Genomic DNA, 70,304 nt, shown 5'->3' with positions numbered 1-70,304 from the left:
TTGTCAGCTTTCATGATTCCTATAGCGTGAGTTGGTGATAATAAGGTGTTGGGGAATGCTATTATTCAACATGAACACAATGGTATTGGTAGGGAAGGTTTCAACAACATACCCTTTTTCTAATTTTTATGTATTCTCTTCTTTCTTGTCAACATTTTCTATTGCAAATCATGTCATTGACTGAGAATAGAGGGTCAGACATGCTTGCTTAACATTATCTGTCTTCAAACCCCACCACCACATTCAGAAAACTTCTTGCTGTTCAATTTATTTTCCATAAATTAGAATGTTTTTGTCATGTAAAAGAAGTTTAATTAGCTTGTAAATTAATCTAATTTCCAATTAGATATCTAGTTTTAAATTTATTTTTAATCACAGCCTTATGTTGAGTACATTTTTGTAACTGAATCCTTAGAACAGTTTATCGAACTCTATGAATGTTAAAACTTACGGCGTAATTAAACCTTAAAAAAAATCAAGATGACATTTTCTAATGAAGTTGATTACTAATGTGTACTAAAATTCTCAACCTTTTTTAATTATTGAAAGAAAAAAAAAGTACTTATCATACAAAATTTGGATCTATGCCATAGCATCTTACTCTCTAATTTATTAGTTAACTTTTCATATGATCAAATAGTTGAGTTTCTCTAATCTCCTGAAGTTATCACTAGCAAGTAATTAATATATAGCTATAAATTGATTACTACCATATAAACAATTCAAGAAAGCAACAACATTCTTTTAAGAAGTTTAAAAAAATAAATTAGATTAAAGCTCTGAAAAGACAAAGATTTAGACAACTCAAAAACGTCCATTCACACTTTGTATTTTAAGAGGGGAAGTTGAGTAAAAGGTAGGTTTCTTTGTATTGCTTTTGTTGGACATTTTCCCTTTTCTCAATCATAAGCAAAGTTGATGCACGCCTTCACCACCATTGTTGGGGGATGATTTATAAAACAAAACTATTATAAACATACATGCATGCACCCTTGTGAATATATATATTTTTTAAATTGAATAATTTCTATTAACCATCTTTTTTATGGTTAATTGATTTTGCTTTAGATGACTTTTCACTTGGTCATCATGCCTTCAGTGTATGTGTTTTGCATGGAATCTCATTCACAAACAATATTCATCTGAAAAGTTAAAACATTCTTCTTACAATTCATTCAGTTAAAACTACACAACTTCTGAAAACATCTAGGACTTATTGATAAGGAGCTTCTGTTTTCATTTTATTTTTTCTTTCCACCATTACTCAAGTCTCAATAATTCCTTTTAAAAAAATGCTACAAATGCCCAAATTTTAGTTCAATTTTGGTTGTATAGTGTTCATATGTTTAATTAGGTTAGATATCAAGATAGATTTTTTTATTTACCACCTTATAAGATTGTTGAGAAGGAATATTCAGATAAAATCTTCGACAACCTTTATAACACATACAACGAGTTAAAAAAAAAAGATGATCGGATTTAGCATCTATTATCCTTATTTATTTATTTATTTATTTTTGGTTTTCCGTGGTATCCCTAAACCTGACAGATCAATGACTAATCTATTGTGATTTAAGGGTTTACCGTTGGCCAATGGATTGCTACATATATAATGCAAGATTCGAACTCCCCGGCACTTGCTTAAGGGGACTAATTAACTAACCATTAAACTAATCCAACTTGGTTTCTATTATTCTTATTTAAAGACCGATCTTCACGAATGAACCACTAAAAATGGATTCGAGTAGACTTTCAATTTAGATTGAATCTACAAAATCTTAGGTCCAATCCATATAATAATAATAAGAGAAAAGGACAAATCGATCACTGACTTTTTGGTTCGCGAACATTTAAATCCTTGAGGATTTCAAAATGCATTTAAGTCTTTGACCTCTTTAAAATCTGGACATATCGATTTCTGAGTCTAATTTATCAAATTTTAAAAACTTTCTCATGTATGCATCCGTATCAATCAGGTCAATACAACGGGAGTTATGTTTGATTTTTCTGTTAAATCTGACAGACCCAAGTGAACATGAGGGATCGATATGTCCAAATTTTGAAAAGGTCAGTGACTTAAATATATTTTCAAATCTTCGAAGACTTAAATGTCTGCACATTTATCATTTTCTCTAATAATAATAATAATAATAAGAAGAAGAAGAAGAAGTTTTTGCAACTATTTGTCATTTTAACTAAATAATGTGTTTAATTGGTACACACTATACACCAACAAATTAACCCAACTATAAACTATTAATCAAATTTTTCATGCACTAACTACCAAAATCAAATCATCCCCTTTAGGCTTAGCTGAAAACTCTAATGATTAAAGATCCGTGTGAAGAAGCTGTGTAAAAAATGCTATTTAGGAAGCATTTGAAGAGCAAATTAAAGAAAACATATAATATGCATGCTAATGCTAGCCAGCTAAGCCAACATAAATGATTATTGTGTCTTATGCATGCCATGGTATATGTATATAGCAACTTCTAAACCACGCTTCTAGCAAGCGTGTGATGTTGGCATTCCTTATTGGTTCATATACTAAAATTTTGAGGAATGTAATATCAACATAGCATGTGAACACCTTTGACCAACATGTATATATATATACGACATGTTAATTCATGTCTACTACCTCATTGCCTAAAATTCCATTTGCACTCTTATATTTCTCAATCTTTTATTTTTACTACTTTAGTGTTCATTTCCAGTTTTGGAATTGTTTGAACCTTTTTACCTAGATTAAGTACTAAGTATAAAGATTGTATTCAATATGTAACAATGTGTGTTCAATAAGAACAAGGGGCTTTTTTATATAAATACATAATAAAAATACATTATTTATCAAAATACGCACTGACAAAAATTATTCCAAAAATACGCAGGACCAACTCAGGATAGACGACCGCGAAATGGAGATTCACTTCAAATCGTGTTTGGCAACCACGAAATGTTTCTGACACCTGCAGCAATCATATCATGCTCGGCGTCCACGAAATGGGGGCACTTAGTTCCCGGTGCATGCGAAATGGCCATAGCAAAGGAGGCATCCACGAAATGAACCCAAGTCAGTGGTACCGCACGCGAGATGATTCGCCAACGAAGTTGGATGTTGGTTATGCCTATATAAATAATGGTGCACCGTTTACCAAAGGAGTCATATCTCCATTCTCTTCTCTGAAATTTCTCTCTATGTCATTACCTTCTTTCTCTCTAAAATTTTTGGAGTTGTTGATAAATTTTTTTTCTTGTAATGGCTTCGAAAAATATATATGTGATTATATACTCAAGCAAATCACACTATTAAACCAGCGTAGAAAAAAAATTATATGATTCAATCAAAGCCAAAAACGTAATATGGATCAACTAAAAACGTGTTTTTATGTAATTCAAATCAAACTAATTTGAATTACAAATTAACAGTAATTCGAAGTTGATCAATTCAAAATATACAGCTAAAATTCGTACGTAATTCGAACCTACTTGATTTGAATTACGCATACAGGTTGACTCAGGATAATTCGAATTACACTAAAAAAATTTAAAATTTGTATTAGTTTGTAATTTAAAATTTAAATAGATATAATTTAAATTAATGATTTATAAAATTGTATGTATTCGTATTATTGTATTCATATGATTAATTATATTTATTATATTTTTAAAAAAAAAATATCGGTTGTTTATTTAAAATAATACTGTTATTTTTTCTAAATCGAATAAATATAGTCAATCATATGAGCACAATAATACGAATATATACAATTTTATAAATCATTAATTTAAATTATTTCTATTTAAATTTAAATTTCAAACTAATACAAATTTTATAATTTAAAAATTTAATTATTTAAATAAAATTAAATTGATTAAAAATAAAAATATACTAATACAATTCAAATCGTATTAAAACGTAAACAAGTTTGTTGAGTCTATAAACAAACTTTACGTAAATAAATAAGTTCAGTCAATGTGATAGGTAAATTTTGTGTAAACTTTATGAAAACACAATAAAAAAATTAAATCCTAAAAAATAACAATTTTTTTAAATTAAAATTTTTTATATTTTATAATAGAAATAAAAAATCTGATTAACATGGAGCTAGTCCAATATATTAGATAATTTTATTTGTTTAGTGTAATTTGAATTGCATCCCTTATAATTCGAATTAGTGTAATTCGAATTACCCTGGATTAACCTGCATGCATAATTCGAATCAAGTAGGTTCGAATTACGTACAAATTTTAACTGCATATTTCGAATTGATCAACTTCGAATTACTGTTAATTTGTAATTCGAATTAGTTTGATTTGAATTACTTAAAAATACATTTCTAGTTGATCCATGTTATATTTTTAACTTTGGTTGAATCATTTAATTTTTTTCTCCAGTCTAATTTAATAATGTAATTTGCTCTGTATACTGGGTTCTCTTCCAACGTTAGCCCCATCCCTACTCATGTTAGTTTTTTTTTTTCTTCAAAGAAAACAACACAGATCAACTTACACAAATTTCCTTTGTCACCAACTCGCTGGCGCTACCGCTGATGTTGCCCAACTCGTTGGCTCCAGGGTTGGATTGGGCATTTCGTGCATGCCAGGAGCAAAATGGGAAACTGCACGCATTCTGAAGATGTTAGCTCCATTTCGTGACCGTTGGACACGATTTGAAGTGAATCTCCATTTCGCCGTCGCCTACCCTGAATTGGTCCTGCGTATTTTTGGAATAATTTCTGTCCGTGCGTATTTTGGTAAATAATGTATTTTTATTATTTATTTATATAAAAAAGCCAAGAACAAGGATGAACCCACGCGTGACGCATACCAAAAGCAATTGTTCTAGTGACCCTTTAATTTAATCTAGAGTAAAACTCCTTTCTCGTATCTGTCTTTTTTTTTTTTTTAGACAATCTGCATCTTAAGAATTAGAAAATGACAATTCGTATCATATATTTTTTTTATTAGACGCATGAGCCCTTTTATGAGAATTTCTAATAAAAATTGATAGAAAATATTTACATATGATGTTAGCTTGTATGATCTAGCATTACCTGTCTTACATAGATGATAATCATTTTATTGGATTGTTTATTGTCTAGATAGTCATCAAAACAACCTTGTAAAGAGATGATAACCATTTGATTGGGATATTGTTTTGATAATTATGTAAGAGTTAAACAATCTTAATCAAATAATTATCATTCACATAAGACTGATGAAGGTCAGGTCATATAAATTATGTCATACGTAAGCATTTTTCGTATTCTTTGTCAAAAATTCTCACACAAGGACTCATGTGTTTTATGAAAAAGAAGAATAAGTGACAGATTGTCATTTTTCAATTGTTAAGATGCGAGTTGTCTAAATTATAAAAGAATAGGGATCGAAAAGAAATTTTACTCGTTAATCAATACATATCATTTTTTTTGTTATGGGTGAAAATTCTCGGGTATATTCAACGATCAAGAGTCAACTTAGACTTGTCTAAGTTTATGTTTCAGAGGTTAGAGAAGTAGCCATAAAACCTGTTGCATATGCATCATTTCTAAGGATTGAATAATCCTGGATATGAGGCTTAAACATTAGGTTTCATGATTTCTATGCATATCAACTTAGTATACCATATATTGTTGTATGATCCAAAAACTAGAACCTGTTATATATATATATATATATATATATATATATATATATATATATTTATCATATAGGATCCACACCAAAAGCAATTGTTATAATGTCCCTATACACATAAATTTAATTAGTTTATTAGTATACAAATTTATGTAGTGTCAGCAACTTATTAGAATGCTTTCTCTTAGATTCTTTGCTAGTCTTATGAATACTAGAAAGTGATCAAAAACGTTGTTCATGTATTTCTCTCTGTACTTTTTAGGAATCCTTCTGAGTATATACAACAACCGAGCAAACATAATTTATATGTTCTTATACCTTTGGGGACATAATGATTCCACAAACCTGATGAAATGATATATTATTTTTGTATTACTCTAAAAGAAATTTCATAAATAATGTGCTATATATGAATTGATTTAATAGAGTTGAGAGATTCTCAACTCATGTAAATAGATTTTGGTCAGCAAGATTGAAATAGAAATAAAAATTTCTGCGATGACATTCCAATGTTAAAGTCAAAACAAATAAAAAAAGCACAAAAAAAAAGTGTATGTTATCTAAGGGAGCCAAAAGCTCCCTTTATATATTAAGAGCTGAGATCGGTTTTGAATTTCGGATTTAAGGGAGCGTTATGAAACTTTTAGAATCTTTTGAATTTGATTTAAATAGCAAGTGTGAGAAAATTAATAAATTAGTCTTACATTAAAGAAAGTAAGGAGTGTCAATTTTATAAAATGAAAGACTCATTAATTTGATGCTTTAAGGTTGAGTTGGATGTAGCGTTTTCTCATTTTGTATTTTCTCACTTGATTTTTCTCCGGCGATTGAAAGCTCCCCATAATGACTCAACAAGTTGTATCAGAATCGATGGTTAATTGATCTAGTGATTAAAGTTTTGAGTTAGATGTGATGTCTTCTCATTTTATATTCTCTTATTTGATTTCTCTCATATAGTCAAAAGCTGGTTTCTCTCATATCATAAAGGATTTGAAGAGACCCTTAACAGAGAAGATAGAATCTTGTCTCAAGTGATTTGTGTTAGGAAATTATTTTAATTTTTTAATTTGTTTGTAGACAATACATATATTAATTATAATTACAAATTATGCTATTTTAAATTAAATGACTTATATAATGGTGATCTTATTTATTGTTATAAATGCTAAATTGAATAAGTCATAATTACTTTTGATTTGGAATTAAATGAGAATAAAACTAGATATTATCTTTTAGACTTTAGATAATTATCTTTTGGATTTTAGATATATTATCTTTTGATTTTAGTGCATTTAGGATTTTGGTCCTCAATATACCAAAGCCGCCTTTGTTGCTCTTTCCCCATCAAAGGAGTTGCAATTCAGCCGCCTAGGAATACATAAGACTTTGGTTGAGGAAGATCGAAAGAACCACAAGATCCAAATCCTTCCATCAATTTCTGACTTTTATGAGTAAAGATACGCTTCCGTATTATGATATATTTTTTGTGATTCAATATGAATGATCTAGATTATTAAAATAATTTATTACAATAAGTAGTATCAGAGCCATCCATAATTTAATTATCGAAAATATTCAGTTTTTATTTTTGGATCGATATATGGGTATGTATGCGCTGTCTACATTGAATATTATTGTAAAGCAGAATTGTAAATCACAAATAGTTTTATGTGATTTTTTATTATTGTCACACATATAATACATTTAACTTTAACATATATATTTTGTGTGTGCATCATATATAATTGATACTCTTGCACGAACATAAAGATTAATTCCTTTTTTTATGTTAATGCTGTGATTGCAATTCTTAATACACATACGATTATTATGTGTATACTACTGTGCGTATATATATTTTACTGTATCCATTTTTGTATATATATAAAAATTGATTATCCTCTTAGAATATAAAGATTATTGTGTATGTAATTTATGCGAATATTAATCGATCCAAAAGAAAATTTATATTTGGCCAAGTTATGTATACACATTAATAATATTTGAGTGATAAAATTATAATGATTGATTTTAACCTTAACGAATCACGAATTTTTTGGCAAATGAATTTATTTCACAGTTATAATCATGTTTTTTTTTCAAGGTCTGAAAAGACACCATTAAGATTTAATTCCTTGTACGGTTTAAGGATTTTTTTTTTAATTGTTACATAAGGAAACTAGTAATAATTTGGATTATTATACCCACTCATTTTATAAAGATTTAGTTTTGGAATAAATTGATTGAACATTATGCTGCTAAAGTAGCCTCTTTTGTGAAAATTGATTTATTTAAAACATTAAGAATATGGTGATATGTAATTCATGCAAATATTGGTCAGCAAAAAGGAAGATCTATATTTGGCCGAATTACATATACATATTGATGGTAAATACATGTTTGGGGCAACTAATTAATAATAAAGTAATGCTTATTATTTATGCGGACAATAATCGGCCCAAAGAAAGTTTATTGTTTGGCCAAATAATAAACATTGCACACTTTTGTTTATTTTCTATTATTTATGCGGTCAATAATCGGCCCAAAGGAAAGTTATTGTTTGGCCAATTAATAAAAAATATATGCGGTAATAAATATATTGCAAAGTTTAAGTTTCCATGTGCGCATTCAGTCGGTCCAAAGAAAGGCTTAATGTGTGACAGAAATTTGGACAATATTTGATTACTGCAATGAGAGTATCTCAATATGGATTTTTTCATTATTTAACTAATATTTACTACATGTTCTTTTTGTTCTAATCTAGAAACTATGGCTTTAGCTACTAATGTTTCTGCACAAATTAGCAGTATTCCTATGCTGAATAGTTCAAACTTTAAGGTTTGGAAGGATACCGTGGAGATTGTCCTTGATTGTATGGATCTGGATATAGCTCTTCGAGAGGAGAAACCCACTTCTACTCCGGAAAATCTCAATGAGGTCAAAATAGAGAAGTGGAAGAGATCCAATCGAATGAGCATTATGATTATGAAGCGCTCAATTCTTGAGGCGTTTCGGGGCTCAATTATTGAGGATAAAGATGCCAAACAGTTCCTAAAAGATGTTGAAAAATTCTTTGCTAAGAATGAAAAGGTGGAGGCAAGTAGCATTTTGAGCAAACTTGTCTTCATGAGGTATAAAGGTATAAGAAACATAAGGGAGTACATTATGGAAATGTCTCATCTTGCTTCAAAATTGAAAGCACTTAAGTTAGAGTTGTCTGAAGACTTATTCGTGCATTTCATTTTAATCTCCCTTCCTGTACACTTTGGGCAATTCAAAGTGAGTTATAATACTCTGAAGGATACTTGGTCATTAAATGAGCTTATATCTCACTGTGTGCAAGAAGAAGAGAGGCTACAGCAAGATAAGACTGAAAGTGCTCACATGGCTTCATCTTCTCAGTATAAAAGAAAGCGTGATACTACTGCGGATATGCCTTCTCAGTAGAAAATGGCTAAGAAATAGGATCAAGTTTCAACCTGTTTCTTCTGTAAGAAGGTGGGACACATGAAGAAGGATTGTACCAAATATACCACTTGGTGTGTAAAGAAGGATATAATTCTTACTTTCGTTTGTTCTGAGGATAGTTTAACTTATGCACCTGTTGATACTTGGTGGGTAGATGATGTTGCTACTACTCATGTAAGTGTTACTATGTAGGATTGCCTGTGGAGTCGATCGCCAAGTGATGCTGAAAGATACATCTATGTGGCAGACGGCAATATAGTTATAGTCGAAGCTATAGGAACCTTTAGATTATCTTCCACGAGTGAATTTTACTTGAATTTATTAGAGACATTTTATGTACTGTCATTTAGACGGAATCTGGTTTCTATTTTTCGTTTGGACAAATCAGGTTAATTTTGTTCGTTTGGAGACAATAAAGTCAGTCTCTTTTATAATTCGAATAATATTTGCTCTGGTCATTTGGTGGATAATCTATATAGGCTTGACTTAAATTCCTATAATAATGAAATACTGCAAACGGGTACAAAACGAAAACTAAATGATAATTCGGCATCATTATGGCACAAACGCCTAGGTCACATCTCTAAACAGAGAATTCAGAGGCTCGTGTCGGATGGAATTCTTGGACTCCTAAATTTGGCGGACTTTGAAGTCTGCATTGAGTGTATAAATGGGAAAAGGACAAACGAATGAAAATTAGGTGCCGAGAGAGCTAAAGATGTCTTAGAACTGATACATACCGATATATGTGGCCCATTCCCTACTGTCTCTTGGAATGGACAACGGTACTTTATTATGTTCACAGATGATTACTCTCGTTACGGATATTTATATTTAATTCATGAAAAGTCCTAAGTCTTGGATGTTTTCAAGTCTTTCAAAGCTGAAGTTGAACTTCAACTTGGAAAGAAAATTAAAGCTGTCAAATCTGATCGTGGTGGTAGATACTACGGAAGATATGACGGTTCAGGTGAGCAACATCCCGGGCCTTTTGCTCTTTTCCTAGAGGAGTATGGTATTGTTCCACAATACACCATGCCAGGCAAACCTAGCATGAATGGTGTTGCAGAGCGAAAAAATCGAACTCTTAAGGACATGATGAGAAGTATGATTAGTCATTCTTCCTTGCCTGAATCACTCTGAGGAGAAGCCTTAAAGACCGCAGTGTACATCCCTAATAGGGTACCAAGCAAAGCAGTTAACAAAATCCCATATGAAATTTGGACTGGGAAAAGGCCTAGTATAAAGCATTTGTATATTTGGGAATGTCCAGATGAGGCGCAACCTTATAAGCCGCATGAAAGAAAATTGGACTCAAAGACAATTGGTTGTTACTTCGTTGGTTACGCTGAGCATTCATGGGGGTACAAATTTTACAATCCTACATCAAAGACTATTTTTGAAACGGGAAATGCAAGATTTCTTGAGGATGTTGAGTTTGGAGAGGAAGGAAATATTAGGAATATTGCTTTTGATAAGGATTCTGTAACTGACAATGATCAGGACCTTGTGCCTATTATTGTTCAAGATACAGTTATAGTACAAGAGCACAATGAGAATCCTACTGTAGATTCAGTTACAGTATAGAAGAACAATGAGAATATTGTTATTGTTCAAGATACTGTTACAGTATAGAAAAATAATGAGAATCCTCCACAATCCCAACCCATACAGCAAGCTCAACAACCTCAAGAAGTGTCATTAAGGAGATCCAACAAAGAAAGGAGAAAATCCATCTATGGTCTCAAACAAGCTTCCCGTTAATGGTATCACAAGTTGAATCAAGTCATTACCTCGTATGGCTTTGAAGTAAATATTATAGATAAATGTGTATAACGCAAGTTTAGTGAGAGTAAATACTTTTTGGGTCTTATATGTTGATGACGTTCTACTTGCTAGTAACGATATAGGCTTGTTGCATGAAACTAAGAAATTTCTATCGAACAAATTCGAAATGAAAGATCTTGGTGATGCCTCTTTTGTATTCTTGGATTATCACAAAAGAACTATATCAAAAGGTTTTAAGTAGATATATCATGGAAATTTGTAGGCCAATGGACACATCCGTAGTTAAAGGAGACAAGTTTAGTCTCAAGCAATGCCCCAAAATGATCTTGAGAAGACAGTAATGCATGATAAACCTTATGCATCAGTACTAGGAAATTTAATATATGCTCAAGTCTGCACACATTCTGATATATCATTTATAATGGGAGTATTGGGTAGATACTTGAGCAATCCAGGCATAGATCATTGAATAGCTGTTGAACGCGTAATGCATTATCTAAAGAGAATAAAAGATTACATGCTTATTTATCGGAGATAAGAAAATTTGGAGATCATTCAGTATTTTGATTCCGATTTCATGTCATATGGTTGCAAAACTTTGTCACCAAGTTTCGTATAGTAGATGACATTGAGGCCATTAAAGATATTTTGTGACAATAAGTCAGCAGTACTATACTCCAATAACAATAAGAGCTTGACAAAATCAAAGCATATAGACATCAAGTTCTTAGTTGTCAAGGAGAAAGTTTAAAAAAAAACAGATTTTCATAGAACATATACGAATAGAGTATATGCTAGTAGACCCATTAATCAAGGAATTGATCCCTAAAATCTTTCATGAGCACACTGCTCGGATAGGTGTCAATATTTGTGATGCCTTGATTTAGTGAGAATTTATCTTATGCTATATGTTCTATGACAGATATTGAATTATTTTTTGCAGAATTAAGTTTATGGTTTATTTCATATTATGTGAAATATTCATTTTGCAATATTTGTTTTGTATTTGATCTCAATAAAGTTTTAAAGTTGGACCAGTTGGAAATAGACATGCATGAGATCACCTGGCATGTAATTTTCATATTACTCATCCAAATTTGATCTATATCGTTAAGTATATTATGATGGTGATTGTCGTGGTTTAGTCACGATATTAATGTGATAAAAGCTGCGGTGATTCCATATCTAATATATGAGACGGACCAGATTGTTAAAATAATGAGAGAAATAGCATTCAGATGCGCGCATAAAGTTTATAAGATGTGATTATGTCAAGAAAGAATATATGTATAGCCAAAGTGGGAGATTGTTAGGAAATTATTTTAATTTTCTAATTTGTTTGTGGGAAACACATATATTAATTGTAATCACAAATTATGCTATTTCAAATTAAATGATTTATATAATGGTGATCTCATTTATTGTTATAAATACTAAATTGAATAAGTCATAATTACTTTTGATTTGGAATTAAATGAAAATAAAATCAAATATTATCTTTTGGACTTTAGATAATTATCTTTTGGATTTTAGATATATTATCTTTTGGACTTTAGATATTATTTTATTTGGGTTTAAGGGTTTAATGGATGCCATGCTCAAATATAAATAGTGCCTTTAGGGTTTCGCTCCCCAATATACCAAAGCCGCCTTTGTTGCTCTTTCCCCATCAAAGGAGTTGTAATTCAGCTGCCTAGGAATACAGAAGGCTTTGGTTGAAGAAGATCGAAAGAACCACAAGATCCAAATCCTTCCATGAATTTCTGACTTTATGAATAAAGGTACGTTTCCATATTATGATATATTTTTTATGATTCAATATAAATGATTTAGGTTATTAAAATAATTTATTACAACAATTTGGACACATAACAATAATTTAACAAATAACAACTGTAGAATTAAATTGTTGAGTAGTCAATTCACTCATTTGTTTAAGTAAGTATCGAGAGCTTAAATTTTGCATTGTGTATACAACAACTCATTAGCTAATAGCAAATTTTTAAATAGAATTCAAATATACAACGAATTAGTCATTAGTTCGTCAAATTAATAAAATACCATAGGAAAAAAAAAACGATAGAAATGCATACCAATTATATTATCCCTCGCTGATCAATGTGAATTAGCTTCTCTGATATTACCCCTTTTTAAGAAATGACAGAGATACTAATAACTCCTAATGAGATCAAATTTTGAAATCAACTTTTGATTGTAAGGGTAAAGTCAAAGCTATGAAAATGTAGTTTGACCTTTCTCTTTTTATTTTTATTTGTTTTTTTCCCCTTTTATCCATGCATCATGCTACGAAAATTTGATGGAGCATTTTCTAAGGGGATGAGTGTTCATTTTTATGCTGTGGAAATAAAAGTACAAAGTCACAAATATCAGAAAACTTAAATGGATGTTTTTTTTATTTAATTTCTCACGGTATTTTTTAGCATGACAGGTCAAAGATTAATTTGTCACAATACAGAATTTTATTTAAGGATTTATTGCTGATCAATAAATTAATGCACATGCACAAAACAAAATTTATGATGATGACTTTTTTGTTTTTATTTGCGAAAATACTAAATGAATAAAACTACGTTACAAGCCATAAAATAAACTGAAATAAATCCATGACTTAATATATAAGAATTTTATGAAAAATAAATAAAAACATAAAACTTGCAAACAAATAAACCCGAAGGACTTCATATAATCAATCTTTTAATTACACAATAAACTCAATTTCATTCTTAATTTAATTTGTGAGTTACTTGTTTACCTTTATAATTATTTGGTAAACTTAAAAGTACATTCTAACTTAAGAGGAATAACTTTTCTTAGCCCCATATGTTTTTTAGGTGAAAAATAAAAGCTTACCTTCTAAGTTCTAAACTAAATTCTAATCATGATAATAACTTAAATTATAAGAATTTCATGGAGGTAAGGTAATCAATTTTTACACAATGGTGGTGTGATTAAATGGGTTAAAATTAAAAAAATGGTGTAAAATAGACACTCCTTTTTATGGGAGATAGATATTATTTTTGGTATTATGAGACCTTCAAAATTGTAAAGTTGCAATTTTTATGTATAAATTATAAACAATTAAGATTTTGTTAGGTGCAAAATCTCTAGAACACATTATTAGTTTAAAACTGCAGAATTATCATAATTGTTAAGATAGGATCAAATTGGTTGGTTCAATTCACAATTGGATCATCCTGGATATAGGGATATTGTGAACCAGTCATGGTGGTCTGGTAATAGAGGAATTCATGGCAAGCTTTCGGAAGTACAGAAGAATTCATTAGAGTTTAACTCGAAAGTATTTGGTAACATTTTTGTTAAGAAATGTGAATTAGAGCAGCAGATTAATTATTTACAAAAGCGTTTGGAAGTGGTGGATAGTATTTATTTGCGTCAGAAAGAGCAACAGTTGCTTGATGATTATAATAATACTCTAGTGCAAGAAGAGCTCCTATGGTTCCAAAAGTCCAGAGAGCAGTGGGTAAGGTTCGGGGATAGGAATACAAGATTCTTTCATATTCAAACTCTTGCGCGAAGGAAGCATAATAAGATTCATGGCCTTTTTCTCAAAGATGGAGTGTGGGAAACTGATCCAGAGGTTCTGAGTCAAGAAGCAGAGTCTTTCTATAAAAGCTTATTCTGTCATTTGGATGATGTTGATTTGGGTTGCCTTGGTGATGTGCCTCTTCCTTCTCTAAATGAGGAAGCTTGCCATAACCTTACGGCACCAGTTACTATGGAGGAAGTCAAAGCAGCTGTTTTTCACATGAACTCTTTTAAAGCTCCGGGTCCTGATGGGTTTCAAGCTTTCTTCTTCAAAGAATATTGGGAGATCATTGGTCTTGATGTTTGGAAGATGGTTAAGCAGGCATTCTCCGGTGTTTCTCTTGATCTGAGAATGTTGGAGACTTTACTGGTTCTCATTCCAAAGGTTGAATCGCCGGTATCTATGAAAGATTTCAGGCCGATTAGTCTCTGCAATGTAGTTTACAAGATCATCACGAAGGTCCTTGTTAATAGGCTTCATCCTCATTTTGCGGAGATTGTTGGCCCGCTTCAAGGAGGATTTATTCCGGGACGAGGAACTCCTGACAACATCATTATTGCTCAAGAAGTCCTCCACTTTATGAAGAAGACTAAATCAAAGAAAGGCACACTGGCCTTTAAGATTGATCTGGAGAAAGCTTATGACAGAGTTGACTGGAGGTTTTTAGCTCATACCCTTAAAAGCTTTGGTTTTCCTATTCCTACACTTAATTTGATTATGAATTGTGTCACTGCTTCTTCCTTATCTATTCTTTGGAATGGGAGTCATCTGAATGGCTTTACTCCTAGCCGAGGTCTTAGACAAGGAGACCCTATGTCACCCTATCTTTTTGTGTTGTGTATGGAGCGATTGGCATGCTTTATTAGTCATCAGGTTGATTTGGGCTTGTGGGAGCCGGTTGCTATTTCTAGAGGGGGACCAAGAATATCCCACTTAATGTTTGCGGATGACTTGCTTCTGTTCTGTAAAGCTATAAAGAGACAAGTGCAAAATGTGATGTTGGTTTTAGAGACTTTTTGCAAAGCATCTGGGATGAAGATTAATGTTGAGAAGTCTAAAGCGCTTTGCTCCAAGAATGTCTCTGCAACAAGGAAAGAGGTTTTTACTGGGGTATCCTCTATCAGATTTGTCCAGGACTTGGGCAAGTATCTTGGAGTTACTCTTAGCCATTCTAAGATGACTCGTTCAGCTTTCAATGGTGTCCTGGATAAGATTCGGAGTAGGCTAGCAAGCTGGAAAGGAAGTTTACTCAATCGGACTGGTAGGCTCTGCTTGGTTAATTCTGTTGCTGCTGCTATTCCCACGTACCAGATGCAGGTCTCTATTTTTCCCAAAGGAATCATTAGTAAATTGGAGTCTATGATGAGGAATTTTCTTTGGAAAGGACAAGTTGATGGAAGAGGATTGAATCTTGTTAGTTGGAAGGTACTGGTTACTCCAAAAAAATATGGAGGTTTGGGGATTAGAGATCCTTATTGTGTAAATATTGCTCTTCTTGGGAAGCTAGTTTGGACTTTTTTCCAGCAGCCAAACAAGCTATGGGTCCAATTGTTGGATGCCAAATACCGATCATCTCTATATGACTGTTTTAGTTATCCTAAGAACAAGGACTCTCCCATTTGGAGGTGTCTTTGCAAGGCTTGGGAAGTGTTGAAGGATGGGTTTGCTTGGTGTATTGGAGATTTGAACCAGAATTTTTGGTTTTCTAGCTGGAGGAGAGAAGGACGGTTATCTAATGAGATGGATTATGTTCACATTTCTGATTCGAATCTTCGGATACAGGATATTTGGTCGGTTGGTAGGTGGCATTTGGATACTCTTTATTCTCCTTTATCTCAAAATCTGAAAGATAATATTCTCTCTTACAATCCAGATGAACAAGCAGGTCCGGAAGTGGGTTGGTATTGGAGTGGGTCTGCTGCCAAAGTCTATGACTCACGCAATGGTTACTTGTGGTTGTGTAAGCAGCTGTTTGGTTGGGAGGAGCGGGAGAATTGGCTTTGGCTTTGGCGTCAGCTTGTTCCGGAAAAGCATAAGTTTTTGGCTTGGTTGTGTCTTAAGGAGGCTCTTCCTACTGCAAGTTTTCGCTTTAGAAGAGGGATGTCGTCATCGGATAGGTGTCCAAGATGTCTTTCTAGCCAGGAATCGGTTTTACATTGTATTCGGAATTGTCCAAAAGCTCAGCTTGTCTGGCATAGGTTGGATATTTCTTGTCATCCTTTGGATTTGAAGAACTGGTTCTTGTATCATAGCAGAGAGCATCCGTTCAAGTTCTTTTCGGGACTTTGGTGGATATGGCGAGCAAGGAATAATGACATCTTTAATCCCCATGAAACTTGGCCTCCGGAAAAAGTGATTTGTCTGGCATTAACTTCAGAAAAGGAGCTTAGGAATATTTTTGAATTACAACGTATGTCCCTTCCCTCTACTCTAAATGGTTTTTGGAATCCCCCATCTATTGGTACTTTTAAGATTAATTGTGATGCTAGTTATTTTGGTTCGGGTGATAGTGTTGGTTTTGCTTGTGTTATTAGAGATTTTAATGGGAGCCGGCAAAGGGGGTGTTTGGGAATGATTGAGAGTAATAGTATTCTTCAAGGAGAATTGTTTGCTATTTGGAGAGGATATCTCTTAGTTTGGGATGTGGGTCAACGAGATGTTATTTGTGAGACGGATTGTGTGGAAGCATTTAATCTTGTTACTCAAGATGGTTTTGGGTTTATTGATCCACTGGTGCTCAAAATAAGAGATATCATGCATTGAAATTGGCGGGTTGACTTTCGTTTGATTATGAGAGATGCAAACACGGTGGCAGATACTATGGCAAAGATGGCGATGAAGTTACAACTTTCGCATGTGGAGCTTCTTTCACCTTGGGAGGAGTTTAAGAGTAGTCTTGAATGGGACTGTCCCTCTATTTAGGCAGTTCCTTATTTTGTTTGTTTTGTTTTTTTTTATTTAATTTATTTCAGTTACCAAAAAAATTTCACAATTGGATAAATGAGTAATTTGATCGATTCGATTAGAATTTTAAATCAAAATTATAATTAAATTGTTTAAAATCGACCAATTCGACAGAAATTTGTCTAAATTAACTAACCTACTATAAATTTATAAATCAGACAAATCTTCCAAAAGATTGACGAAAATTTGTAGTTTTGTACATTTCTTGTCAACTTAAAGTTGCAAAGTTGAAATTTTATAAGGAGCTAAGCTACTCCTTGATCTCTAAGACCAAAACATACTTTTAAAGAAAAAAAAACAGTTACAATGTTGTGATTTCAAATATTATGGCAGGTGTACTTTTATACAAAAATAATAGCAATGGTATTGATATGTATTATCGTACGTAATTTAATTAAATATGTTAAATTATTTAAAAATTTTCATCTATTATTTTCACTAAAAATTATATTCGCGTGAAATTATTTTCATACAAGTAATGACTATTATTTATTATCTAAGTTTCAATACATTAAAGTGATTAATTGAAAAATTATTTAAAAGAGTAGCATTAAAATATTCAATATATATATTATATTTATTAAAAGATTTTAAAATTTATTATTAATAATAGTTTTAATGTGTATCCGTTAACCAAAAAATAAATTTTTTTAATTTTCTCCTTCAATTGATTTAATAAAATCTGATTTTATATTATATATTTATATAATATAAAAAAAATCGATATCATTACATTAATTTTTTTATTTTTTTACCAAAGATATGAGACTCGAACCCGCAACTTCTTAATTGAATATGGAGAGACTATGTCATTTGAATATCATTGGCATATCATCGTATCATCACGTTAACTTAACACACAATCAAACGTAGATCATGTCATCATACACATTAATTGTTTCCCAATTTAGATATTTCTACGTAATCCACTAACCACAAATACAAAAAGGGAAGAGAGAGAAGAAGAAGAAGAGAATGTAAGAAACTGCAAAAAAGCAGCAGATAGAGGCTTCTGTGTAACTCAACACAACCTTAAACAAAGGCACATAAACATAAACAAACACTAGTTGTTCTACTAGTTCAGCAATCATTCTATCATGGATTTTGTTTCAATCTTCTTCCCCTTTTTCCTTGTCAAGCTTGTTCTCAGATTAAAGTACCCAAATGCTATGATCATGAGGCGTCTCTTCCAAGCAACCTTCCACCACTACTACCACCATAATTCCTAATAATCCATTACCACAATTCTCCGATTCAATTCTTTTTTACTCTTCTTGTTCCTTTAATCATAGCTACACCCAATTCCCTAACCTAACCTAACCTCAATATATACATACATACACATTAGAATTACAACAACAGCATAAAGTTTCCATTTTTCTTTCCCAAACCCACAAATTGAATTGTGAATATTGAAATTAGTGAAGAAAAGTTTCATTTTCTGTAATTCACGCAACACAATACCCTGAAATTCAATAGTGGGCAACTCATTCAGCTTAGAAAGAAAAAAAAAAAAAAACATTTTTTCCCCAATTCACATGAACCCATAATCCAGAAACCCCAAGTTCCAATTTTGAATTCTTGGTTTTCAATCTTTAACCATGCCAGGACTATTCGCCGCTAGAACCCCATCAAAAACGCAGTCGTTTCGTGATTTCCTCATTGAACCGCCGGAAAACGAACCCTCCAGCGAGCTGAACCCTTCTCCGCCGCCGACAGCGAAACGAACCACCATGAGAACGCCGGATAAACTCGCCGTCGACGACAACGATACCTCCCTTGACAACCCAGACATGGGCCCGTTCCTTCTGAAGATGGCCCGAGACACTGTTCATTCGGGTCAGGACCCGAAGAAAGCCCTAGAATACGCGATTCGGGCCTCCGAGGATTTCGAGCGGGTGTCGGGTCCAAGTTCGGATCTTGCCACGTGTCTCCACGTGGTTGCTGCAATATTGAGCGGGTTAGGGCGGTTAGAGGAAGCGGTCGAGACTCTGGAGCGGTCAATTCTGGTGTCGGATAGTGCAGAAAACGGGTCGGGTCATGCAATGGTGAAGTTTTCAGGGTTGATGCAGTTAGGGGATACTTATTCAATGATTGGGCAGTTGGATAGGTCCATTGAGTGTTATGAATCGGGTCTGAAAATCCAAGTTGAGGCTTTGGGTAGATCTGACCCGAGAGTTGCTGAGACTTGCAGGTATAGTAAAATTTCATTGCCTTATACAATGGAGTTTAATTTTGATGGAGCATAAAACGTGTAAATCTATTTCATGCCGATGGTGCATCAAAATTAAATTTTATACAATAAGATATATCCATTGACCATTGTTCTTTTATTTTGTTTTGGTTTTAAACTCTGTAATTTAGTTTGTAGGTATTTAAGGTTTAAGGATTAGGATATGATATTTATGTTAAGTATGCAAAATATTTCCACTTTGTTTTCGGTGTCCCCACATTGTTTATTTTTCTTTTTGAACTTCTCATAATCTCAATTCTCATGTATGTTGGTTTGTTAATTAAGTAATGTATTATTATTCTAGTGATTAGTGAGTTAGTGGATCAGTTTAATTAGTATATCCAATGTTAGTGGATTTTGTTTGAGTTGGGTGGCAGAAATGATGTTGAGTATCTGTTATAAAAAATTCTAAAAAAATATTGTAGAATCTTTTCTTAGGTGGTTTGGTCGGATGCTAGACCCTCTAAAGAAAAATGTAGTTTAAAATAGGTCGACTTTTTGTCTCTGCATAATTTGATCAAGGGTCATATGGATCTGAAAACAACAAAACCTATGAATTGTTTTGTTGGTTTTGGCCTATTAGAGCATTGGATATGGATACATTATCCATTGATCATTGCACTCATAATGGCGCATCACATGCACTGCATCAATTATTGATGATTTGAACCATGGTTATGGATTCTGAATAATGACTCTATAAGAAAGTATTCAATAGAAAAAAAAAAATCTCTTTTGTTTTGTACTTGATAGAAGCAATATAAAAATGACATGAGTTTAGGAACTAGTTGATTGAAGTAAATGGTTAGCTTCATAACTCTGTCTATTAATATTGTTTATAACATAGTTGGTAAGGAGGAGTATAAGCTCATGTGATAAGGTACTTAAAGTTTCCCTAAATAATTCCTTTCCTTTGTTAATAGATACTTAGCTGAGGCGCATGTTCAAGCCATGCAATTTGATGAGGCTGAGAAATTCTGCAAGAAGACCCTTGAGATTCATAGGGAGCATTGCTCGCCAGCTTCTCTTACAGAAGCAGCCGATAGGCGTCTTATGGCCCTCATATGCGAGGCGAAGGGAGAATACGAGCCGGCACTTGAACATCTTGTCCTTGCTAGTATGTCGATGATTGCCCATGGGCAGGACAATGAGGTTGCAGCGATTGACGTTAGCATTGGCGATATTTACTTGTCGCTCTGTCGTTTTGACGAGGCTATTTTCGCCTACCAAAAAGCGCTAACAGTGTTCAAAACCACCAAAGGTGAAAGTCACAGTTCCATAGCATTAGTGTACATTCGCCTTGCCGACCTCTACTACAAGACGGGAAAATTGCGCGAGTCAAAATCCTATTGTGAAAATGCGTTAAGAATATACTCCAAACCTGTACCTGGAACTACCCCAGGAGAAATTGCGAGTGGATTGAATGAAATCTCTGCCATCTATGAAGCTTTAAACGAGCCGGAGGAGGCACTGAAGCTCCTCCAGAAGGCAGTGAAGTTATTGGAGAATATCCCCGGACAATATAGGACAGTGGCAGGAATAGAATCTCAAATAGGAGTAATCTTCTACATGGTTGGGAGATACAGTGATGCATGGAAATCTTTTGCGAGTGCCATTGCAAAGCTTAGAGCAAGCGGAGAGAGGAAATCGGCGTTCTTCGGATTTGTGTTGAACCAGATGGGCCTAGCATGTGTGCAACTGTATAAAATTGCGGAAGCTGCCACACATTTCGAAGAAGCAAGAGAGATATTGGAGCAGGAGTGTGGAACATACCATTTGGACACTCTTGGAGTTTATAGCAATCTTGCAGCAACTTATGATGCCATGGGGAGGTAAGCACATCTTTCATTATTAGCTTGCACAATGTGTTTCTGTCTTTATGCTATTTTGTGTTACAATCATCTATTCTTTGTGCCATTGAAGCTTTCATTTCTTTAGTACCCTAAAGTTAGTAGTCACTCAAAATGTTGCATCATGGAAGATCATCATTATCATTCATTGCCTAGGGACATTTCTTTGGCCTAGTAAAGCACCAACATAGCTCCCATAAGATCACTTAGTTAACGAAATATACGATAAAGGTTTAGCTTCGCCTAACAAATTCATCTAATCATCAATTGGGCTTAACCTAAATTTTGATTGGATTCGATTGTTAAATGGAGCAAACTTATAGGGAATCTCGAACAAAGTTTCAATCTTTCATGAGTTGTTTCGTTAGCGAAATGATCTTTCGAGAACTATTTTGTTAGTTCACTCCTCATGGCATGTATAGTGTGACACTGCTTCCATTTCCATTAGTTGGTGATATGAGTGCATGTTTTTTGCCTTTCAAAAAGGGACCACTATAGGACTTTTGTGATCTTTTGCTATATTGAATTTCTTGGCATAGAAGGCATAATTATATGATTCCATGTTAAGTATATGATAAGAAGATCTCTTTTTTTTTTTTGGTGTATACAGAGTTGAGGATGCCATTGAGATATTGGAGTACATACTTAAGATGAGAGAAGAAAAACTTGGAACTGCAAATCCAGATGTTGATGATGAAAGGAAAAGACTGTTTGAGCTTTTGAAAGAGGCAGGAAGAGTTAGAAACAAGAAGGCAAAATCACTTGAAAATCTTATAGAATCCAAGTCTTTCAAGATGAAGAATGAAGGGAAGAAGAAAAGGGTTGCATTTGGTTTGAGAACTTGAAATAAAGAGAGTTTTATTGTCATTTAAAAAAAAAAAAAAATCTCTTACATGTTCTCTTTTATTTGGCATCATGAGAATTTTGCTAGTGTTTTTGGTTCAATGAACCTTTACCTAGTCTTACATGTGTTAATATTGTCAATTGTTACCCTTGATATATAAAAATTTACTGATTTTTTGTGTCACTAATTCTATCAAAATACTAAAAGGAATTTATCTTATATGGCAACTTATGTAGGCAAATTAGTCCATCAGGGTATTTGTTATTTCCAATCCATCAACAATGGGGGAAAATCAAATATGATGTTAGAAAATATAATCATGTTTTGTCTTGTATATATAAATAATCAGTTACTAAATTATTTATTTTATAAAATATATGATAAAATATAAAATATATATTGTATTTTTTTAGTAAATAATATAGAAAAATATTCTATGTATACTAAATTTAGTTATAAAATTAGTCATTAAATATTTATGGATATTTATATATGTTGATTTACATAATATCTTTAAATAAATATTTAATTACTAAAATAATAAAGTCAGTTAAAATTGAAATAATTAAATATATAATAAAAAATAATTAAATTTATTTATAATAATATAATAAAAAAGTTATAAGATACTAAACATGTATTATATGTAATAGTTAATTGATAACTAATTTTTAGTATATGCAATAATATTAATTAAAAAATATAATTATTACATGAATTTATCTAATAGTCTTTCCTTCTTTCTTTTTTCCTTTCTAGTGTGGACTTATTAATTACCAGTACCACCGAGAGTCGGAGACAACTACAATGAGAACTACATATAAGATTAAATTGAGAAATAACAATGATTCATCAAATTATAGGGTCTAATTATAATGTTTTTTAGTAAAGTAATAAATAAATTTTGATAATTTAGCCAACAACAACGAGTTATAACTTATATGATATATTTTTTTTCACTTAGAAAGTTTGGATTTAAATCTCATTCTTAACTTTTGAAAAAAAAAATTCTAATAATTTATATTTTTAATATATTAATCCTTAAAAAAAATTAATAAAATTTTTGAAAATAATAAATATAAATACATTATTTTAAAATTAGTGCTTATGATTAGAATAAAAAATTTTAATTTAAACTACCTTATCCATATTTATTATCTTAAAACATTTTATTAATATTTTTTTTAAAGATAAATTTTAAGAGATTTATTTGTTAGTTTAATTATTTTTTAATCAAAATAAAATAACTACATTAGATTCTGAAATTGCAACCCGGTGAGTGATGGTTAAAAACTTTAGATTCTTGAGCTGAAGCATGAGCTGCTTTCAATTTTCAATGCCTAAATTCTTGAATCCATTCCTCTGAACAAAACCATGAATCAAAGAAATTCTTCTTCTATTAACCCCATCGATCACTTGCCACTCCAACTCCACCGATCCGACGTCGTTCCACCGTCACCTTCCCCTACTTCCGCCATCGATTTCCTCCCCGATTTCGCCGGATACTCATGGATCGCTTACGCTGCTTCCTCTCTCCTTTCCATCACTCACTTCCCTTCTCCTCTCTCTCACAAACAGACTCGCATCGGTTCCATTTTCCGCCAACTCTTCGAGCTCTCCGGCGACCCTTCTTCCTTTGTCTCCGCCGTCTCATGGTGCCCCCGGACCCCTTCCTCCGGTGAACTCGCTGCTTCAGCTCAAAATTGCATCTGGGTCTTTCACCATCGATCTGCTACCTCAAAAGGTAACTCAAAGTTCCAAACTTTTTGTCTTTTCAAATGCTGGACCATTAATTAGAACTTCAATGTTTGAATGAGCCTTGCGTTTACTGAGTTTGATTGCTGAATGCTGAATGGGTGAATTTTTACTTCTAATATATATAGCTTTGCGAAATAGGGTTAGCATTGCTGAATGCTGATTTCTGAATGGTTCTGCTATGAGGTAGCTGAAAGTTTGAGACTTCTATTAAGGTTGTATTTGGATAGGGAGATTCCATAGGTGCTACTATCTAATATATAGTAGCTTTGCAAAATAGGATGAGTATTTCTTTGATTAGCTCTTCATATTGAAAACACAATGTTGTCACTCATATTCAGGTTCTTTTTGTTGGAGCCAGAATGCAGTGCTTGTACAACAAACGAAGGTGGAGGCCATCAAATGGACAGAATCAGGGGATGGAATAGTTTCCGGCGGAAGCGAGGTGGTTTTCTGGAAAGAGAGTAATAAGCGTTGGGAAATAGCTTGGAAGTTCAAAGTGGATCAACCTCAAACTCTTGTTTGCACAACCTGGTCTATTGAGGGCCCTTCGGCAACCACGGCACATCATGGTAAAGGACAAGTTGAGGGGTCATTAGCAAATCAGGCAAGCAAATGTGTCTTGGTAATTCAAAACAATGGACAATCTGAATATTCAACAGCCAATCTACGGCATCCTCTACCTGTCGTAATGATTCAGTGGAGACCGCCAAGAAGAAGGCTATCAAACGGATATGAGGGGCATTCAGTTAGGCATGTATTATTGACCTGCTGCTTAGATGGAACTGCAAGGCTATGGAGCGAGATTGATCATGGGAAGGCTAGAAGGAATGCGAAGGATACCAATGATCTAAAGATCACGGAACGCTCTTTTTGTGTTGTTGGTGTAATTGAGATTAATCAAGCCTTGAATGGAACCCTAGGTTCAAATATATTTGTATCATGGGGAAGAGAAATGGAGGGAATATTTAAAATCGGTGAAGGAGTGAAGCAAGATTTCTCCAAAGAAAGATTCAAGGACGATGTTAGAAATTGTGAATGGCTAATAGGTTTTGGTCCTGGAATGTTGCTAAGCTTTTGGGCTGTCCACTGTCTTGATGACATTTCGCCACTTAGATTTCCTCGAATTACATTATGGAGGAAACATGAATTCCAGGCCAATGACATAGGAAGCACTCATAAGTTTGATTCATCTGATTTTAAAAATGCATTACTTCTGCATAAAGTCAGTATATTGAGGAACTGCTTGTCTGGTCCACCTATAGTCTGCTCTCCACTCCAGTTATTACATTGCAATTCTTTAGTTTGGTCATATTTGCGTATTCAAGCAATAGACGATACTGTTGAGACCTCCCTTGATAAAGCCAAAACGGATTACATCTCCAATTTGAGTGGTGGAGTTTTAAACTTAGATGGTCACAGTGAGAAAATTTTAAAGGTTTCAATTCATCCTCATATATGCGAAGTTCAATTTGCTGCTTCTCTTGATAAGAATGGGCTGATTCTTTTTTGGTCACTTTCTAACATTTCAAACTGCATTTTGAAATGTCCAACTTTGGTTCCTTCTTGGGAACTTTGTGGGAAGCTTGTAACTCAAGGCTCATGCTCGAAGTATACAAGTTTGAGGTGGGCACCTTCAGTACTTAATGACAACCTGGTTTTATTTATGGGACATGCCAGGGGGGTTGATTGCTTCATAGTCAATATTTGTCGAACTGAAGAAGAAAATGTAGAATGCCACTACTTATGCACTATTCCTTTTAATGGTCATGGTCCTTTTAAGCATGGCCCATCTGATATATTTGCAATTCCTTTGAACTCGACTTGTAATAAAACGTTTCATAATAATAAAATTATGCTATTGGCAATTTGGATAGGGAGATTCCAGGCCTTATCATGGGAAGTTAACTTACACTCATTCGATATGTCAACAAGCTGTTGTGCATGTGGTATTGATGCTAAAATCCCCGATAATGGTGATATTTGGGCATTTGAAAGTACATTTGCTAATAAAAGATATTTCATTGCTGTAAATCCTTGTTCTTCTGAGTATCCAACGCCTGATGATCTAGTTACCAGCTTTGCTGTGGTTGATGCAGTCACTCTAAGCCACAGACAGCAGGAGTTAGGCTTTGCAGATGATCTATGTAGTGGTTATCCTGCATCTATTATGGCCACGGGTTGTTCCAATGGTAGCTTGAAACTTTGGAGAAGTAACTGTGGCAACCGATCAGCTCTGCACTTGCCATGGGAGCTTGTGGGTATGTTTACTGCACATGATGGTCCGGTCAATCATATATGTTTCACTGATTGTGGTCAGAAGATAGCTACTTGCTGCAACAGAAGAGATTCAAATGGCGTCAATACCATTCATATATGGGATGCTGTAAACCTGATCAGTGAAGGGACTTTTATTTTGGAAGACAGGCTAACTTTTGAAAGTAATATTTGTAGTCTAAATTGGTTAACTTTAGGTACTGGTCAGTTGCTGCTTGGAGTTTGCTTGGAAAATGAATTACAAGTTTTTGCGCAGAGGCGTTTTGATGGTATGACTTTGTCAAACTCTGTAAAGTTTCCGAAGATTAATATATGGATTAATATTGCATTTGCTCAGACTTCCCTTCCAATTCGTGATTTCTTGTGGGGTCCCAGAGCTACAGCAGTGGTAGTTCATGAAAATTACTTTAGTATATTTGGTCACTGGTTGTTTCACGAGGATAGAAAACAAGGGAGTAATTTTCATTTCCGTGATTCCAAGCCAAATGCCGCTAATTGCAAGGGTGAAATATATGAAGACGGACCTACAGTTCTTACCGATTGTGACTCCATGCAGTCCTCCAATATTAATATGAGGGATGATAACCGATCAAGTAGCTTATGTCTGGCCAAGAAGCAATTGAAGTCTGAAATTTGCACGAACATTGGCTTATGGAGCATCTTAGAAGTAGCTGAGACAATTAGTAGGCCTTTGCCTACATATCACCCCGATATTCTCCTCACTAATATAAGTTCAGGTAATGATTGAGTAAGTTGTTTTCTACTTTTCTTTAAAGATGACTCGGCTAAATTACTTAAGTAAACATGTAATTTAGAATTTGAACCTATTATGCTTTTGTTATATTATTTGTAATGTTTTTCAGGAAATTGGAAACGTGCTTATGTAGCTGTGAAACATTTTGTTGAATATTTGACTTCTAATAATGATCCTAAAATAAGGTTCGTCTCCAAAAATAAGGGTCTTCCAGAGATGAGTTTGTCATACTATCTAGAAGGAAGCCTGTCAGAAGGTTCCCAAGACAGGAGATTCCAATGGAGTGGAGATATTGCGTCAATCACGTCAACTTCTCACATGGAAAGTAGCATTTCTACCTCAACAAAGTCTGAGCTTAATGGCTTTGTTGAATCCATTGAGAATTCGCCCGAGTTATTGCATTTGACCAATGTAGAGAAGTCAGAGATTCTTGCAATCATTGATTTGCTTGGCGAAGTTTGTAGTCCACACTTGTCTTCTGCATACCAAAGTCTTGATGAACCTGGCAGGAGGTAATCTTCAGATTATTATCAGATCCTTTCGATTACATCTTTTGTTTTTTTTTGTCCTGTTTTGCTCTCATTTTGAAAGATGATAAGTAGAATATTGACTATTGAAATACCCGTGAAGCATTTCTTGCACAAAATCAATGTATACAAAAAAGAAATACCAAAAATTACCAGGATAAAACCGAAAATTGTAAGTTTTGTATTAATACAATCCATGATGGAACATTTTGTAGTGCAGAACAAAGTACAAGATTAAATATAATGTCTTGAATTGAACATTTCTGCCTCTGGATCTCTGCCATAGAACTCGGTGATATACAAACACCCCAGTTTTATTACTATCCAAGACATTTATAGCTTGGTTCTTTTGTATTGTGTTTGAACTTCAAACACCCCAGTTTTATTGTGTTGAATTTTCAATGGCAAAGTATCTGACGTAGGTGATAGTTGTGCAGTTTCTCAATTACTCTATTACTCTATTTATAGGTTCTGGGTTGCGTTGAGGTTTCAGCAACTGTTTTTTCACCGAAAGTTTGCTAGAGCTGCGTCTTTCGAAGAATTGAATGTTAATTCAAGGTTGTTTGTGTGGGCTTACCACTCTGATTCCCTAGAAAATTTATTTGGTTCTGTCATACCCAGTGAACCATCATGGCAAGAAATCCGTGCTTTGGGTGTGGGCTTTTGGTATGCTAGTGTACCTCAATTACGTGCAAGGGTAATGTGGTTTCTTTCCCTATTTTGCACTCTTCTCTGTGTGCTATATGTGAAACTAACATGAAAGAAATCTTGAATACTGTGATCTTCAGTGTTTAGCATTCGAAATGCTATGACTGCATCTCATAGGAAAAAGAAAATTAAATTCCACACTGGTATTTTAGGGTTTTATGCTCATGAAAAAAGAAAAGAAAAAGAAAAAAAGGTGGAACGAAAATATATCTTAGTTTCTCTTCAAAGTATAGCTATAGCATTATGTTATATTTCAAAATGTTTAGTTGCTCTTTTCTCTTTGATTTTTTACACGATTCCTACTTATTTGATGCATTAATTTTGGAGACTGTTATTTAATTTAATGCATTTATTATTATTATTTGGCTTTGAAATTTATAAAATCCTTTTATTTATTTATTCCATTATTTGAATGGAAATTTGCTATTTTGCAGCTGTGCAGTGTAATAAATTAAACTTGGTCATTTAATTTAAAAAAGTATTATTTTTCTAACCATTTAATTTGATTTCATAATCTTTATTTATTATTTTTTTCTGATAGACGATTTTACAAAGTCAATTTGGATTGTGTTCACTCCTAGAAAATAAATATATTTACTCATCTTTGTAAAACCAGTATGCGGATGGAGAGCTTTCATTTCAATGATCGTTGTTTAATTCTTCCTTTATGTCCTTGTCATCTGTTGATTGTTGCCTTTCAGAAATCAGAATATCTGATTGTTCATGATTATTTTTCCAATTCAAGTAGGTTTGATGCTTTATTTATTCTTAATTTTTAGATGGAGAAATTGGCAAGAGCTCAATATTTGAAAAACAAGAATCCTAGGGATTGTGCACTGCTATATATTGCACTAAACCGAATTCAAGTTTTGGCTGGCCTTTTCAAACTCAGTAAGGATGAGAAAGACAAGCCTTTAGTGGCCTTTCTTTCGCGTAATTTTCAGGTATTCTGTTTTGTACAAAAAATTATAGCCCGAATGAAAAATTTTAGTAGTTTATTAATGTGAAAAATCAACTACGGATCAGACTGGTCGAGTTATGTACACACAACAATTTGAGTTGTTTTTAATATGGAGTGTATTGATGTGTCAGAATTACTCCTTACATACATTGTCTTAGCATGCTTATGGCATTTGTTATTTGAGTAATCATAATCAGTCGATTTACAGGATGAGAAAAATAAAGCTGCTGCTTTGAAAAATGCATATGTGTTGTTGGGAAAGCATCAGGTGGAATTAGCTATCTCGTTTTTTTTGCTCGGAGGTGATCATTCTTCTGCTGTAAATATTTGTGCTAAGAACCTTGGGGATGAACAACTTGCACTAGTTATTTGTCGCCTTGTTGAGGGCCATGGTGGACCATTGGAGCGTCACTTAATAACAAAGTATATACTTCCTTCTGCAATTGAAAAGGGAGACTACTGGCTTGCAAGCCTTCTGGAGGTGCCCAAATACTTGCATTCATTTGTCCATAAAGATTGTTATGCTTTTCCTCTAATGGCTTCTCTCTGTATATGATTCTAACTATAATCTGCTTTCCTTCATTCGCAGTGGGAAATGGGTAATTATTATCAATCTTTTCATAGAATGCTAGAGTTTTCAATAACTCTGGTGGCTCAGGAGTCCACTGTCATGTCCAATTGTGGTCCTTTTCTGGATCCAAGTGTTGGTACTTTTTGCCATATGTTAGCAACAAAGAATAGCCTCAGGAATGCTGTCGGGGAGCAAAATTCAGCAATTCTTTTAAGATGGGCTACTTTGATGACAGTTACTTCCCTAAAACGATGTGGCAATGTTGTAAGTTTATTTTACATATTATTCAATTATTTGACTCTTCTAGTCGTACTAAACAAAGTGGATATGCTTGGAAGTACAAGCATATAGTCCAAGTTTATATGTTATTACTTCAATGATTTGTTGAATGTGTTGCAAGCTCTCTTTATCGAACCCGGTTATATTCTCGTCTTTCCATTTCAAGGTTGAGGCATTGGAATGTTTCTCATCTTCAATGAGCATGCATGGGACAGCAGATCAAGGGAGCGATTTGAATGTCAGCCATAATGTGCTTTCCAGTCCATTAAAGCCTTTGCCAAGAAAATCTTCTAACTGGTTGTCCTCCGATGTGTCTGTTCATCTGGAGTTCCATAAGAAATTGAATTTGGCACTACGCTACTTACTGAAATTGATAAGAGAGCATCCAAGTTGGCTTGAGACTTTCACTGAACCTGTTGGGGAAGCTTCTTATGATGATGAATGTATGATACAATATGAGAAATCAGTTGAAAGTTTTAAGCAAAAGTTATGCACAGGGATTTCTCTATATGAACGGAGGTTTTTGTTGCCTCCTAGGTCTCTTATCAGTAAGGTATACTGTTCAGCTACTTAAATGGCGATTCTATCTTTTTCCATTTTTTTTCACATATTCATATTCAGCAGTATACTTCCTAGACATAACTCTTATTTAAATTTCCATTTGTTCTGCAGATTTTACTCTTTCTATGCCATCATGGATTATTGTACATTGGGTATGATATCGCCGATGGATGCGCTCGAGGAGAACTATCTCAAAAGAAGAGTGATGTGTCTGATGCTTTCAGTTTATATCGCTGTCAGGTTAAACCCTTCTTTAAGACTGTAGAAGAAATCTCCTTTTTCTACTCAAGATTCATTTCTGCCTGCAGCATGGGATATTCTGAACAAAGTTCTACTTCTATTGAGAAAGTTGCATCTACGGAGAGTCGATCTATGTTTTCTGATGCTTCGAAGTCTCACTTTGGAGGTGTTCTGATTTCATTATGGTATTTAAGAGCCATTTTCAAGATCGAATTGCGGTCCATCAGCATAGATCATGTCAAAGAACATCTAGATATCCTTGATTTATTTGAGTACTTTTTACAGTTTTCCTTAGCTTGGCTTCAAAGAAACTCAGGAGCACTTTTATTTATGGTGGAACCATTCTTGACTGCAAATGCTAATGGTTGTAATCATTATGAGGCTGATATGGTGAATCTGAAGAACCGTTTTCCCAAATTTGCAGAGTTGTTGACTCGAAATTCATTCACAACAAATGTACAAAACCTCCAAGTCTCTGAATGTACAGAAGATGGAAAAGTTGATGACACAAAGCATTCAATTCCAGAAGATGAAAGATGGAAGATTCTAGGGATCTGCTTGTGGCGACATATGTCTAGATTTATGATATCTAATTTAAATTTGGTTCTTGATAAACTTGAAGATGGTAACAGTTCAGGTTCTTTCCACAGAAATTTTGCTCATAGGGAGTTCACGCTCTTAAGTGTTGATTCCGATAGCATCAGCTTGCCTGAACAGATTCGATTACTCTCGTTTAGCTTATGTGATTTACTGACAACAACAGTTACCCACATTTCTTCTTACCATGTCAAGCAACTTGCAGAATATTTGTGGCAGAAATTGGAGAATAATTCGACTGTGATGACTCTTGAATGGCTGAAACAACCACGTCAATCAGAATCCAGTCAAAAACAAAACCTGGACATCTTGGAACTGGTGAATGGGAAAGATGAATGTTCAGTTCATCAGTTACTGTGGGACCACTGTGCCGATCAAAAATTAATATCGGAATGCTTTGCTCAGGAAAAACTCAATTGGTCAAATTATTTGGATCATGTGCCTACTAAAGGATGGAACGACATGCATATACTTCTGACAGGGCAACATAAAACTGATGACATGCGTGATAAAGAATCTAAACTTGGCATTCCATTACAAACTCCTGAAGTTCAATCTCCTGTTAAAGGAATGTTCCAAAGTGGCAATGCTTCGACAAGTTCCAACCAGAAAGATATATCTAGTAGGAACATTTCAATTTTCCATAATCCCAGAGAAATGTACAAAAGAAATGGGGAACTTTTGGAGGTGATTTTCCCTTCTCTTTAATCTTCCACCCCCCCCCCCCCCTCCCAACAAAAAAAAACCCATGGCAACCCATATGTGTATAATAACGACACCGATTCTACATTTGAACAGGCATTGTGTATAAACTCTACTGATCAACAGGAAGCTGCAGTTGCTAGCAACCGGAAGGTTTGTACTGTTCATTTTTTGTTATTCTGAAGCTATGGATGCTTGGTAGTTTCAAATTAACAAATGTGCTTGGTTATCTTCTTTGACGGCTTTGTTATGAATTTCACTACATTCAGATTGACATTCTAGGAATATTTTAATCCAATAGTCGAAGATGTCTGGAAGATTATAAATTGGTTTATTTCTTTTCATCTAACTCAGGGTATAGTATTCTTCCGTATGGAAGATGGGATGCCTTCAAGTGATAAGTCATCAGACTTCTTGTGGGCCAAGGCTGATTGGCCACAAGATGGGTGGGCAGGTTCGGAATCTACTCCTGCTCCTACATGTGTTTCGCCTGGTGTTGGTCTTGGCAACAACAAAGGCGCACACCTTGGGCTCGGTGGAGCAACTGTTGGCGTAGGTTCTTCAGTTTGGCCTAGCAAAGACTTTACTGGTGGTGGAGCATTAGGAGTTAAAGGTTTTGCTGGTATTGGTGCCTATGGATTAGGTTGGGGAATTCAACAAGATTTTGAAGATGTTGTTGATCCACCTGCGACTATGGAGAACGTAACTACGAAGGCTTTGTCTAGTCATCCGATGAGACCTTTCTTCTTGGTTGGCTCAAGCAATACACACATTTATTTGTGGGAGGTAAGAAATTATTATCTTGTTAATTGTTATACATACATGATAGATATATCTGAATGCACTTGTATTTGTATAGAATCAAGTGTAGTGATGGCTTTCTCTCTTCTTATCATATGGTATCTTAATGGCATGTTACAATTCTAGCATCATGTACATATATTCACGCAATTCTTTGCCACTTGGAAGGAAGCTGTAATGTGAGGCAACAGTTTGTAGGACTAGCCCACTAGATTCTTTCAAAAATAGGTCCCCCTCTCTTAATTATTTTATTTGAAAACTGAAGATAAGATTTGAACTTCTTGTCATTCTATTTAGATTCTTCTAAGTATTAATTAATTGTATGTTTTGCACATGCTACTCATTCGAGCCTCTGGAAAGTCCTTTTTTTAATGCTTTTAAACCGATGCTTTCTTTGAAGGTAGGTGATGTTCTTGTTTTAAATTTTGGGAAGATAATTGGGTAGGAGATACTTCTCTTAGCTTAATTTTTCCTCGTCTTTGTCATCTTTCCTCTATGTATAATTCCCCCTTCCAGGTGTTATATACTGTATGGGACTCTTCATTTTCTCGGACTTTCGACTTCTTTTGTAATCTAAATAATTCTATCATAAAAATATAAAGTTAATTGTCTGTTTCAGTCAATATTTCAAGTTTATATCTAATGAGGAGCATTATTATGTATACAGTTCAATAAGAACAAAGCTATGGCTACATATGGAGTGCTACCCGCCGCCAATGTACCTCCACCTTATGCCCTTGCATCAATATCAGCTTTGAAGTTTGATCACTTCGGACATCGGTTCGCTAGTGCTGCATTAGATGGAACTGTCTGTACGTGGCAATTGGAGGTAGGAGGAAGGAGCAATGTTCATCCAACAGAATCATCACTCTGCTTTAGCGGTCATGCGTCGTATGTAGTTTGTTTTTCAGTTACATATTTAGTTACTGTTGACTTTGGTTGTGCTTTTACTGTTGATTTAGAATATCTATCAAGCCAATTACATAGTGAGTTTAGGTTTTGATTAATGTGTATGGTGGAATTCAACAAGTTTGAATTTTTCGCTCATCGCCTGTTTCTCGATTACTCTTCATAATTGCAAAAACTATTCTATATTTGATTTCAGGGATGTCGCCTACTTGTCTTCAAGTGGATCAATTATAGCTGTAGCTGGGTATAGCTCTAATGCTGTTAATGTGGTTATATGGGACACTTTAGCTCCACCAACAACTTCCCGTGCTTCGATTCTATGTCATGAAGGTCTTACCCTAAATATATGTACTAATGAATGTTCATACATAAATTTTGTAAAGGGTGAATAATTCTAAGGTTTATATGATGTTTTTCCTTAAAAACGATGGTTTGTTCCTCATATTTTCATGTTACTAACCTAATCTTTTGTATTGTGAAGGTGGTGCGCACTCCCTTTCTGTTTTCGATAGCCATGTAGGCGGCGGTTCTGTTTCCCCAATTATCGTGACTGGTGGTAAAGGTGGTGATGTTGGTCTCCACGACTTCCGCTATATAGCGACTGGAAAGACGAAAAGGCACAGGCGTATTGATACTATGGGGCATAGCCCTACTGCGTCTTCGACTCATGATAAGGACCAGAAAACAGATGGTATGCTTTGGTATATTCCAAAGGCTCACTCAGGTAAAGATAAAGTTTATTATTAACTCTCAGCTTGGTTTATTCTTTATAGGGCTGTTTCTTATTAAATTTTATGATCATAGGGACTGTTACAAAAGTCGTTACCATCCCGAATACAAGTTTGTTTCTAACTGGAGGCACAGATGGAGATGTCAAACTCTGGGATGCTCAGAACACAAAGTTAGTACATCATTGGTCCAGGATACATGATAAGCACACCTTCGTGCAGCCGAGTTCCCGTGGATTTGGTGGTGTTGTTCGGGTAATTTGTTTACATTTACATGTTAAAAATATGAATAAAACTATAGTCTTGTCCCTTGCCATTTTCTTACTGGACAAGTTTGTTTTGGCGTGGGGATGAAAGATACTGTTTTGAGTGTGTTTTTCGGGGATGAGATTGGAGTTTTACCCTATAAGAAAAATTCATTTGGTGTTTGTAACTTTGTACCAATGACTTTCATAACAACAACAACAAAGCCTTATATACGCAACCTAACCTGATAATTACATCAGTAGATGTTTCCACAGCTTGAACCTGTGACTTTGAGATCACACGGAGACAATTCAACCGTTGCTCCAAGGGTTCCCTTCATTATTATATTTATATCGTTTTAAAACAAGTGTTAAGAGCATTCTAACATCCTCATTTTAACTCTTGGGTCTTTTTCTTAACAAGAATAATCGTTAGTTAATTAGCTTTGTAACAATATGTTAGTTTTAGGGAACTAGTAATTCATTGGAGACCTAAAAGTTCATGCATTAAACTGATAGCTTGAAAAATCACAGGCTGCTGTTACGGATATACAAGTTGTTTCGCAAGGTTTCCTCTCGTGTGGTGGGGATGGAACTGTGAAGTTGCTACGGCTCAGCGGTCACCTTGATAGCCATGGAGTCAAACTATGATGATCTACTCTCATTTAAGCATAACTTACTGCAAAACTGCAAAGGTTTTCATGAAATGAGTGGTTGCGATTGATTTCCAGATTGTTGAAGCAGCCATCGATTTTGAACAGGATAGTTCATCACTACGTCCGCGTCCACGTCCACGTGTTGAAGAGGTCAGCATAACTTCATCTGCATCCAGAAATAACAGTCCTTTTGTCTTTTTTTAATCACTTTTTGAGATGGTTATTGTTCTGTGTGGGTTCAATTTTCTATTAGGTTCCATTTGCAGGGTGATTGATTTTGAGAAGTACAATTAGTGTAAAGTTGTGTTAAATAAATCATAGCCAAAAGTTTTATTCATATATTCAAATGCAAATGTGATCAGAGATGAGAAAGTCATGCTTGCATGTCTAGTTAGAATTAGGAATTTAATTTTGCTTATTAATATTGATGGTGTAAAACAATTTACACTTTTATTCAATCATGTGTTATATTAGTAAATTGAAATTGAGATGTCATGTAAGTTAATTGCGTAAAATTAAGATTTAATGCATTGTCCTGTGGTACACAGCTTATAGGTGTATAAAAAGTCAACATTGTACCAAATGCAATTATATATTTATATCTGCCAATGAGTAATAGTTCAAATGGCATAATCTCTCCGTACTCATCTAAGAGGTTGCGGGTTCGAGTCTTCATATCTTTGGTAAAAAATATATATATATCTTGAAAATTGCAAAAATGCATAGGGAAAAAGGTTGCCAAGTGTACTTTGTGAATTGTATTTTATTCATGATAATAAGGGTTCAATTATGATACAAAATTATTGGGTTAACAAATTTTTTTTTTACTAAGATAGAGACTCGAACCCGCAACCTCTTAGGTGAGATGAAGAGACAATATCATTTGAGCTATAGCTCGATGGCATTGGATTAACAATCTTGCTACCGCTACCTGTAAATTTTTTATAATAAATATTATTTTTATACTAATATCGAAAGAAAAATATTATTTTTATACTAGTATTTTTTTAACAACTGTATACAGATTTTTTTTGTTAATTAGTCAAAAAATAATTTAAATACGTAATTAATTAGTAATAATCGAGTTTTCATGCCGGTTTAGAAGTATTTAATGTATGAATAATATTTTTCTTCTGTTAATTATACATTTTATGGAAAATTTGTTTTTTTTTTTTTTTTGGTATCTTATAATTTGTCATAGAATTTCATAAACTGCCTAACCAAAATGTTATCATTGGAAAAAAAAATTGTCAAATAATATCTTAAATGGTAAATGCACCTATCATAAAGCATATGCTTTGTGACAATGTATTCTGATCCAGATTTTTAATTTTTATCATTTTGTACAAAATAAAAATTTAACAACTTACTTCTCAAACAGAAAATGGAATTAGTAGTGTTTATTGAAAATAATTGACATATCAATTCCAACCATTGTGCTCTAATTAAATTATACATAAGTATTTGAGCATATAGTTAATGACATTATGTATCATATAAAATGATTTTTTTTTTTTAAAAAAAATTTACCAGGTGTTTCTTAATATTGTCTTCATTTTGTTTCAAATAATAATTTGAGTTTAAAAATATCTCTATTCATGTTTTCAAATTTTAAACTTATCCCTTTTTTTTTCTAGAATTTAATGGTAAATCGTTAGATAGTTTGATATGTTTGACTGAAGATGAGATTCTCTTAATTTTTTTCTTACTTGAGGAGGTAAAGTGTGATTTCTCACTATACATTTTATAAGTAAAACTAAGAAAAAATATTGAAAGGTTAAAAATTACACTTTATCCCCTCAATTAAAAAAATTTTGAAAGAATCCATTCTCATTTAACTGAATCATCTAACAATTCACAATGTTGTTTTCATGTGAAAATATTTTATGGGAATATCTCCTTTTCTTAGATTAATATTATATTTTTACTTAAAAAACATTAAAGTTTAATTTTGATGCACTGGTAATATAAAATATTTTACACAGTTGTGTAATTACATTCGTTCTTTTGGATGACTATTCACGCCATCAATAAAAATTGTAGTTATCTTTAATGATATGATTTTACGTAATTGAATACACGTATAAAATTGTTTTACACTGACGATATATCAATTAAATTCTAAGAAAAAAAAAAAAAGTACATCTTACAACCTTAGTTCCCATCATTTTCTAGTTTAAAATAACTACATTAGAACAAAAAGTCAAAAATCATTACTTTGTTTAAAGAGAACAATAATCAACCAACAAGTAAGCAAAAGGACAATGATTATTAAAATTTGTATAAAGTAGGACAAAGTCGTATACCATAAATGCGACTTCCGTTTAGGAAGAAATTAAAGACTTTATAGTACTCTAATTAAACTCGCAATCCCTCAAAATAGGTTAGTATATACACATCATAATAGACACTCACACACTCACTCGTATACTTTGTTAGTAACAAAATTTTCCCAACTACCTTTTTTCTTTAAAAAGATACATGCTCACAATAAATAGCTTGCTATCCTTCACCTACCTACCAAAGAAAACAAACACATTTTTCTTTGGTGCATTCTACGGTGCCTATTTATATTTGCTTAACTTACTAAAAAAAATAAAAATTAATATTTAAATTAAAAAATATAAAAATAAATAATTTTTTAATATTTAAAATTTATCATAAAAGATAAATTTGATAATTTTGACACCAAAATTATAGGCACCATAAAATTTGCCTTTTTCTTTTCTTCATCTTTTAATTTCAGCAACCAAAAAGTGAAACGTGGATTTGAGATTATGCCCCACAACCTAATTTTCATGCATCATTTCCTATCAAACCCATTGTAATTTTGGAATCAAAGAAATAAAACCATGGGCAAGCACATTGTTTCATTATGATCTTTTGTTCCAACCTAACTAACCATATAGTTTGCCTCAAACTACGTTTTAGGTTGCATTCTTTTTTTCACATTGTGGGGATAGGTTAGTAGTTTAGTACATTTTAAGTAGATTTGTCCACATCTTATTTCTATTTATTAATTTTCAAAAATTAAAAGAAATCTTTTAACAAGTGTCTATAATAAGTCATTAATACATATGAAAAAAATTTAGAATCTATATACCATCTCTCAAATAATATACTAAAATGTGATGCTAGGTTTTCATTAAAAATTAGTAACGTGAAAATTTTAAAAAAGGCATTCATTATAAGAAAATGTTAACGAGTCACCACTTTTATTATTAATAAATTAATCTACTAAATTCAATTAATTATTCCTGAAGTGCTAATACTAGACATGGCAGTGCCTAAATGAATTTAGAATTTAAGATGCACTTATATAGGGTAAATCTGTAAATAAATTTTATACTTGTATTTAATTACATAATGTCACATCAATAAAAATAATTATATTTTATATTGATCGTGTGAATTGTCATAAAAATACGAATATAATTGTACGATTGTATAAAATATTTTGTACTGTTAGTGCATCAATATTATACTCATAAATTTATTGGGACCAATTTAGATTGATTTAATGGTTAGTTTAATCTGCTTAAGCAAGTGTTGGGATTCGAATCTTATTTTGTATATGCAATAATTTATTAGTCAGCGACTCTTAAACGGAGCTTTGATCCGCAACAAATTAGTCTTTAATCTGTTAAATAAAAAACGGAAAAGCTCTGCATACAAGCCCTAATGGCTTGTATGCCATACAAGTTCATTAAACAATAAGATCAAAACACGCGCTGCTTCAGGTACGTTGATTACACGCGCTATATAACATCGCGCGTATATCTAACTACCAGATTTAAAATATTTCTTTCCCTTTTCGTTTTCGTTATTTTGAGATTTCGTTCTTCTTCTTCTCCCGCGTTTACCCTCCTTCTTCTCCATTGTTCTTTTCTTCTCCTTTTCTCACTAGCATCTTCTTCGTTTAGGTTACCTTTGTCTCTCTCTGCAACTCGATATTCGTTTTCTATTTTTGATTTGTTGTTTTTCGAAATCAAAGTTTGATCTCCTTTTGAAGATAATGGATCATTCAACCTCAGATTGTTATATGAATGCAGGCGAAGTGGATTATGAGTCAGAATCTAACGAAGTCCCTGAGGTTTGATTTACATAGGATTAGTATGAAATTTCTTTCAGTAATTTGTATAGCATTGTGTAGTTGAAAAATTGCTGAACATTACTGTGAAAGTAACACGTTTACCTGAATTTGTCGATTCAATGTATTAGTTGTGATTAATTACCTGAAATTTGTAGCAGACGCTCGGGTGTAGATCAATTCTTGTTTGGGTGTATTTTAGCTAGAAGTGTGGGTGTATCTACACTTTACTGGTTTTTTGTTATTTTAATTTACTTGTTGTTGTTCAGCTGTATTATAACAGACATGATTAGGTGTGTTTTTAGAACTGTATTATATCTGCATGCTGTGTATTTACAGTTTATGGCTTTAAAAGTCATTCTGTAGTTGAGTTGTTGCGGTTAGGGTGTATCGTATTAGACATGATTGGGTGTATTTGAATCATATCTATGGGTGTATTTACAGTTCTGACACTGTATTTTGCAGCCTCTCTCAGTTGTTGATGACGAGCTTGTTCCAAAGGTCGGAATGACCTTTACCACCCTTGAAGATGCTGGAAAATTTTATAGGAACTACGCCAAGGCTGCAGGTTTCTCTACAAGAGTTCGGTGCACAAATAGAAAGGGAAACGAGATTAAGAACCAACTGATTACATGTAGCAGAGAGGGAAAATGGAAATCTAAAATATCTCCGACCGAGAAGACCAATCCGACAGCTGGTCTAAACTGTCCTGCAAGAATTTATATACACACATTGAAGGATGTCGGTGCTTGGATCATTTCAAAGGTTGTGCTGGATCATTCACACCCCTGCTGCCCAAGCAAAGCAGAGATGCTCAAACAGCACAGGGAACTAAGCATGTCCATTCGTCGTACGATAGAGAATAACGAGGAGGCCGGTATCAGACCAAGCAAAACCTACCAATCATTTGTTGCGGCTGCCGGGGGTCACCGCGAGTTAAATTTTATCGAAAAGGACGTGAGGAATTACATTACCAGGGAAGTGCGGAATGTTTCCGAACAAGAAGATGCAAAGGAATTCGGGAAATATTTATTAAGAATGAAAGAGAAGAATCCGAATTTCTTTTTTGAGCTCCAACTCGAAGATGATCAATCGATTAAGCTGGCTTTTTGGGCCGATGCAAGAAGCAGAGCCGCCTTTGAGTATTTCGGAGACGTCATTTCATTCGACACCACCTACAATACAAACAGGTAACAAACTGTCCCTGTTTATGATGCCAAATTAATTTATTTTTACGAATCCGCAGTAGAGGTGTATATTGGCTGTTTCATTGGGTGTATGCGAAGCATTTGTTAGGGTGTAGATAATGATTTTGCATTCTGGACCATGGTAATTTGTTTCAGGTATAATTTGGTCTGTGGTTCTTTTGTCGGGGTGAATCACCACGGTCAATCAACACTTCTCGGATGCTCTTTGATGAAGAACGAAGAAATTGAATCATTCAAATGGTTATTTCAAAGCTGGCTTCGTTGCATGGGAGGAAACGCTCCGAAAGGGTTTCTCACCGATCAGTGCGCATCCATGAAAAGGGCTTTAGAGGCCTGTATGCCAACAACAGTTCACCGCTGGTGCATTTGGCACATCATGAAGAAGATTCCAAGCAAATTAAACGGGTACAAGGGACATGCCGATATCGAACAAGAAATGAGCCAAGTTGTTTGGAACTCTCACAGCAAAGACTCATTCGATAGGAATTGGAACGATTTTCTGCTGAATTTTGGTCTTGGGGACAACAAGTGGCTTTCAGGTAATGTCTTTTTAAAATCTGCATCAGAGGTGTAAATTGCATGTTTTTTCGGGTGTATTTATAGACTGTCTTTGGGTGTATTATGCAGATCTGTACGAAGACCGTCACATATGGGTTCCTATCTATCTGGATCACCATTTCTGGGCAGGGATGAGAAGCACACAAAGGAGCGAGAGCATGCATTCATTTTTTAACAAGTATATCACCCGGAACAGCTCGCTTATTCAGTTCGTCAAACAATACGATAATTGCCTCGGAAGCAGGGAGCAAGCAAAGAGAGAATCAGACGCTGCAGATTTTCATACGGTCATACCGTGTGCAACCAAATCCTGCATTGAAGCTCAGTTTCAAGATGCGTACACTCACGCAAAGTTTAGGGAAGTCCAAGCGCAATTCAGAGGAAAGGCGAATTGCATCACCAGACTAAAGAATTCCGCTCTAGGCTATTCAGTATACGAAGTCGGAGAACAAGTTTCCAGCTCAATATTCAACAAGTTCGCGGTTACTTACGACTCGGTTGCAGCCGAGGTAAAATGCCATTGCTTATTATTCGAGTCGAGAGGGATACTGTGCCGTCACGCACTAAGCGTGTTAAGCTTCGAACAAGTAAGCCAAGTGTCACCGAGATACATACTGGAACGATGGAGCAAGAAGGTAAAGAGGCGACACACACACATCAAGAGCAGCCACGACGAGCCACTAATGGAGCCAAGAAGCAAGAGGTTCGACCAATTGGTTTTTCGTTCGCAAAATATATGCGAATTTGCCTCCGAATCGGAGGAGCTGACTGCAATTCTGCACCGTGCGTACGATAACGTCATGGCCGAGATGGAAGCATTAAAAGCCAAAAGGAAGGGGACATCTTCTTTATCCCACGAAGACGCCAACTTGGAATCCGTTAACGAGCTTCAAAGCCCGCCAAGGATTCGAACAAGAGGACGTCCAAAAAACAGGCTAGGTTCAAAGCTGGAGAAACAGATCGCAAATGCCACAAAGAAGAAGAAGACGAAAGTTTTAAGCGAGGTAAAAGTAATGTTCTTTAAATTTGTGGCGATTGAGTTTATTTTTCTCGTTAATAGTTTAGGTAATGTGTGTGTGTTATATTTCAGATAAACCTGTTTGATGCTGCATCAGCGGCGCATTCAAATTGCAGCCAATATCAAGGACACGTTATGAGTTATCAGTACAGGGTACCAGCAGCAGGGGATAACTCGTTGGGTGTATAGTTTTGCAGAATATGGGTGTAAAAGCACCGTTATTTTGGGTGTATTTTCGTTAATTCACAATTTAGATATAGACACATATATAGATATATATATATAAAACAAAAGCTGTAAAAATTCTCAGGTTATGGGTTTATATTTGATTTGATGTTTTTCTTCATATTTTAGTACATGTAATTCATACATTTTGAATACAGCGCAGACAGTTTGGGTGTATATTTTATACAACCTTGGGTGTATTATTAGACTTGCGTTGGGTGTAGCAGTTTATAATTTGTGTTTATATATGCCTTGATTTTTTCCTTCATATTTTACCACCTGTAATACAGCTTTTGAATACATCACAGACAGTTTACCAGCACAGATAGTTTAACTATGGGAAAAAATATACATGGAATAGAAGTTGTTGATAAATGGCAAATATTTACATCATTTGTTCAATTTACAAACTACCAACCAGTTGGATTACCCAGTTTCTATATCAGCAGAATTAATCTGACAAAAGGGACTTAATAATATAGAGGATGGCTTCGACAGCCTTATAGCACTACTCTCTCTAATTGCCTGATCTCTCTGTGTATTCATCTCACTGAATAGTATCCGGGATGCGTACTCCACTCTATAGTGGTCCACCTCCTCCTACAATAAAAATGTATATTCTGTTTAAACAGCAATATTAATTCAGTAAAGTAATACAGAGTTATATGGTTTTAAAGACAGTTACCTGTGGCCAATTATCCCATTGATACTTCCCCTTTTTGATGTTTTCCGGCTCAATTATCTCCATCCACTTCATAACGTACACAGCGCAGTCATAGCTGAAAACGAAGAAAGTAAATTACAAGACTCATTTACAAAAATTTAATGTTCAGACTCAATTTTATACCTTGTTTTTTGGCCTGATATTTTAACATATGGTGATTTAATTTCCTTCTCCCTCTCCCCTTTCTGAAGAGGTTTGCCGCCGGCATATGTTATCAATCTTGAAAATACGTATCCCTTAAATACGAAAACAAATCAGTAATACACCCGAATGAATGGACAAGATACACCCAACTGAATGGACAATATACACCCATCACAACTAACGAAATAGACCTATAGCTATTAAAGTAAAGAAGACAGAGGCAACTTACAGTGAATTTATTAATGGTCTTTCTTTCATCAGTGGGAGCTATTTTGTGTAGCGGGTCAAGTATTTGACATTTACGCTTTCTTGTATTTATCAGCCATAACCACCAATGCCCGGCGTAGCAGACAGGGGCAAAAATCTGAAGGATTGCCACACATGAACAGTGTGTTATTTTATTTTGCAAATAAGTAAATAAGCGTACTAACAAATTTAGCAAACGAAAACTTACATATGGGTGCGAAGTCAATTTTTTTCTATCTATGAAGGGAATGAAACTCGGGTAGGCTTCCACCCTGAATTCCTTTTTCGTTTTTGGTGATACGAATTCCCCTTTTGGGTGATCCGAAAGCGCCATGCACTGCAAGAATGGGAAACGAGAAATGAAATACTAAACTTACACCCAATGGAACGTGACAAATACACCCAAATCAATACAGAAAATACACCCGAAGTTCGTAGAAGTAAGACTTACCACAATATCGGGGGGGAGACAGTATATTTGTTCTTGAAATCTCTTTTCATTTTTGTTGTTGAGGATGAGGCAGATGGCAGATACAATCTAGAAATATATGCCGAAATCAATTTTACATTAATAAGCATTGTAATTGACTTTGGTGTAAAAACAGTAATCTTATTCTAATATTACCTGAGATTCTATATCACTTTTTGCCTGGAGGGAAGCAAGGTGCATTCTCATCAAAATGTATTTTCCTTGACCGATCAGAGTGCACATCTCCTCGTACTCGTTAGTATTGCCATCTGCATCTTCCTTCAGTCTCGTCCCCCAGATGTAGCACTTTTGTTTCATATCATCCGTAATCTGATATAATCCCCGAGGAGTTTCAAACTTTGCAGAACTTTCTCCCCCAGTCTCCCTCAGAATTTGTGGACTTGTGTTTTTTCCTTTCGTCGCGCTGCTTGCTATTCTTTGGACCAAACTGTCCAATTGTTCTATCAAATTCGCAGCTTCTGGAGATTTTTCCCTTTCTGTCTCCTGCGTTGATGCCCCCTCCTGGCTTGAATCAGTCAATCCAAGGCTGAATGATGGCACCCCTGGATCTGTTTTAGGAACATAGGAAGCTGTCCGTGCCATCATCAACAGGGCAGCAGCGTCTTCTGCGTCTGGATGACTGCGTCATCATGTATAAGAATAAGAATAAGAATATACAGATGATAAGCAAAGATTGATTTTAGTCTGATGAACTTACACTTTAGTTGGAGCTGGGGGAACCGTGGGTGTGGTCTCTTGAAGTTGTTTGGGGGTTTCAGGAGTGCTGCACAGTTACAAAAAATTAATCACGGCGTAAAAGAAACTAATCAGGAACAATATACACCCAAACTGTTAGCTAATATACACCCAAACTCCAAACAAATATACACTCAATACTATTTCTTACGTTTCTGTAGTCCCTTCAATCTGTAGCATAGGGGTTGGTTCAAAATCTGTCTCTGTGGTTGTTTGGGATGCCGGCACAAAAACCTGAATCGGGACTCTAAACAAGAAGAAAAATGAATGGTTAACAACGCCTTTGAAAATAATAAGGTTATAAGGTTGAATATTATTGTAAAACTCACATTGCAAGCGCTTCGGACGGTGTCTCTTCCCTCACAACCATCATATTCGAATCAGACGGACTCAACCTAAAATACACCCAAAGAAATTCAAGAAATACACCCGAACAATTCAAAAAGAAGACAGGCTTTGTTTTTTTGAGAACTTACATACTTGCAGTTTTTGCTTTTTTTTCCTGCCTTTTTTTTCTTGAATAAAATAATAAAGGGCTTTTTTTTCTAAAAAAAAATATATACAGAATTAGAAGTAGAAGGGTAATAGAAGAACAAAAGTAACGGTTATTTGAAAGAGAAATTACATGCTCTGTGACGGCTGGTTTACACTACTCTGTTCTGTGTTTCCTTGAGAGGAAGGAGCATCAGTTCCCAAGTTCACAGCCGGTATTCTAAGATAGATTTGATCCAAGCAACACAACAAAGTTAATATTCCAACTTATTAGACAACATACACCCAACTTGATCCACTCAATACACCCAAATGGTACCACAAGACACACCCAATTCATGATAACAAGATTTTATTAAATAATAAAGCTTCTTACGTTTCAGACGACACATAGCGACCTTCTGTCGATCGCAGGTCAGGTTGGTTCTCCCTGCGAAACAAGAAACAATTATTAGCATGCAAAACACAACAAAATATGAAATAGACAGCCCATCAAGACATACCCCTCTGCAGCAGATTTATCAACGTTTTGCCCTAGCCATTCATCCAGTTCGTCACTTGATATTTCATATGTCTCACTACATTCATAAAGGAAGATGTTAACAAAAATAATTACGATGATAGACGGTAATATAGCTTACGAGGTACTGTACCCGTCAAAGTATTGGTCTTCTTTAGGAGGTGAATCCTCCACGAGAACTTTTTTCTTTTTTGGTTGTGTTCTGGGTGGAAAAAAAAGAGTACCAATCAGAAATAAAAAATTAATTTTATCACAGAAAATTATGCAAAGAAGTGCTTACTTTTTTGGTGTTGTTTTTGTTTTTTTCTTCTCCTTCTCCTTCTCTGCAGGTGATGATTCTTCACTCCTATAAGTTAATAACAGACACTTCAGTTAATACACGAAATCTTTATAATGAAGCCAAAAGAAAGGAGTAATAATTTGAGGACATTACTCATCACTTTGTTCAGATTCAGATTCTGAATCAGAATCTGGCTCCTCTTGCCTCTGCTTTCTTTTTCTGGAGTCCATTCTGGAAGGCAAACAGTGATTATTTAGAACATACTAAAAATACACCCAACGTGATCAACAAGATACACCCAACTTGAAAAAGAAATTACACCCAAGTATGGTACTTACTTTTTCCCCTTTTTGATGGGGTGTTTTCTTGCTGAATCCTCTGAGTCTTGTTGAGTCTCAGACTCAGAGGTAGAAGTGTCACTGTCAGTAGCTGTTTCTGTCTCCGAAGACGATGTTGGACTCGCCTTCCTTTTTTTTGTTTTTTTGATTTCTTGTTTTTTTTCTTTTTTTTCTTTTTCTTTCATTTTTTCTCTTGCTCTTGTCTCCGCCATCTTCACAATCCCCTGAAACATGAGATATTTTAGCTAGCAGCATTCAGGTAAATAAAATACAAGCAACATATTATGTTTACTTACCAAAGTTTCTTCTTTTTCTGCAGTCATTCTTTCCACCAACTTCTCCTTAGTCCAGTTGGCAATCCAAGGCTTTGGTGGTCTTTCGGCCCTCTTCTTGCCTTTGTTTTCAGAAAGATGAAAGTATATTATCATGAGGGCAAAGAGGCAGCCATCAATTGCCTTCTTCTTCTTCTCCTGGTAGTCTGTGATGCCTTTGATCAAGAAGGTCAAAACATGCGCCCCCCAGTTTCTCTCCGATATGCCGTCCATCTTAAAAATTGGGGCGAGGTGCACGGGCGATATTTTGTTTATCGTCGTTGGCAAAAGGAACGCCATCTGTATGTAGAGGATGAATATCCTCTTGAACATCAGGCGTTCCTCTTCGCTGCCAACGCCGATTTCCATCATTTCATCGGTAAGACTTTTGAGGGTCTTACCCTGGAATCTTCTATAAATTATTTTGTCATCATCAGAAAGTTGCTTATAAAGTTGCTTATACTCAACTTTCTCAGGAAACAGATTTCCTACAAAAAAGAAAACAACAAAGTATCAAAATCGGTTCAAAAACACCCAAGCATCAACCTTAAATACACCCAAGCATCAAGTTAATATACACCTATAATTTTGAGCTAGTTACCTGTTGCATTGATGCCAAGCGCATCACCTATTGTCTTTGGTGTTATTTGGAAAGAACCATATCCTGTCTTCAGTCTGTTCTCCCCAAGTTTGAAGTTGTTTGCCAGTTCCCTTAAGAGTTGGTGATCCACCCTTAGAGGTGGGACGTGCATCAACCCACCAAATCCAAGATCCCTGACAATTGCCTTCTTCTCCTCAGCCATGTTTCTGAACTTATCACTCAGGAGATGTGTGGCACACTTAAGGTCTTTCGTTTGGTTTCTTGCTGCCATTTTGTCTGAAACAAAAAATACACACAAATATACTCGCATTAGTAACAGTAAGATACACCCATATGTAAGAATCAGATACACCCATTGATAACAGTGAGATACACCCATTGAAATTATTCAGATACATTCATATATATCAGTCAGATATCAGTCAAACATGTTTCAATATCAAGCAACATTACAAGGTGTAATAACAGTAAGATACACCCATATGTAAGAATCCGATACACTCATTGTTAACAGGTAGATACACCCATAGATATTATTCAGATAAATCCATATATATCAGTCAGTTATCACTCAAACATGCTTCAATATCAAATTAATTCAGATATCAGTAAGATACACGCATATATGAGTCAGATACACCCATTGATAAGAGTAAGATACACCCATATGTAAGAATCAGATACACCCATTGATAACAGTGAGATAGATATTATTCAGATACATTCATATATATCAGTGAGATATCACTCAAACATGCATCAATATCAAGTCACATTACAATTTCAAACAGTATACAACCCCCAATCTACGGAATAAAGCCCCAAAAATCAACAACAGTAGCAAGAGAACTTAGAACAAGAATGTAGAACGACGTAGAACTTAGAAGAATGACGTAGAACTTAGAACAGTGTGACAAAGAAGCAAGAATAATAGCACAGTAAACCCTAGAAGAACGATGTAGAAGAAAACTAAAATATACAGTAATCTTGATGAACTTACGTTGAGTGTATTTGCTTCGTTTTCTCTTCAGATTCTTCACGGAGAGTTTGATGTTGTTTTGATGGAGGTTTCGAACAACGATTTGTATATTTTGAACTTTGATTTTTGCTCGAAAATGGGAGCGTTTCCTTGGTTTCGAAGCGTTTTGAGAAGTGGAAGAAGTGGAGGAAGTGGAAGAGTCTGCCATACGTAACCGTTTGTGTTGAGCGCGTGATTTTGACGCGCCATGTTATGCTTCCTTATGCGCGTGTCTTCGATTTGGGCTGGGCCAACTTGGATGCTTGGATACTTGTATGTGTAGCAGGCCCGAATAAAAAAATACTGTTAAAACTAGTGAAAAAAAAGAGTCCATTAACGAAAAAATAGTATCCCAATCCAACCGCCTGATTTCACTTTCACTTCCATTCACAATAAAAAAGCTAACCACAAAAAAAAAAAACACTCGTAATAAAACAAACATCTATCTAAAATTATTGTAAAAAATTATCTAAAATTCTTTTAATTATAATAAAAAAACGCATTACTTTCAAATATAGAAACATCTAAAACCTAATTCAAGAGAGATATTTAAAATTATTTCAAAAAATAAAAAATCTAATAAAATAAGATATCTAAAATTATTAAAAAAATATTTGAAAACTAAGTAAAAAAATATTTAAAGTTATTAAAAAAAAATTCAAAACCTAAAAAAAAACCTTTAAAATAAAAAAAAATATCCAAAATATACGAAGAAGAAACATACAACATATATAACAAAAATACATCTAAAAGATCTTAAAAAAAATAAAATTAGTAAAAAGAATCGCACTAGAAATTGAAGTTGGATGGCGATCCTAATTTTTGAAAATTTCATAATCAAATTTTTGAAAAAATTGTTCAAATTGACTAGACATAAAGTAATTACCTATACTTTCTCAAAAAAAAATCTATTGGTAAAAAATTGATATTATGTTCTATAGTTTTATTCTAATCTTTTGAGAATTAAATGGATCGGCAATAGCCATCCAAATTTGTGTTGCATGCCACGTGTATGACTAAGCTACACACCAGTGCATATTCATCATGAATTCCTCTTCATATTTAAGATTCATTCATACATCAATTTAATAATTAAAAAACAACAAATTGATATTTTGTATAATATAAGCATCATCGCATCAACGAAACAAATCATTCATAATAAAATATCTTTTTTGTTTTTTAATATTTATAATTTTTTAAAATATTTTTAACATTTAATTTCATTTAATTTTATTTTTAATTCATTTTATTTTATTTTTATTATTTTTAATTTGTATTAAAATTATTTTTAAAATTTTTTTACATAAATTAATGCCCAAAAATAATTTTAATATAAATTAAAAATACTAAAAATAAAATTAAATGTAATTAAATATTATAAAGATTAGAGAAAAAAATATTTTATCAATCATAAGAAAAATATGATGACGCAACCCATTTATTTTCTCGTCAAAGATTGGCATTATGATATGCATTTGTTTCCTAAATTGCATCACACATTTTATTTATTTAATCTCATTGAAAATTGCATTAAACATTTAATAGTAACCAAATCCTAAAATAAATTGAGGATGCTAGAGACAGCTTAGTTTAGAATATTAGATACATATATATTTTTCAGTGGATCCCACCATTTCACAAAGACGGCTGAGGTGAGAGTAGTAATTTTTTTTTTTTTAATTAAGAATAGGAGACTCGAACCCGCAACTTTTTAATTGAATATGGAGAGATTATGTTATTTGAGTTATAATAATTTATTGGCAGGTGAGAGTAACAATTGATTTCACATACTTTAACTAATTTATTTATTTTTTTAAATTAAAATTATTTTTCACACAGCTTATATTATTCTAAAACCTAAGCCGAAAAATATGAAAACAAATTTATTCACTAATCCATTAGTTTATTAAATTTAATTTTAATATATTCACTGCATACAAAAATTTTGTGCATGCATTTAATTATACAATATTATATTAATAAAATAATTCAATATCATTAAATAGTCAACTAAAATAAAAATATAATTAAATAATAAAAATATTATTTTTATAAAAATTTAGTCATTAATTCAGATATTATATATTATGTATAAATATATTATTTAATTTATTTTTAATATGTATTTTATATTTTAATATATTTTATATAAATAATTAATTTAATAATTAATTTTTTATATATATTTAATATAATTAATTAAATAATTGTGATTTTTGTGATTTTTTATTTAAAAATTAAAGATTAATTTGTTTAGAATATAAATTTTATTTAAAAAAAATTTAAATTAATAATTATATGTCAAATTTGAATTTTTGACATTTGTTTAAGGGGATGGGCGTGCAAAAAAAATATGCTTAATCAACAGAGTAAAACCAAAGGAAGTAGTGACCCTGCAAGAAAGAAAAGGCTTCTTTTGAAAACCGACCCATCATCATTGAATTGAAATTCAATGATAAACAAAACAACAGAAACAAACAACATTAACAATAACATAATAAACATAAAGCCATGTTCCTCTGACACAACAATCCTCATCCTCTTCCTTTTCATCATCTCTCAGATTCCTTGTTTCTCATCTCAACAATCTCTGAGTCACTCTAAGGTAAATTCTGCCACCCCTTCCTCTGTTTTCCTCTGTTTTTTAACTTCCAGCTTCTTTTTGTATGCAAATTGCAAAGTATTCTTATTATAATCTCAATTTCAAGTACTTGAACTTGTGTTTGATCTGATGCATGAGATTATTTGATTCTTTTTTATGCTTTTGTTGCTGGAATTTTCCCTTTTGTTTTTGTTTTTTGGCTTTCTGTTCACTCTGTTTTCCTCTGTTTGGATTTTTGAGGAAGATGGTTTTTAATCATTTCACATCTTTAGATGGAGACATGAAGTACAATTACAATACCACCCTTGAAGAGATATTTGTGGTTTCTTTATTGTCTTCCTACTCCTTTTGCTTCTTTGAATTTATCTATGATCTGAAAAATGTGTGGAGAAAATCCAAAATCTCATTATATAACATTTTTTTGTTGTGAAAATTGAGATCAATTTTTCAAAAATAATAATAAAATCTTTACATTGCATGTTTTTTTTTTTCAAAGATAATAGGTTATATTTCATTAATTATTAAAAAATGAAATACAAAGATGTCCAAAAGCAGGATAACATAATAAAAGGTGGGAATTTCCCAAAAACACTATACTGAAGGTATTCATCCGACGGTGCGTGGTCGAAAAACGAAGAAAAATCTTAAAGAAAAAAGAATGATAAATCCAATTGCATATAGTAGCAAAACCATTTTATCTTTTCTTATCTTATGTTTTAGGTTGTGAAGACTAAGTCAAAAATGAAGTTATATATTTCATATAGACTTTATCATGTCCAGATTCATTTTTCATTTTTATCCAATTGAACCAATGTTGGATGATAAGGCTATGCAGCTCATATAGCTAATTAGTTATATCTTCAAATTAGTAGAATTTGTTACGTAAGTTTGTTAGAATCTGAAGTTTGTTAGAGGCTGCCAACTCATAGTATTAAGTTAGTTAGAAAAGTGCTGCTAAATTAGTGTGGTTTATTTTTTCTAGTATTTACAAATACAGAACTAGTCATTTGCAAGTAAATGAGATTAACCATAATCACAATTCCATTTTTGAATCTCTCTCTAGTTCACTCTGCACTTTCACTCTTTTCTCATTTCCCGATTCAAATTCTGCAGCATTATAGCATATTTTATCAACCAATTTTTCCAATATTTTTAGTTGTTGATCTCAATTATAAAAAATGTATATTATATATTAATTGAAATCACCGATTAAAGTGATTCATTTTTTTTGCAAACAAATTAGCAGGTTACACTTTTAACAACTAACAATATGTTTTTGCCATAGGAATTATGAAGAAAGAATAGGTAAATGATGGCGGCGGCGGCGGCGGAAGTGAGAGCGGCTTGGCAAAGAACGGCTAACCGTTGCTTTGTCCAAGAAGATGCAAAGAGAGCTCCCAAGTTAGCATGTTGTCAACCTTGCTGCACAGCTTCGAAACCGGTCGATGCCGGAACTGCCAATGCAGCAGATGAATCTAATCATGCTGCTGTTAGTGCCACCTCTTTTAACAACAAATCTTCACTTTCCAATCTAACACCTGACTCAAGATGGTGGTTGCACCCGCAGCCGAGTTCCGGATCTCGAAAAGGTTTAACATATGAAGAGTTAATTTCATTACAGGATGACATTGAGATTTTGAAAGCTAGTGATGAAACTAAAGCGTTCAAAAGAAATGATGCTACTCAGTTTAGTGATAAGAATGATTTTGTTGACTGCTCGATGTCCTTAGAATCAGATTTTTCTTGGATTGAAGTTGGTAAGTCATGGCCTTGGTGGCGAACTTCGGATAGAGACGAGTTAGCTTCCTTTGTTTCGCAGAAATCGGTGAACCACATTGAGAATTGCGACCTTCCTCCGCCGCAGAAGTATCTTAGTAGGCAGCCTTGTGGCTCTGCCGATTCGACGGCTCGATCGAAGGGAAGTTTACTGGAACTTTCTTGCGATACAAGGCATGTATATCTTGCTTCTAACAAGTCTTCAAGGTATTTTTCTTGTTGCTACATGTTCAAGTGTTCAAGTGTTCATTACTTTTTCCCTTTAAGGTCTTATGTGTTAGTATATAATTACATGAGTAATACCCTAATTAGTTCCTAAAAAATTTAGTCAGACACTTTAATTTCCAAATTTTTATTTCATTAAACAAATCTGTCTCCACATTAGATTATTCACCTATATGGAAGGACTAGTATGAAAATTTTAAAAGTATAAGGGTCGTTATACTGTTATGTTTTTATTATGGGAAAGTATGAGGAGTCAATGGAATATTTGTATAAGAGGAGTGCTAGGAGGCAGCAACTTTTGTGTTTTGTAACCATCAATTGGTCATCAATAATGTTTTTAATGGTGTGAGATTACATCCAATGGTGGGAGATCACTCACTTTTCTTTTGATGGTTAAGTGCTGGCCCCCTAGATTTTCTCTTTGTACAATGCGTACAATGGAGGTTTAGGAAGTATTAGGGATATAATCATTGGTGTTATCTTTTTCCATAGCGCACTTTTTGGGATGAGTGGTATCATAACATGGTATCTGAGTTCTAGATCTGAAAGGTCAAGAATTCGATCAAAATTAGCTTTTTATGATATGAGATGTTTATTATCTCTAGTACTCGGATAGTTATTCTGGATATTATCACATTGTACAAATATTTCATTGTCTCCCTAGCGGAATTCATTTATTAAATAATGATAGGAAGTAATATGTAAATTTTTTACGAAAATTTGATGTGAAGATTGATTTTTCTAACAAAATAAAAGGTTAGAAAGTAATTTTGCGATTAAAATTTATTGAGTATTAAAATGTTGGACTAAAAATTTCTTTGGACTAATTTGGAGTATTACTCTAATTAAATTTAGGTTGTTTGAACATGTTGGACTTTGTTTGGACTTGCATCTTTTGCAGCATTTATAGCTCAATCCATGAGGATGATATGGATCAAGTTTTGGAGGGAAACCATAGCAAAACACAACTGATAGAAGCACTGTGTCGCTCTCAAACAAGGGCGAGGATGGCGGAAGAGGCTGCGAAACAGGCTTATGCCGAGAAAGAGCACATTATTACACTGTTTTTCAAACAGGCTTCACAACTCTTCGCCTATAAGCAATGGTTTCAGTTGCTGCTTCTAGAAAATCTTCACATTCAGCTCAAGAATAGCAAGGATCAGCAAATCTCTGGTCTCTTCCAGGCTCCGGCGTCCTTTGAATGTGGCGCGAAACCTTGGAAGACAAGGCATAAACCAAAAGGTGATATCACAACAACATATGCTGTGGCATTTGCTTTAGGATTGAGTCTTGTTGGTGCTGGCTTGATCTTAGGATGGAGTGTTGGATGGATGTTACCGCGTTTGTAGCGGCCGCGGCCGCGTCGTAGGGTTTAGATCTAAGAAATTGAAGATCCATTTTTGCATGCTTAGAACTTGAAGAAAATGAGCATGTTTGATGGGAAATGGTTAAGAGAGAATGTGTATGGGAATTTTGTATATTTGTGTTCTTAACATAGTGCACATTTTCTGAATTGTAATCCCTTTTGTGAAGAAATTGTTTACCAAAATTGTGCAGATAACATATGTTAAGAATATGACATAAATAAAGAATCAAGAACAAATAGAACTTGTCGTTTGATATCTACCGGTTCTTCAGACTAAGGACTAATCGATCATGAATTTGAACACTATTTAAAGGTCGATCATTCACAAATGAATTAGTAGCTAAATTTACACAGCTAATTGTTGCAATACAACTTATTAAACTATTAATGGGTGAAAAAGCTTTAAATTACTGTGGAACTTGACCAAATTTAATTGCTGAAATAGTGTGTAAAGTGCTTCAAAATATGCATCTTTTAAATATGTACAAATTATGCTTGTATCATGTGTTTTAAGCTATGACCAAGTAAATATTATTTTTTCAACATTAAATAAATGAGTATATAAAAGTAATATCAACTATACTATATTATAAACATTGAATATTTAAACTATAAAATTATATAAGTATTGTAATACATAAAACAACACTCCCAGGATTCAGTACAAAGATGAAACCAAAAGAATAATAATATTAAAATTAAATAATTGAAAAAACAGGTGGATCATGGATAAGTTATGATTGATTTTGACCTGACTATGGTAAAAAGTCCTAGAGATTAAGGGCACCATAGCCAACTTCCTTGAGCTTTTGACTCTTCCATGGAACCACTTGCTTGAAGCTCTCACATATCATTGTCTATAAAAATCAAAAGCAGTGCAATAACATTATTAAGGGACCATATCCTTATTCAATGTTATAACTTTGTAAAAGATCTAAGGCTATGTTAGATAGATGCTCCTAAAATATATTTAATATGTATTTAAAATTACTAATTTTTATTTTGAATGGTTATAAAAGTTTCTAAAACATGTATTATATATACTCACAAATAGTTTCTAGTCTAAAGCCACATTAATTGAAAATATAATCTTCATAATTTTCATAAGTGCAAGATAGTTTTCAACCTATTCCATAGTGTTTATAACCAAATAACAACTACAACACCAATTTCACATATTTCATTCACCATATCCTTAAAAAATAAAAATTAAAAAAAAATTAAAATAAAAAATTCAAAAGAATTTCCTATGAGATATTCTTAGATGAAAATAAATCAACCGCTTTGAATTTACATGCACTCCTATAAAAAGAAGTAATAAGTACTAATATTCATTAACCAATAACCACTTAACCCTAGAAAGGAAATTATCACTATAACACAAGTTTTTAATGTTTAGAAGTCAAAACTTGGTGAAAACTCAAGTACAGTCGACTTCACGTGAAGTTGATAACTGAGAACCGTTAGATTATTTGACTAATTTGACTAAATTTTCATCTAAGGATTTTCAACTACCAACTTCACGTAAAATCGACTGCACCTGAGTTTAAACATCAAAACTTACCCATGGCTTGGCATGGAAGAGGTGGGAAATGCTTCTAGAACGTTGCATCTTTGTCACACTTCTCACCTTATTGTCATGATAATCTTCATCAGCAGAAGATGTAGAATTAGAAGAAAAGACATAACTGCCCCTACTCACTTCCCTTTTGACATTGAAGCCCTTCCTTCCCCTTAATGAACCAAACCACCCTCTCTCCTTCATTCTCATTCCTTTGTCTAGAGCCTAATACAAACAATCTTAGTTACTAAAGTATATTATAGATAAAAAACCTTACATGTACTATTTTTGTAACATCTCTTTTATATTAAAAGTGATCGATAAAAAATAAATAAATAAATAAATAACACTTTTATACTATAAAAAAAATATATTAAAAAGTTTACAAGAAAAAAAAGTACAAATATCATTTCTCTTTGTTCGACTCGAATACTCACTTTAGAAGATGGAGGAAGGTGGCAAGTGTTGCTTCTTGAGATACAATAAGGACCCTCCAATACACTGCTTGGTGAGTGAACTTTGGTTGCATCATCATCACCTTCATCATGAACTAGTTGTTGCAACCTTGGAGGAAGTTGCAACGACTTTGACTTTGACTTTGAGTTGGTCAAAGTAACAATGGCATTAGTATTAGAAGAAGGAGAAGAAGTTATTCTTGGCTTGCCAGGTTCCTCTTCCCAACCAAATGGTACTGAAGCTAAGGTGCAAAGTGGTGGAGTTACAATCCCTGACCTCTCAGGAGAAGAAGAATAAGAATAAGAATAATCCACCATTGTTGTTTGAGGATTGAACTTGAATATTGGTAGAAGAATTGATGTGTTACTCTGTTCTTGCTCTGTTTCTGACTCTGTTTTACAACCACTCATCTTTGCTTTCTCCCTTCTTTGTGTTTGTTATATAATAAGACTCTTTAATCTTGTGGTCCTATTTTGAGAATAACCAAATCAATTTCAGGGTATATATAATTCCAAATCCTCTATGTAAATAAATAAATAAAAAAAGGGAATTTCTTATTTGTGTATCAACAAGAGAAGCTTTTGGTTATTCCTCAATTTGTTTGTAAAATAATTTAATATTTAAGGATATAGTTAATATTTAGTTATTTTTATCGTATTTTTATATATAAAAGCATACATTAATATTGGAGATTTCAATTATCTTTATGTGAATCTAGTGAAAATATTTCTAATATATTATAAGATACCTCCCGCTTTTACAGTGCAAATAAATAAATATACAAAAATATTAAAATTAGCTATTATGTATCTGTGTATAAATATATGTGTTGTTTAACTTATTTTTAATATATATTTTATATTACTAACTGATTTTAGTGTACACCTAATATGATTGATAAATATATAGATATCTATTTTTTCTTTTAAAAATAAAGTGCTCTTTTGGTCTCCAACGTTTGGAATAAATCCTATTTTAACCTATAACGTTTTAATCCTTTTCTTTAAAATATCTAAAATTAAAGTAGTAAAATACTAATATTCAGTTGGTTGAATAGTAGTTTAATAGATGATCTTATTATTTTTTAAATGTTCTTAATTTACGTTATGAAATAAAATACTCATCCTAAAAAATGGTTATAATTAGTTAAATTCTTAATAATATAATTTATTATAAATTATAAATAAACTTATATATGTAGGGTTTAGGACATTTATGAATACACAACAAACTTTGGTGTCACTTTTATGAGATAATGAAGGAAAGAAAGTGCCACAAAGGTGAAGCTACTCCACGAAAAAAAAATGTTGCTTTCTCTGCAGAAAAGTTACAAAATGACCATTCATAATCAATAATCATATGTGCTCTTATTATTTGTTCTCCATCTTGCATTGCTACATGTAATTTTCTCAAAATATGCGTATATTGTAGGCAATTCAATTCCTTCATACATTATCATTCCATAAAACAAACATAATTCGTAGAAACATGCATAAAATGTCTGTTATGTATGTAAAATTTGCATGCTTAAAATTAATAACTGAGTTATTCATAGTATATTTGTGTATATTTATATATTAATAATTAATTAATAGATTTTTTAATTAAATAATTAGCTATCAAATCTGTAATAGTTTAATAATTAATTTATTTATAGGAGGATAATAAAAGTTTTATAAAACACTAAATATGATATTTTTATACGGTGATTGATTGATAGTTAATTTTTTATATACACATAATATATTATCAAAATGTAGTAACATGTTTTTCACAAGCTTTCACATAATTTTTTCTATTATAAATGTCCTAATTTTGACATAATCAATTGATTTGATCGCATTCGAACAAACTATAGCTCAAATGACAGTTTTTTTTTATCTTTATCTAGAGTTTTCGAGTTCGAATCTTACACTTAATTTTTTTTAAAAAAAAATTTGATTTGATCACATAACTACTTGCCAATTTTTTTTATATTTCATTTGGATTTTAACAATATCTGATGTACAATAATGTTTTTGAACTTCCAATATTTCATGTTATAGAGAGTAGATAAGAGGGAAAAAAAATACCAATCTGAAAATATTTATGTGTAATGAAATTGTTAGAAGTTTATTATTCAAATATTAATGGTTGGTTCCTAGTGTGGCTTGGTGTATGTGGTTGATGCCAAGTTGTGATGGAGAATTGAGAAGCATGCATAGGGCATGAAATAGCACTAGTGATTGGTTTCCAAAACAACATTAATTAACATAACATAGGTGCCCTAAAAAACAAGTAATTTCAATTTGCCATAAATTCCATATGATTTTCCTTCACCAAGAAGCACATGTGAAAGTTACAAGCTGAGAATTGAGGTTCATATATGGCCAACTATCTCTAAAGTATTTTTATAGGAAAGCTTCAATTTTAAAAATAAAAATAATAACTTATTTTTTTGGGTGGACAAAATCTAAATTTAAATGAAAATACTATGATGCATGAATACTGACATAGACATAGGACACAACACGATATGGGATACATCGATACACGAATTTTAAAATCTTATAAAATACGGGGATATACCTATGTATAAAATATAAAACATTTTTCAGATAAATTGTAATGATATTTTGATATTTATTGATATTAAAACATAAATTATTTTTTAATTATTTTAATGTCTTATTTTAATTATATAAAGTATTTAAAATATTTTTTGTTTTAATATATAATAATATATATACTATTTCTAAATTTATTTTTAAGAATAAGACTAGACATGTTGATACGTGATGGTATTTAAGTGTGTCCAAACATGTCCAAAAAAAAATTTATTTTTTATTAAAATATAATTAAACACAACAAACACGCATATCAGACGAATGTTATGTCAAAAAATATATTGGATACACAAATATGATTACTCAACAAAATATGGTAGTTGGTACAAGAAAAGAGTGTTATTTATCCGGCTCTTTACCATGTGAAATTCTCAACTTTTTATTTGAATTGCATCATTGTCTGCCTTAAAAGGAATATCTCAATATATGATGTTAAAAGAAAGGAAAAGAAGGAATTTAATTTAAATACTTTAAAGGGTAAAGTATACTTTTTGTCCCTAAAGTTTTACAAAAATTTTAAAAATACCCTTAAATTTTATTTTGTTTCAATTTTGTCCCAAAAGTTTTCGATTTGCATCAAATATACCTCTAACGACTAACTTTTTAAAAAATTTAAGATCAATTCAACAACAATTTCATAAAAACAACCCTCAATACAAACAAATCAAGCATAATTTTCATGCATTATAGTTAAATTAGTCTTAAATTTTTTGAAAATTTAGCCATCGAGGGTATATTTGATGCAAATCGAAAACTTTTGGAACAAAATTGAAACAAAATAAAACTTAGGAGTATTTTTGAAATTTTTGCCAAACTTTGGGACAAAAAATATACTTTACCATACTTTAAAATAAGGATTTCACCTTAAAAAGCGAAATAAGAGAATTTTAGAAATGTTTTATTTTATTTATTAAAAAGTAAGTTCTTTGTTTTATCCTTTAAAATAAAATCCTTGCCTCAAAGGACCCTTGCTTTAAAAGATCAAAAATAAAATTAAAAAACCCTATTATTAAATAGTTGCAATAGCATTCATCATTTCATTCAAAACTCTCATGCTGTTAGCTCTAGCAGTAGTGGAAGAAGGCAAGAGATAGGTAGGTGAAAGTCAATAAAAGTCAATAAAAGCCATAACCGATCTGATCTAAGCCTATCTTAGTGGAAGCCATTATTTAAAAAGCAAAAAATTTAAAATATATAATCACATACATACATACATCTCTGCTAAAATATTTTTATTTAATAATTTAAACTTTTGACATAAGTAATTTTATGACATAATATCGAAATTTTTATAAAAAAAAATCAATTTTTGTTACTCAAAAATAAAAAAGGATCGAATTTTAAAATAAGACAAATATAAGAAAATTAACAGAAAAATGTTTGTATAAAATTCACATAACCAAAAAATAATTTCTTACATAAAAGGGTGCATATATAAAACAAATATATAATTATTTATATATTTTTATTTAACTATGTAAACTTTTTGAATAAATTATTTCAAGAAAATCTCCAAGTTTTAAGTTCCATGCAAGTCTAAAAATAATCCTTAACATGATAGTCTTAAAACAATACTGAATATATATATATATTATGAAATAAAAATTAAGTGTCCACATCTCATCAATTATTACAAGTAATTTTAATAAATAAATTCATAATAATGAAATATTCATGATCATTTTGTAGTAATTGAAGTCCATTTTCCATCATAAGATGAATTCCAATCTAAAAATTATTCTATATTTTTCACTTTAATCAAATTTTGAAAGAGATAATTGTGAATAATTTCATCAACTATTTGATTAAGAATGGTATAAATGGCCATTATAGTTTTGATAGATAAAATCACTTTAATTTATATAAATATAGTTGGTGTACCAACTACTCTTGTTTTCATTGACTGTTTTCATGGACTGTTTATTAAATCATCTTGATTGTTATAGGTAAGAAGAACAAGAATCATGTTGAAAACAACTTTTGCCTCCACATTTTGGGCAACCATATATTTGCTTTGAGAATCATCAAAATATCAAATCAAAAGATATATGTATTATGTACGGAAATTATTTTTAATATAGGAATAGAGATGATGTTTTGTTTGAATATTGATATTTGAAGTATATTACAGTATCGTGAAAATTATTCAACATGCCATGCGTGTTGGTCAGCATGTTGTCATGTATTTAACACGCTCCCCGCATGTTGACCAGGATATTAACACGTGGGCAATAGGCCCCCATATGTTGACTCCTCACCTACAAAATTCACTTACCTCTAATTACACCAAATAATTTTATTTTCAACAAAAATACCAATATTTTTTTCATATAAAAAAATAGCCTATTATGTACAACCTGGCTTTTTTCTTTTTAAAAGTAAAAAGATAAAAAACATCAAACCAAACCCAATCAACAACAACAATAGTCTTCATTAGAAGGTACTTAAAATTATTCAAAATTGACCATTGATGAAAAAAAAAGCTAATAATGAAAGTTAAGATAAGTCAATTTGAAACTATAATTTCACAAACAAACAAAAAAATTGTTTTAGGTTTCAATTTGAAAGTTATAATATTATTGATGGTATATTGAATTAGTAATTATTTATGTTGCATAATAGTATTCATCATTTTCTCCTATATTTTGTATTTTATACATAATTTTTTTATTATTTAGTTAAATCCCCTTAACACTATATATATATATATATATATATATATATATATATATATATATATATAATTTTAAAACTACTTTTTTCTGATAAGTAATAATACTTGGTTTTCAACCCAAAAAAAAAGAGTAAATTGCAAAAAAAAAAATTATTTTTTAAATATTTAAATGCTGACAAACATATATCTAAACACTAAAATAACAAAAATATTTTTAAAATATTAAAAAATGTAATGGTAGATTAGAATGACCTTTTAGAAAGAAAAAAACCGTAAATTTTAACAAAAAAAAAAAATCCGCATTATCTAAATAAATTGTGAGTCATTAAAAATTAAAATTGTGATTAAACTTTTTTTTTTCCCAGTTGTGTAGGTATCCAAAAGTGGATTTTGATGATACTAAGGCAATCATTGTTTTGTGTATCTCCAAAGACACTTATATGTCACTTTCCATCATGTCATTGTCAATATCTGCATCACCAACAGAGCTCATATGTGTGCATTAAAGTGCATCAATCTTATTGATCTTCTATTATTATATTAGGTGAATTAAACCCTTTTCAAGGAATTAAATTTTGTCTTGTAGTTTTAATTTTGATTTTTCTTTTGGGTCCACTAATTTTGATTTTCTTAACATGTAATGTAATAATATACTTTTGACATTATTAAATAAAACCGCCGCAAAATTTTCGTCGCTATTTGCCGGAATTATTGTAGTGTATGTCATGTATTTTTAGAATACTCATTAACAAAATCATACTTAAATATTCCAAATTAAACATTGCCCCAAATTGACTTAGAACTTTTATAGATTTAGAAAATTACTGCACAATATTAAACACAAAATAAAAATAAATTTAAAAAAATTAAAATAAACTAGGATATTTACAATTATAAAGTACCTAAAAATTAAAATCCACCTAGTTGCTATGCACACTACCATCAGATTCCCTTCCCTTCCTAAACCTATTAATGCTTAAAAATAAAAATTAAAAATAAAAGAAAAAGGTCAATTAAGGTTTCAAAGCATATTATATTAGATTGATAGATGTTGAGTGATGTTATGAATCACAACATGGAGTCAAGTCATTCAACAAATGACTAATTAATCCTCCTTTGAACAAATGAAAATCCTCTTCACCATTTTGCAGAAGTCCCTACAAAATTTCATAGCATAGATTAAAGGGTTTGTTCCAACTTTTTGTTATTACTAAAAAAAATTTCATATAATTGTAAAACCTTTTAGGTTTAATTGCTCTGTTGGTCCCTATAATTTTGTGAAATTTTCAATTAAATCCCTATACTTTTTTTCTTTTTAATTGGGTCCCTGCACCAAATTTTTTTTTCAATTAAGTCTCTCTTAGTAGTATTTGACTTAATTTTATAGGGATCCAACTAAAAAAAAAAAGAATTGATACAGGGCCTAAATAAAAGGAAAAAAAAAGTGTAGAGACCCGATTAAAAAAAATTTGGTGCAAGGACTCAATTAAAAGAAAAAAAATTATAGGAACCTAATTGAAAATTTTGCAAAACTATAGAGACTAGCAGAGTAATTAAACCAACCTTTTATAAAATAATCAAAATTTTAATAAATAAAAAACCAAATAGAATAGCTTTTCTTTTTTGGACTATACAAAAAATATCAAGTTACAAAATATCTTTTTTGTGAAAATCAGAAAAGAAAAGCTTCTTGATGAGTCTTGAGAAAGTTTTCATAATAAAGCATTTACATATCTTTAAAAAGAAAATTTGAAAAACAGAAGAAACTATGCAAGAAAGTTGAAGTTACTCACTGCCATAAATCATCACCAAGAAGCATAAGGTCATTTTCTTCATCAGTGAAAGTAACAGCCCATTTCTTCTGAGATATAATTTCTCCTTCAATGTCAAACATTTTCTCAAGCTCAACTATGAGTTCATCATAACCATTTAATGTGGTCAAGTCAATTGCTCGACCAACTGCTACACCTTCCATTTTCACCTTCAAAACATAAAAAATAAAATAATCAATTATGAAGGAAAAAATTCAGGAGAGAATTTTATACAAGTAAAATTACTGAAATAACACCCGAAATATCTCTTCCCTAATAAAATAACCAACCAAACATTAATATTAATTATCCTCGTCTAACGAGTTCATCCGATGTCAGTTGGGCTTCCATGTCATGATTCATGACATTTAGGCCCAATCGACAATCGGATCCAATTGTCAGACCACCTAATTTCTTAGAACATATCAAATAAATATTCGATCTTTTACGGGTTATTTTGTCAACCAAGTAAGCTTTCATAGGGACTATTTAGGTATTTCACTAATTTGTCACCTTCAAAGATTCCTAGCTACCAAACACTGTCATACTCAAAACAAAGGCTGAAAAATTTCCTTCCCCTTTTTACATTATTTGACCCAACCTCTCATAAAAATGTGGAAGGAATCTTTGAAGACATTACATGTATCACATATGAAGAGTTTCGAGTATACCAAGAATAACGGTGTTTCAGTCGTTTTACCCGTTGATCTCGATCATAAAATATATACATGATTGAGATTAATGACTAAAAGTACTAAAACACCAGTGTTCCTGATATACTTGAAACTTTTTATATATTCATATGTAGGTTTAAGGCTGAAACAAGAATAAAAAATAAAATAAAAATAAAATAAAGGTACCTTAGTCCTAGTCCTCATGGATGGTACATGGCCCTGCTTGTTGGACAGTGAATGGTTATTGAGACTCTGAACCTTCTCAGTCTCACATGCACCAACAATAATAGATTCTTTGGGACCACAATGAAGGATAGTTGAAGCTTCACACCAAAGTTCTTTCTCCAAAGGGGTAACAACATTACTATAGCTGCTAGTCAAATTCACCCCAAACAACCAGCAATCCATGCCCTTCTTCCTGTCTTCGTTGTGGTCGCGTGCCGGGCCTTCGCCAGCTGGACCAACCGGGACGACGGCTTTGTTGTTTTCGGGATCTTGAGAAGAATTTCCATTGCCATTCAAATGTGGTGGCTGCCATATTGTAGCTACTTGGCTTTCTTTGCTACCTGAAGCAGCTGAATTCGGAGATTAACATCATCATTAAGTTAATAATCCAACAATGTTTGTTCATTAACACCTTAAGGTTGTCGACCGGTAAAAAAACGGCTTCTTGTTAACTTTCCTTCCAAAATTACCCTTCTAGTAAGATGTTATTTTATTAATAAAATGCATCACGTGAAAGGGTCATTTTGGAAGAAAAGTTAAGAGAAGTCATTTTTTGCGCAGTTCAACAACTTCAAGGTGTAAATTGCATATTTATAAAGTTTAGGATGTAAAGTGCACATGATCCAAAGTAACATTCTTTTTCCTACCAGAAGATGAAGCCTCAGCATGCCTTGATCTTTTTCCCTTCGCCATCGGTTGAATCGTATTCAAAGGCGAAGTAACAAGAGGTTCAATCTCCCAACATGAAACTCTATCTGGTCTTTGCATTGTTGCTGGTTCATCCCATTGAACCTATGTAACAAAGACAAAAAATTATACACTAATGAGAAAATTAGATGAACTTAATGAGTGATTTCGAATGAAGTCGAACCTTCAATGACCTCCATTGAGAATTCGGCCATTCTCGAGATTCATCTCCAACTCCAACTATAGTACCACAAAACCTGACAAAATAATGGTACATTAATCTAAGATTAACTTAGAGACTAAGGTAGATTAAACTCTTGATGCACATTTAAAATGATACCTTTTGTCAAGTGGATCTTCACCCTCATGTCTCATCTTGAATCGCATGCCGATTTTGAAGTCATTGTTCATCGTGTCAATATATTTGTTTAAACTAACAATAAACTGGCTAGTCCTGAATTGAATTCAAAAGTTAAAAGCATAAATGTTTCAAGTAAGAGTTACACAAAATGTTTAAAAGATGCTTACAAACCTTGGCTTGTAATAAACCACAAACATGGTACTAGTCATAACAGAATGGCTTGCAGTAACAATCACTCCAAGGCGCATGTTTTGTGTCGACACCACGGACGAAGGCGTAGGACTCTGCGGCGGATTCAAACGTCTAACGCCTACCCTCAGTTGTCCATTCTCTCCCCTGTAAGAATCAAGGATTAAAGCACGGAAATTCGCGGCATAAGGACTAATTATGTCAAAGCAGAACATTATAGAATGCATTATCATGATTTCAAGTACCTTAGAAAAACAAAAGAATCTCCGGCAACCAATTTCTTGGCCGCAACGAATGCACTCCAGCCAGTTGTAAGCAGGTGCCTCTTCGGATGTCCTTAACAAATTGTGCAAAACAGTAAGCAAGATTTCGCAGTTAAAACATAAATTCAAAGAAAAACAACGAAGATTTTCCAATATTATAAACCAAGAAAAAGTTACCTCTATATATATGCTTAAACTTCCATTCAACCCCATGAATATCCTTTGCTACCAACTCCTGAGTAGGATTTTCCATTGTCATATCCTACAACATATAAACTCTTAATTATTTTCTTGTAATCGAAAATATATTCTGGTTCGATCATTCTCGGCTAAAGAAAACACACCAATTGAGGCAAGCATTCATTAGCATGCTTCCGAAGAACCAAAAATCCTCCATGTGTGCTAGTATCTGAGGTACTCAGTGTCTTACAAAATGAGTAAAATTTCTGTTTCGGTTTCTCGGAACAAATTGGATTAGGATCTAGAGGATCATTCTGTTGTACATAGAACAAAACCAGAAAAAAAAAATGGAAAAATCAGTTAAACATTTTTCAATTTTCAATAATGAGGGAATTAATTGTTCGGAAAATGTATCAAATTCTCACATCTGAAGATGGCTGCAAAGTGATTCGAGCATAAACCTCGTCGGTTTCCATCTCGGCCTACAAAACAAAATTAACAAGATTCTATAATCAGTACATGAAAAACCATCATTCCAATGAGCCAATCAAGAACACATAACACAACATAAGGAACCAAAAAAAGATAAACATTACCAGACACTTAACATCGATAACACGGCATAAGATCTTCGACGGAAGATCGTATTTGGGAGATTTCTGGTTCTTCATCTGCCTCAATTCTTGTTCTGTAGGTTCTGGCAACTACAAAAGAAAAAATCAAAATTATATAACACTAACTAAACCCCTTAAGGCCTAAATTTGACACAAAAATGGAAAAAATGAAATTCACAAACAAAATCAGAAACAAGGTAAAGAAGTATATATCTTACCAATTCAATGTGACCCTGAGGGAAATAGAAAACTCTGTCTTGAACACAAGGAACATCCATTAATGGCCCTGCACACAACCTCCATAGCTCTTTAAACAAATCATCACCAGCCCCATCTGCCACAAAACAAAACACAGACATGTTGGAAACTTTGCATGGTTTTTTTCAGACCAAAGTTGGAAACTTTTTTCTCTCATTTTTGCATTAAGCTCTTCCTTAGTAACCTCCATGTTCACAAGGCAAAAGGGTCATTCACTTCATATTGAAAAATTAAAGGAAAACATTAAAAATGAAGGGTCCCAACAACATTAGTCAATTGCTAAAAGAACACAGACATTACTCTTTTTCAGCTCAACACTCACATTAACCAAACATGGTAACAACAAAAACACATGAAATTCCAACCATAACCTCACACTGAAGTTGTTTCCTTTGACAAGAAACCACTGAGATTAGTACCTTCTTCCTTATGTGCCATTCAACCATAGAAGCACAAAAAGGAAAAAGAACACCAACAACAGAAAAACAAAGACCAAAGACAAAAAAAGACAAACACAAAGCAAACAAGAGAGAGAGAGAGAGAGAGAGAGAGAGAGAGAGAGACCAACCAGCCATGATGATAGTTAAATGAGAGTGAATGATAATGTGTTCCTTTGTGTTCTCTCTTGCTTCTTCTTCTCTTTCTGTAACTGATGACTGTGAATTGTTCTGCTTTATATATGTGTTTTTCTTTTTCTTTTTTCTTTGTTTGTTTGTTTGGAGCTGCTTCAAGTTTCGGTTACAGAAAGCATGGTTGTGTTGTTTATGGTGTGTCACCAAAACCGAAGAATATCAAGGGATCATAACTTTTTTGGCCCCTTCACTTTGAAGCTGCAAGAGAAAAGGGTCACACTTTTTTCTCTCTCTTGTTATGTGAGGAGTTTCTGAAATTCTCTTTCTGTTTTCTTTTGCTCCTTGTCCTTCCATTTCATCATACAAAAACATGTTCATTTTTTTCATAATATATTAATAAAAAATTTACTAGAAGTCAGTCAGTAAATAAATTATAATATATATAAATAAATATATGTTGTTTAATTTATTTTTAATATATATTTTATATTTTAATATATTTTATAAAAATGATTAATTTAATAAGTGAATTTTTGTATATCTAAAATGATTGAATATTAGTAAGAATTTTTATTAGTCGAATTTGTTCAAATTTGATAAAAATAAGAACTTAACTGAATAAATTTTAATTGGTTTGGATTTGTAATTTTTAGTGAATGGATCTGTATTAATCCGAGCAGATGAAATTCAAATCGAATCAATTCGGATCATTCAGTACCCGATTAAAAATAAAAGTAAAAAAACAAAAAATTAAAAAAAAATTTAAATACTATAAATATGTAGTAATAATAATAATAATAATACATCATTGATTCAAATATATTACTGATGTTAGTATTGTGCTTGTTGAAAATGTGCTCTGACGAATTTATAAGTATTCTTGTCAAATTTTAAAATTTTTTAAGAATCAGAATCTTTTGAGTATTAATTTAGTATTTACCTCTTTTTAATTAATATTAAACTAATCGAATAATCAGCTTGGTTTGGGTTTGACGATTTCAAAACTAATACTTATTTAAAGTTAAATTTGATTGGATATATCTCGATAATACCCTATTATTCATCAAGTCTAAAACTAATGTAATCATATCGAATCACTTTGGTTATTCATATTCGTAAACATTCTTGTATAATAGTACATATTAGAATAAGATATTAGGACAAAAGTATCCAAAAAAAAATATTAGTATTATTTTTTAAAAAAATTATTATTTATATACTAAAAATTAGACATTAAATTAGTTATTATATATTTATATATTTATACATATTAATTATATATTTTATTTAACTAAATAATTATTTGCTAGAATAATCAAAACCTGACATAGTAGAATAATCAAATATGCAATTGAATAAAACTAAATTTATTCAGAGTAATATAATAAAAAAAATTATGAAATGTCAAATACGAATTTATACGTAGTGTCTGAGTAATAACTGATTTTTCATATAGATATATCATGATTAGTTAATATAATTGTAGAAAAATATTTTATAATTGTAGAAATATGTGTTAATATTATGTTTGTTTGAGATGACATCACGACTTACACAATATTAATGTCTAATGATCGAATGCAATGTAGACTATAACTACATTGGATTTGTATTAATATGTGAGTCGATATAATGTTTTTATTTTAGATATTTACAAAGAAATCAACTTTAAATCATATTTTTAAAGAATTTATATATTTTTAAAACACATTTCATATATATTATATCATCTTATATGCATTTATTAACTTTATACAACTTTAAATATTAGTCTTCCTGGTTTTTTTTTTTTAAGAAAAAAATTTAAACTTTCATAAAAAAATCAAATGACACTTATAAATCACAGAAAAAATATAAGATTTATAATTAATAAAAAAAGATAAATATTCTGTATAAAAATTATACAATATTAGAAAAAATATAAGATTTATAATATTAATTTTAAAAAATTTTTAAAGATACAAATCGAATCATCCGATTTGTGATTGTTTATTTAAAAAATAAAACAATACAAACAAATTATGCTTCCTATATATATAACCTATAGCAATGTAAAACACTTCTCTCCTTAGAAGATCTTGTAATACACCTCTCTCTCACAGAAAAAATAGAAAGCGTCTTTCCCTCAACACTTTTTTCTCTCTCTACAGATTTTCTGGTTCCTAGATCCAAGCTAGCTACACTACTTTATAGATTCAGCTTAGGCCTTAGCACTTAGGTTACATTAAACTTGTCTTGTCTAAATCTCAACTTGCTCATTTTGTTTCTTTTTTTATTTTTAAAATGTTGTATAAAAATAAAAATACAAGATAAAATAAAATTTATTGTTTTTTATATTTTACTTTTATTTTTTTTGTTAATTCTAGAACCAAAAATATTAAAATTGAAATTAGAAAAATACAAATACAAATCTATCATATCCTTATTAATTTCTTAAATATATACTTTCTTGTAAAATATTTATGTAAAAACTAAACATGAAAACTATATTGGTAGTATTTTTTTATCCTAATAATTTTAAAATTACATTCTTAAAAGTATATCTAAAGAAAGAAAGAAAAGAACCTTCTTCCTTTC

At 32.5% G+C, this 70,304-nt stretch overlaps 7 protein-coding genes across 10 annotated transcripts; 4 read left to right on the top strand and 3 right to left on the bottom strand.

The window, feature by feature from the left end:
• The first annotated feature begins 18,289 nt into the window (after positions 1-18,289).
• Positions 18,290-22,538, top strand: LOC112726520 (protein KINESIN LIGHT CHAIN-RELATED 1). Its single transcript, XM_025775934.3, has 3 exons — positions 18,290-19,622; positions 20,585-21,493; positions 22,122-22,538. Exons 1-3 carry the CDS (start codon positions 19,030-19,032, stop codon positions 22,354-22,356), a joined length of 1,737 nt encoding a protein of 578 aa, XP_025631719.1. The 5' UTR covers positions 18,290-19,029; the 3' UTR covers positions 22,357-22,538.
• Positions 22,539-23,595: 1,057 nt separating this feature from the next.
• Positions 23,596-36,126, top strand: LOC112726519 (uncharacterized). 2 transcript variants are annotated; one of them, XM_025775931.3, is made up of 16 exons: positions 23,596-24,099; positions 24,452-27,124; positions 27,251-27,653; positions 28,137-28,365; positions 29,156-29,320; positions 29,546-29,818; positions 29,927-30,172; positions 30,354-30,740; positions 30,860-32,272; positions 32,384-32,440; positions 32,642-33,073; positions 33,756-33,979; positions 34,194-34,327; positions 34,479-34,721; positions 34,802-34,980; positions 35,505-36,126. In XM_025775931.3, exons 1-16 carry the CDS (start codon positions 23,730-23,732, stop codon positions 35,619-35,621), a joined length of 7,545 nt encoding a protein of 2,514 aa, XP_025631716.1. In that variant the 5' UTR covers positions 23,596-23,729; the 3' UTR covers positions 35,622-36,126. The 2 variants fall into 2 exon arrangements, with proteins under 2 accessions (XP_025631716.1, XP_025631717.1); XM_025775932.3 differs by having other exon boundaries at positions 23,623-24,099; positions 24,472-27,124.
• Positions 36,127-40,500: 4,374 nt separating this feature from the next.
• Positions 40,501-42,673, top strand: LOC140176580 (protein FAR1-RELATED SEQUENCE 5-like). The gene is made up of 4 exons (XM_072208105.1): positions 40,501-40,906; positions 41,060-41,463; positions 41,552-41,991; positions 42,617-42,673. Exons 1-4 carry the CDS (start codon positions 40,527-40,529, stop codon positions 42,671-42,673), a joined length of 1,281 nt encoding a protein of 426 aa, XP_072064206.1. The 5' UTR covers positions 40,501-40,526.
• A 935-nt stretch (positions 42,674-43,608) lies between these two features.
• On the bottom strand, positions 43,609-48,909 carry LOC112729114 (uncharacterized). Its single transcript, XM_072208104.1, has 19 exons — positions 48,607-48,909; positions 47,607-47,882; positions 46,991-47,493; positions 46,695-46,918; positions 46,510-46,587; positions 46,357-46,422; positions 46,210-46,278; positions 46,060-46,134; positions 45,933-45,986; positions 45,690-45,776; positions 45,394-45,459; positions 45,216-45,311; positions 45,027-45,092; positions 44,753-44,948; positions 44,465-44,587; positions 44,291-44,377; positions 44,048-44,176; positions 43,823-43,957; positions 43,609-43,668 (listed from the first exon to the last, which is right to left on the bottom strand). Exons 1-19 carry the CDS (start codon positions 48,791-48,793, stop codon positions 43,609-43,611), a joined length of 2,577 nt encoding a protein of 858 aa, XP_072064205.1. The 5' UTR covers positions 48,794-48,909.
• Positions 48,910-50,986: 2,077 nt separating this feature from the next.
• On the top strand, positions 50,987-54,779 carry LOC112726518 (uncharacterized). Its single transcript, XM_025775930.2, has 3 exons — positions 50,987-51,232; positions 52,515-53,212; positions 54,132-54,779. Exons 2-3 carry the CDS (start codon positions 52,539-52,541, stop codon positions 54,577-54,579), a joined length of 1,122 nt encoding a protein of 373 aa, XP_025631715.1. The 5' UTR covers positions 50,987-51,232; positions 52,515-52,538; the 3' UTR covers positions 54,580-54,779.
• Positions 54,780-55,164: 385 nt separating this feature from the next.
• On the bottom strand, positions 55,165-57,205 carry LOC112729113 (uncharacterized protein At4g00950). Of its 2 annotated transcripts, none has more exons than XM_025779476.2 (3): positions 56,595-57,205; positions 56,161-56,382; positions 55,165-55,453 (listed from the first exon to the last, which is right to left on the bottom strand). In XM_025779476.2, exons 1-3 carry the CDS (start codon positions 57,021-57,023, stop codon positions 55,367-55,369), a joined length of 738 nt encoding a protein of 245 aa, XP_025635261.1. In that variant the 5' UTR covers positions 57,024-57,205; the 3' UTR covers positions 55,165-55,366. The 2 variants fall into 2 exon arrangements, with proteins under 2 accessions (XP_025635261.1, XP_072064681.1); XM_072208580.1 differs by having other exon boundaries at positions 56,227-56,382; positions 56,595-57,169.
• A 5,472-nt stretch (positions 57,206-62,677) lies between these two features.
• Positions 62,678-68,053, bottom strand: LOC112726516 (auxin response factor 18). Of its 2 annotated transcripts, none has more exons than XM_025775928.3 (14): positions 67,724-68,053; positions 67,116-67,231; positions 66,880-66,987; positions 66,709-66,765; positions 66,448-66,597; positions 66,281-66,365; positions 66,086-66,176; positions 65,823-65,987; positions 65,631-65,744; positions 65,475-65,547; positions 65,251-65,395; positions 64,565-64,953; positions 63,687-63,874; positions 62,678-63,050 (listed from the first exon to the last, which is right to left on the bottom strand). In XM_025775928.3, exons 1-14 carry the CDS (start codon positions 67,728-67,730, stop codon positions 62,999-63,001), a joined length of 1,740 nt encoding a protein of 579 aa, XP_025631713.1. In that variant the 5' UTR covers positions 67,731-68,053; the 3' UTR covers positions 62,678-62,998. The 2 variants fall into 2 exon arrangements, with proteins under 2 accessions (XP_025631713.1, XP_072064679.1); XM_072208578.1 differs by having other exon boundaries at positions 62,907-63,050; positions 64,565-64,944; positions 67,724-67,852.
• Positions 68,054-70,304: the final 2,251 nt, after the last annotated feature.

Source organism: Arachis hypogaea, chromosome 12, assembly GCF_003086295.3.
Source record: "Arachis hypogaea cultivar Tifrunner chromosome 12, arahy.Tifrunner.gnm2.J5K5, whole genome shotgun sequence".
Classification (NCBI taxonomy): Eukaryota; Viridiplantae; Streptophyta; class Magnoliopsida; order Fabales; family Fabaceae; genus Arachis; species Arachis hypogaea.
Note: the sequence above shows the minus strand (reverse complement) of the source record. Positions and strands in the feature narration are given on the sequence as shown.

Excerpts from the sequence above, each read along its gene's own strand:
- LOC140176580 (XM_072208105.1), top strand. The coding sequence starts at position 40,527 with ATGCTCAAACAGCACAGGGAACTAAGCATGTCCATTCGTCGTACGATA. Across the intron at positions 40,907-41,059 it reads ACCACCTACAATACAAACAG|GTATAATTTGGTCTGTGGTT; the intron begins GTAACAAACTGT and ends AATTTGTTTCAG. Across the intron at positions 41,992-42,616 it reads ACGACTCGGTTGCAGCCGAG|CCAATATCAAGGACACGTTA; the intron begins GTAAAATGCCAT and ends TTCAAATTGCAG.
- LOC112726518 (XM_025775930.2), top strand. The coding sequence starts at position 52,539 with ATGATGGCGGCGGCGGCGGCGGAAGTGAGAGCGGCTTGGCAAAGAACG. Across the intron at positions 53,213-54,131 it reads GCTTCTAACAAGTCTTCAAG|CATTTATAGCTCAATCCATG; the intron begins GTATTTTTCTTG and ends CATCTTTTGCAG.
- LOC112726519 (XM_025775931.3), top strand. The coding sequence starts at position 23,730 with ATGAATCAAAGAAATTCTTCTTCTATTAACCCCATCGATCACTTGCCA. Across the intron at positions 27,654-28,136 it reads CTTGATGAACCTGGCAGGAG|GTTCTGGGTTGCGTTGAGGT; the intron begins GTAATCTTCAGA and ends CTCTATTTATAG. Across the intron at positions 33,980-34,193 it reads TGCTTTAGCGGTCATGCGTC|GGATGTCGCCTACTTGTCTT; the intron begins GTATGTAGTTTG and ends ATTTGATTTCAG.
- LOC112729114 (XM_072208104.1), bottom strand. The coding sequence starts at position 48,793 with ATGGCAGACTCTTCCACTTCCTCCACTTCTTCCACTTCTCAAAACGCT. Across the intron at positions 44,588-44,752 it reads TAGAACAATTGGACAGTTTG|GAAGATGCAGATGGCAATAC; the intron begins GTCCAAAGAATA and ends ACGAGACTGAAG. Across the intron at positions 43,958-44,047 it reads AATTGACTTCGCACCCATAT|ATTTTTGCCCCTGTCTGCTA; the intron begins GTAAGTTTTCGT and ends GCAATCCTTCAG.
- LOC112726516 (XM_025775928.3), bottom strand. Across the intron at positions 66,766-66,879 it reads TTATCGATGTTAAGTGTCTG|GCCGAGATGGAAACCGACGA; the intron begins GTAATGTTTATC and ends TTTGTTTTGTAG. Across the intron at positions 63,875-64,564 it reads CCATGAGGACTAGGACTAAG|GTGAAAATGGAAGGTGTAGC; the intron begins GTACCTTTATTT and ends TATGTTTTGAAG.
- LOC112726520 (XM_025775934.3), top strand. The coding sequence starts at position 19,030 with ATGCCAGGACTATTCGCCGCTAGAACCCCATCAAAAACGCAGTCGTTT. Across the intron at positions 19,623-20,584 it reads AGAGTTGCTGAGACTTGCAG|ATACTTAGCTGAGGCGCATG; the intron begins GTATAGTAAAAT and ends CTTTGTTAATAG. Across the intron at positions 21,494-22,121 it reads ACTTATGATGCCATGGGGAG|AGTTGAGGATGCCATTGAGA; the intron begins GTAAGCACATCT and ends TGGTGTATACAG.
- LOC112729113 (XM_025779476.2), bottom strand. The coding sequence starts at position 57,023 with ATGAGTGGTTGTAAAACAGAGTCAGAAACAGAGCAAGAACAGAGTAAC. Across the intron at positions 56,383-56,594 it reads ACCTTCCTCCATCTTCTAAA|GCTCTAGACAAAGGAATGAG; the intron begins GTGAGTATTCGA and ends TGTTTGTATTAG. Across the intron at positions 55,454-56,160 it reads TCTTCCATGCCAAGCCATGG|ACAATGATATGTGAGAGCTT; the intron begins GTAAGTTTTGAT and ends TGATTTTTATAG.